Raw genomic sequence first — 72089 nt, 5'->3', positions numbered from 1 at the left:
TCATGTGCTACAGAAGTCTCCTCTTTAACACTTAGGGGATGTATGTGTGTATGCAATGCTGTACTGGGGTTCAAGCAGTGAAATTGTTTCTGGGACCCCCACCCTATATCTTACCTTCATTTTGGGAGTCCAGAATTCAGGAATTTCTAGGGACTGGCGGGGAGGCAGTAAAATAAAAAAAAAAGCAACATTGGTTTGTGACCAGTGATGTTTTATCAAGGTGCAACACCCCTGCCAATACATAGGCAGGCTGGTAGTTGCAAAGAACGCCCTCTCCAGGTCCGGAGCTGTTAGGGGGAGTCGCGAACCCTCTAAGAAGGTTCTGGAACCCTGCAGCCCCTGCCTGAACAGGCGATAGTTAAATGGGTGTAAATTATTGACCAATGAGTTGGCTGTATTGTAAACTGGACTGTGATTGGAGAGGTGCTACCACCTGACCAGGAGAATAAAACCCCTGGGCAGGGAGGAGCACAGGGTCTTGTCATTGAGCACATGCTCTTACCACAGGTCTGATTCCAGTCCTAGCTGGGCTTAGCACATGGACTGAGTTACGAGAGAGACAGTTTCAGTACACCTTCAGCATAGCTCCCAAATGTCCCAGATTGTCTATTACTATTGTCTACTATTATTGAGATTATTATTATTGAGATTATTATTATTAAGATTATTATGGTTGAGATTCTTAAAATTATTAGTATTGAGATTATTATTATTTTTATTATTGAGATTATTATTGTTATTGAAATTATTATTATTGAGATTATTATTATTGAGATAGATAATTATTATTATTAAAATAATAATAAAAATGATAGTCTCCATGATAATAATAATAATAATAAAAATAATAATAATAATAATTATAGTCGTCTCAATAATTACAATAGTAATCTCTGAGAAGATGTATCTCTATGTACCAGTGCATGGAGCCTGTGTCACTGTGTAGCAGTAAAAGACTTAGTTACATAAAATCCTCCCAGTGATATCCACTAAGCCAATAGCCTATTGCATGTAGAGTATACAACCTGGGCAAATTTTTTTTTATTATTATGGAGAGGATTATTATTTTTATTATTATGGTGATTATTATTATTATAATGAAGATGATTATTAGTAATAAAAATTTGGGGCGTAACCAGGGCGTGATTAAGGGTGTGGCTTAGGGGGACTCTTCTGGAAATGTTGGGGGGTATGCCATCAGTGCTGACACTTAACCCAATCCCAGGTCCCTGAGTCAGGAGACTCAAATCAAGAGCTGCAGCTTCCACAGTTTGGACACAGCTCTATCCAAATTCTCCCAGCTTGCATCTAGGCTGGTGCACTATTCCTGAGGACCCCTCTCCATGACCACTCCAGTACCAGAATCTGCTGTTAACCATTTAGGCCCATTGCCTGCTACCTGTTCAATAAGAACCGTGAGTTGATTTACACAACTTTGCCTCCGTCTGATCCCTGAATACGTCTGTCTACCACCACGGCCTCCCTATCCATTACCCAGGGACTTATCTTACAGACACTCAGGGGTTGCCCCAGGGAGAACCAGTACATCAACCTCTCCCCCCATATTTCTTGCACACACCACCTGCTGGGGTCCTGCAAGGCTGTAGGTCAGCCCTCTGGTCCCCATACCAAGCACAGTGACAGGCCGCCTCCAGGCCCCAAGAAAAGGCTGGGCCCAGTTGGGGGATGTTGCAAGTGGTGTCACGAACAGGATATATACTTCTGTGCCTTATACTGGCATTATAGACTTTACTCAAAGACTGTGCTGGCTAACCCTGCTGCCTCCGGGTTAAGGCTCAAGTGATTGTGTTCTTCAACATAGACTGTGTTATTGCATCGCCACGTGCTGTCGAACTCTGCTCCAGCGCCCAGAAGGTTAATCCCTGCAAAAGAACTTTGTCAGCTCTGCCACATCTGGCACTGCAGCGCCCAAAGCATTAACCTCTGGATGTCTGTGTGGCGCAGCAAGGAGCTCCAGCCCGCCAAAATCCTCACTGGCGCGAAACCGAGGCTACTTTCTAAGCTCCGCCCCATGCGCGTGTGGTGCAAAGTACCTTGGAGGAGGAGCCGGAACAACTGCGGGCCTGCAAGGAAGAGGTTTAATTGGCCATCTTGGATGGCCTGCCGATCGCATGCGCATCCTCGCCGAGCACCTTCTGCTTGCCGGACTTCTGGAAAGGAGATCATCGTGCGCTGTAGCTGTCCTGTCATTGTGGCTGATCCTGCATGAGGATCCTGTGTGAAGGGAAGTTGAAGGGGGATAGAGATTGTTTCTGAAGCTAGGTGTAATTGGCTTCCCTCCCAGGGAATAGTGACTCTGCCTTAAAGGGACCACGTCCCCATTACCAGCTATCGGCCACAGCAACGGACATTGTTTAACACTCAGGAAACTGAGTGCTCCTGTCACCAAGGGTATTGGAGCATGCCAAACACTCCAGAGAGCCCATCTGGTTCTACCACAGCCAGTGCCCCCACAGTTATACCACTGACTATGCCCTACTATCTTGGGGCCCCCTGGTTACCCTACTGTGAAGGAAAGTTGCACACTCTGTATCCGCTCACAGAAGAACAGAAAGTGGGCATCCTAACCGGGCAGTTAAAGGGACCCGCTCTTAGGGAAGTCAAGTCTTTGCCCCCCAAGTGTAACGTTAGAATGTGGTCCAAATCCTCAATAGGCTGAGAACCACTTATGTACTGCCTCAGAGCTGAAGCAGAAGTTCTTTGGGAAAATACAGAAGCCCCAAGAGTTCCTTAGAGAATTTGCCATGTATCTACAGGAGACATGGAAGGCTATCATCCACCTAAAGAGGCTGAAAACTCCCACCAAACCCTGCGGGAACAATTTATTAATGGGCTTCTGGATAAGCATCATGAAAGCCAGTTAAAAATGCTGTCTCTTCAACACGCCCAGGCTTTTTTTCATGAGTTCAGAGAGATTGCCATCAGCTTCCTGGGAGAACACTTGCCTGCTGAACCACAGAAGAAGTCTGATCCTGTGGATCTGGAAGATGCTGCTCTAGCCTTTCCTCCAGCGCAACCAGCAACACCACCTCCAGTTTCCGCAGAAGTCGCTGTCCTAGAAGAGAAAGCCACCACCCTGGCAAACACCATGAGCAAAATGCTCAAGTGACTGGTGCAGTTGGAAGTAGCTGCCACATCCAAGAGGAAAATGCCACCTTATGTTTCCTTACAGCCAGACGCTCCCCGTGACTCCCGGGCCAAACAGAGTCGACTACGGCAAAATCTCTGAACACCTAGAGTCGAAGAGAACCCAGACTGTGATGCAGCTTCTGCCAAAGGTACGGGCATGAAGAGAATGAATGTAGTCGGTTAAATGACAAACCCTTGAAGCTACAGGACAACCTTCAAGGAAAGAACCTCTAAGTCCCAGAGATTCCAACTGGATGCCAAGGTTTGTGGGGACTTGCCCCATGGTTCATGTGACAATAAATGGAGTAACCCTACCGGCCTTAATCAATACTGGCTCTCAAGTGACCACCATCCACAGTACTACCTTTGAGAAATGGCGAAGAAGAGCATCCCTGTCACAGCCTCCAAAGGCCTATTTGAACATTATTGCTACTTATGGGAAAACTGTACCCATCCGTGGCTATTGGGAACCCACACTAATCATCGGGGATACCGAGTTAACCAGACAGGGCGTAGTGGTAACGCAAGTGCCTGAAGACGGTAACTTCTGAAGGCTCTCCAGAGTGATGAAGAACTCCCTATCAACGATGCCCAGTGATTCTCGGAAGGTGATTCAAGAGACCATGCAAGTCCTGCCGGCACAACAGAAGTTTTATGGCCCCAACAGAGAAATTTGATCAAAGATCCTCAACATGTGTGCCTTCAACCTGGGACTGAGATGTTAATATGTTGCCGAGCCTGCATGGGTGTTCAAGGTCAAGACTACTAGGCTATGGTAGAACCACTACCAGCTGATGAAGACCTACCCATTCTGGCAGCCAGGAGCCTAGCCTCGGTATATCGAGGACAAGTACCTATCAGATTGCTAAATGTGGGAGACTCCCCAGTGGATCTGAGAAGATACCAAGCTGTAGCCACTCTCCTCAGTGTCCACCCCGGAGATCTAGTGGAAACATCCCTGTCTGCCTCCCAACAGTTGCAGATGAATCGAAGTACTGATGGTGACTAAACAGGCTTGCGATCAATATTGGAGACGACGATATCACTCCTGCAGAACATGCGAAAAAATGCAAAGAGGCAGCACTCTGGTAAGTATAAAGGTGATCTTTATTCAGCCATCCAATTCCTCCAGCCCGATACCAAGAGGCGAAGAAGTTGGTGCAAGAGATGAAGACAGCCATTACTGTGAAAAAGAAGGATGGAACCCTTTTCTTCTGTGTTAACTATAGGAAGATCAACAATATCACTCACAAGGATGCCTATCCGCTGCCTCGAATCGAAGAATCCCTCGCAGCCTTATGGTTGGCTGCCTTCTTCTCCACCCTTGACCTGACCAGTGGCTACTGGCAAGTGGCCATGGCGCCTGAAGATAGGGAGAAGACGGCTTTCATCACCCCAATGGGTCTGTTTTAGTTCAACAACATGCCCTTCGGCCTATGCAATGCCCCGGGCATGTTCCAGCGGTTAATGGAGAAATGTTTGGGACATCATATCTTTGAGACCATCCTACTATATTTGGACGATATCATCATCTACTCCAAAACCTATGAGGATCACCTCCAACATCTGGCTGAAGTCTTCCAAACCCTGACCCAGAATGGGTTGAAGGTCAAGCCATCCAAGTACCATATGTTACAGTCTAGCGTGAAGTACCTAGGACATGTGGTGAGCGCTGATGGAATTGAGCCAGACCAAAAGAAGGTCGCAACTGTCCACAACTGGCCTACCCTGTCTACCATCTGGGATATCAAGCACTTCCTGGAATTTTCCCAGCTGGCGGCACCCCTGCAAGAACTTCTAGGGGGACTTCCTAAAGACGGCAACGGTCCCGAGCGCCCATTGACTGGAGGACGTCCCCAGAGAAGACATTGGGCAGGGAATCCTTTTGAGAGATGTGTTGGGTTAGCGGAGTGCAGGGACCACGTCATCAGGTTCAGATCACCATCTATCTATATACAGTATGGTCTCCTAGGGCTTCCCCAGACACAAGCTCTTTATTTAATTCAATTAAATAAATGTATGCCCTGCCCGGGATTTAACCCCTTAACGCGGAAGCCACTTTTCACCTTCCTGACACCGCCCATTTTTTCAAATCTGCCCTGTGTCACTATAAGTGGTTATAACTTTGAAACGCTTTAACATATCCAAGTGATTTTAAAACTGTTTTCTCGTGATACTTTGTACTTCATGTTAGTTGAAAAATTTTGGTGGAATGTTTTGCATTTATTTATGAGAAAATCAGATATTTGGTGAAAATTTGGAAAAATTCTTGATTTTCGAACTTCAAAATGTTCTACTTTTTCCACACATAGTCATAACAGCAAAAAAACTTAATAACTAACATTCACCGAATGTCTTCTTTATGTGGACATGGTTCTTTATGCATACTCTTATATTTGTAGGATGTTATGGGGCTTTGAACGTTAGGTTCGATTTTTCACATTTTCATAAAAAACGCAAAATCCTGCTATTGAGGGACCTGCTCAGGTTTCAAGTCACATTGAGAAGCCTAAATAAAGTAAAACCCCATAAATTACTCCATTATAGAAGCTAAGCCCCTCAACGTACGTAAAACAACTTTTATGAAGTTTGTTAACCCTTTAGTTGTTTTACAGGGGTTAAAACAAAATCGGATACAATTTTGAAAGTAAATTTTTATTGGCTAAATTAATGTGTTTTTCAAACAATGTACAAATTCTCAGTGGATAAAATACCAAAACACTCCACTAAGTTTGATACCCAATCCCTCCCGCGTATAACAATACCCCATATGTGGTGGTAACCTGCTGTATGGGCACATGCCAGGGCATCGAAGGGAAGCTGCGCCATTCAGAGCAGATTATGCATTGTCACTTTTTATTGGCTATTCAATCTTTATTTTTTTGGCAATTTGGACATATAAGGGCTTATTTTTTGCGACATGAGATGCACTTTACAAAAATTTCATTTTAGTGAGTCATTAGCTTATTGATGCAATTTTATTAGCTCTTGAATGTATGGGTGAAAAGAAAATTGTCAATTTTGGTTTCCTTTCTTTTTGTATTTTTTGGGGGTCGTACACCGTACACTAAAAATACTATATTATCTTTGTTCTACAGTTCACTACGATTACGGTGATACCTCATTTATATAGTTTTTCATTTATTTTTACAATTTTACTGGAAAAAAACGAATATAGAGGAAATCTCATTTGTTTTTGCATCGCCATCTTTAATATTTTTTGGTTGACAGAGCTAGTTTAGGGCTTATTTTTTACGTGTTGAGTTGTCCTTTCAATTGGTACCATTTTGGCGCACATAACTTTTTTTGATCATTTTTTAGAACATTTTTGTGAAGAGATTTTATTAAAAATGCACATTTTTGGCGAGGTTTTTCGTGTTTTGTTTTTACGGCTTTCTCCCAACGCGTCCAATAATGTTTCGGAGTTATTGTACGGATTGTTACGGATGCGGTGATACCAAATGTGTGGGGTTTTTTTGGCAATTTTGTGGGTTTTTTTTACTTTATTACATGTGTATAGGGAATGTTTGTGTTTAGGGGCCGTGGGCGGTTTGTCTCCCCTACACTACACTGCCAAAAGTGCACTATACCACCTGCACCTCTACATGCTGTAGTGTGCATGGACCATCTGGAGGCCAAATGCTGCTGGCCAGCTTTGGTTGTCCTTCCCATCCGGTCCATAGCCGAGCCGTGGGCGGCTCTTTCAAGGGGGTATGCAACACCCCTGCCAATACATAAGCAGGCGGGTAGTTGCGAAGAACACCCTATCCAGGTCAGGAGCTGTTAGGGGGAGTCGCAAACCCTCTATGAAGGTTCTGGAACCTGGTCATTACGTTATAGCAGCTTTAGATCCTGCCTGAACAGGTAATAGTTAAATGGGTGTAATTTATTGACCAATGAGTTGGCTGTATTGTAAACTGGCAGTCAAACACAATAGGAGGAGCCAGCTCACTCTTAAGGTTTTCTTTGGAATCCTCCCGGTGTGTCAGGACTTGAACCAGCGGACTACACTGTCCCACATATCTGATAGGTGACGTCTAATGCGGGTTTTGAGAGGACAAGTAGTACACCCCACATATTGTAACCTACAACTTTTGCATGCTATGACATATATGTCAGGGTTCAGGGTCAGTGGATCCTCTGGACCACCGCAGGAGATGGTACTAGCTGACACCTGGGACCAGAATCTAAGTGGCACCTGGTCTTCACCAGAGCCTGCCACAAGGTGGGATGGCCTTGTTGCGACAGGGTATCACCAGGTTGTTCCACAGGTGCGACTAGCCCACGGTGGCAGCCGAGGTTGAGGTACCTTAGCAGACGACAGTCTCGTGGTCAGGTCCAGGCACAGGGTCAGGGCAGGCGGCAGGGATACGGGTCGCAGGAGCAACCGTGACAATATATTACATGTGTTGTGTTACAATTAATGTACGAACTCACATTATGTTTGGTGTTATTGGCAAAAAATATGACAGAATCATCCGTCTCCTAAAAAGGACAAACCTTACAAATCTTATGACCACATTTGTGGTTACCTGGGTGATACTGCCATGAATATTCTCCTGTTTGTGTGTGGCTTTTAAATAGGCTGGGACTAACCTGATTCCCTATTGTAGGGGCTCGTCTGGTACTGAACCTAATTCCTCCCTGTATGCTCCTTGCAATGTCTTCATCCTGCTTCAATAAGGGTATATACTCGAGTATAAGCCATGTATACTCGAGTATAAACCTAGTTTTTCAGGACAAAAAATGTGCTGAAACCCCAAACTCGGGTTATACTCGAGTAAAAAAAAAAAGTTTTACCAGGTTTTTGTGGAAAAATTAGGGGCCTCAGTATTTTTTTTATCTTTCCAATTTTCGTAAATTGATTACTGTATCTAGTGACAAAAAATACTGGCGTCTGAACTCCTTCCTGTACTCATTTGATTTCTTACTATTATTAGCCTTTAATAGAGTTTGTCCTTCCATCTTAGTGACATTTTCTTTAGCTTTGTTAAGAATTCTGGAATTATTCTGTCTTTCTCTCAGTTTACTGCATACCTTTTCTGTTTCTAGTGTGAACATATTTTCATCTGAACAATTGCGTTTTATACCCATTAGATCCCCTAGGGAATATTATCAATTACGTGACGGAGGTGACATGAAGTAGCTAGCAAAAGTGAGTTCCCTGCTACTTTTTTGCGATTAGGGGTAGTAACCACTCGCCCGCCTTCGCTTTTAAGAACAATGTCCTGGAATGGAGCTTCTGAACCTCCATAGGAACAAGTAAATTTTAAGTTCATATGATTTTTGTTAAGATATTCCCTGAATTGATTAAATTCATATTCTGAATCTTTCCATATAAGAACCAAATCATTAATGAAACGCTCTGCCCATTTTATGGAGTTGTTAAAGGGATTGTCAGATGATAGTAGATAAATTTCCTCCCATTAGGTCATATATATATATATATTTGCAAGGGAAAAACGGGCTCCCATAGGGCCATCAAAAATAAAAAAAAAATATGAGTTAACAGGAATTCAGTGGCCATAATCAAGAATTTTTTCAATTCTCCTGAATATGTGCCGTATTTATCCAGGTGTATCATCAAAAAATGCAGGTAAGCGCGTGTCAAGCGACACTTTTTTTTTTTTTTTTAAATGTGGTGGTTTTTCCGGGTTTTCGTGCGGCCATGCCCCACAATTTCCGTCGCGTGCATGCCGGTGCCGATGCGCCACAATCTGATCGCGTGCGCCAAAACCCCAGGGCAATTCAGGTAAAATCGGCACAAAACGGAAAAATTTGGGTAACCTACCGGAAAAACGTGATTTGGGCCCTTAGTAAATTACTCCATTATGTTTATAATCCATTAGGTCTCTCTGGAACTTTTTCTTCTTTATTTCCATAATTTTATGTTCAATTCCCATAATTTTTATTTTTAGTTCCATTTCTATTTTGTCAAAATCACTTGGAGTGAAGACACCTTTAATTAGATTTTTTGCAATATCAATATCTTTTTTTTATGTCTATAAGAACAATCCTTTCCTGAGAGATGATTAGTTCCATTAACTTTAGCAAACATTCACTTAAAATTGAATTCCAGTTCTCTTGGAAGGAGTCCAAATAAATTGTGGTAGGGAACTTCATTCTTGAGCCCCTCAGTATAATTCTTTTCTCAATTTATGAAGATAGAGTTTTAAAGTCCCATCCGATCCTAGCCTCCTTCTCTAGTAAGCGTTCCCAAATGTTTTTCTGAATCTGTAAACACGTTTCAATATTGGCATCAAAGATGTTTGCTATCGTATTCTTTCTGTCCACGTCCATATTGGCACTTTTTGCCTGGGTTATATTAGTCTCAGTAATGTCCATGCTGCTTATATATAAGCATTAAGTTTACCTGTTCAAACCTTGGTGAGACACGGGATAGGCTTAGAAAATCAGCAGACAAACACAATAGGAGTAGCCAGCTCACCCTTAAGGTTTTCTTTGCAATCCTCCCGGTGGACGGACACAACGTGTAAGCCTTCCACGATATAATGAACCAACATCCAAGAAGAATCCATCACAATCACGGAGAATACATATAAATTCAGCAGCAAACGGACAACATAGAGTACAACTACGCGTTCGTCATTCCAACTTAGTCATGGTCCCATTATACAAAAACACACCTCACCTATTTAAACTTAGTGTCAAACACATGTCGGATCAGTTAAGGATCACATGATCACAGAAAGGAGGAAGGGGAGAGGTTAATTTCATCTACCACGTCAGGTAGATTAGACGTCACCTATCAGATATTTCCAGTACATCAGGGGGAGGGGAGGAGGTAATAAGAGAAAGCTCCTAAATAGGGAGAATTTTTGGATTTTTGTTTTGGACAGTAGACAGCTATTAGGCTTGAATTTAAGAAGGGACTTAAAGGGAACCCGTCACCACTATTTTCACAAATGCAGGTAGTGACAGGTTCCTATAGAGATCTAGTAACTATCTGACACCCTGCTTTTAGCTAAAAATTGTTCCCCTCAGATCCCCATAAAATCAGAGTTATAATCTTGCCTGGTATCTATGCAGCTTTGGAGCGAGTCCACGGGGGCGTGGCCTAATGTCATGTGACCAGGGTGACATCATCAAAGGTCCTTGAGCTACTTAATATGAAAACTATACCCCATGTACATATCAGACCACATAAAACCATCACAGCAGCCTCCATGGACTTTTACTCCTCTGCATGCAGGCTGCTGTGATTTCATGTGATAAAATATGCTGTGATTTCATGACATATATGCTTAGTGTACAGTTCCTAATGCTACAAAAGCTATAGGACCTGCGATGATTTCACCCTGGTCACATGACATTATAGCAGCATACAGAGATAGGTATGGGGAGGAGCTGCTGGATTCAGCCCGAGGAGGCCACGCCCACCTGGACTCCATGTAGCCATGCTTAGTTACCAGATAAAACTATAAAGTTGAATATATGGGAATCTCAGGCGCATAATTTTTAGCTACAAGCAGGGTGTCAAATAGTTATTAGAGCTCTATAGGAACCTGTCACTACCTGTATTTGTGAAAATAGTGGTGACGGGTTCCCTTTAAGTTTATTATATGTTTATTTTCATATACAATAGAAAGTGTCTCCATCCGTTGCCATTAGTAACACATGTACAGAATCATTTTAGAAAAAATTAAAAAGTATAACATGCATATAAGTATTGTTATAGAAATTGTATAATATTAAAGGAAAGAAATATCTATTAAGTCTATGTACAAGTGTTCTTATTTGCATTCCCATAGACTCTGTATTTTTATAATTATTTATTGGTTTTTATGTTTGTAATACACTGTGGACGGGAAGGATCATGTCGGATTAACGAGCACCAATCAAGAGGGCGCTGGCCCTTTACGGCTAGGAGAGCCGGCGCGCTGGCCCTAGTGAGCGGGGACGCGCATGGGCAGCCGGGAACAGGAGTGTTGGAGAGGTGAGTCCGGGCCGGGGGTTGGCACGCTGCACCGATCCGAACCGAGGATTGCGGGTATGGCCGTGACAGATCACAAATTATTAAGTCAAACTCTGACGTGGTAGATGATATTAACCTCCCCCCATCCTCCATTCTGTGATCATGTGATCCTTACCTGATCCAACAGGTGTTTGACACTAGGTTTACATGGGTGAGGTATGTTTTTGTATAATGGGACCATGACCATGACTTATTGTTAATCCTGATTCTTATGATAACCCAACATTTTTAAAATCCAATTGTCACAGAGACCAAAAAAAAATTGGTTACAATTATAAAATATACAAAAACTATTATAAAATAAAGAAACCTACAGACCATATCTTGTACGTAACCCCTGTACTGCCTGTACAGTGTATTCCCATGAAGATACCACACCGACAGTCAATAAAATAGGGCGGAGGGGATGATGTCTTGAAGCAGAGACTCCAAAAATGTCAGCCTTTGTTTTACAAGAACATGAAAGGCCGGTTCACTTGGTGTCATTCTCAATTTCTGGTATTACAGACCTTTTACCCACATTTAATCATCTGCTGAATTCCTGATTAGAAGCCACAGAAGTTAATATGTAACTAAAGCTTTAATAACCTCAAATCACACATAATAAGATCAACAATAAGGCCACAGTGAAGGACTTACCTACTACCAGGGTGAAATATTGTATGCAAATGAGCCTAAGGGGCTCCAGGGTTACTTTTTCGTTATTGGGGCCATGTGACGGCATTTTTTTTTCAGAATGAGATGCTTTTTCCAGTGTTACCATTTTGGGGTTAAAAATTTATGAACTTTACAAACTTTTTATTTTTTGGTGTTCACCGTATAGACTAGTAATCATGTTATCTTTATTCTATAGGTCAATATGATGACGGGGATACCAGACATGAATATTTTTTCTTTAGTTTTACTAAATTTGCCAAATAAAACGTGGGGAAAGATCTATTATTTTTGCATCGCCGTCTTCCAAGTGGCATAACATTTTTACTTTTTTGGCTATGGAGCTGGTTGATGGCTTGTTTTTTTGCGGGACATTTTGTACTTTGCATCAGTATCATTCTGGAGTACATATGGTTTTTTTTATCCCTTTTTATTGCATTTTTGTGGGATTAAATAGGTAAAAATCATAATTATTGGGAGGTTTTTAACACTTTTTTTAAGGCGTTCATCGTGCGGCCTCAATAATTATTTTCTTCTGTTGTACAGGTTGTTACAGATGCGGTGATATTATATATGTGGGGTTTGTGTTACGATTTTGACTATTTTTTGCGCATTGAGGGGCACATTTACTTACCCGTCCACCGGAGTTCACCTTCTTCTTCCTGGTGCATGTAAGTGCTTGATCTTGTGACACAATTTGAAAGTTAAATCCTGCACTCAGTCTGAATCAGTTAGGTCGTCCAACGGCACGGCCCCCCGATTTCTGTCGCCAAAATCTGATTAAGTGCGACACAACCTTGCTAAATACGAAAATGTCGGGAAGTCTGACGGAAATGCTATCCACGGACCCTCGCGGGGGAAGCAATAGTGGGGGAAAGACCTCTAGAAGGCAGTTTAAGTGCCACGATCGCGCTGACCACAGCATTTAATGGGTTAAGCAACCACGATCGGAGCACACTACGACCGCGGGTGTTACACTAGGATGCGGCCAGCACCCCGTGTATCCCAATGCCGGCTCGGCTCAGATCTTGAGCTGAGCCGGCATCAGCTCTGTATCTCAGCCTGTCTGATCTTCCAAGTACTCGTTATGCTGTTACCTTTTAATTTGTAGAAAACAAAGCCGTTGTGGATTTTCACAACCCTGCCATTCTTGTTCATAAAAAGGAAGCAGATGGAGGGTCATGTGATCTTAACTATCCATTACCAATCTACCTTCCACGACCTTAATATTGAATTCATGAATACCGACATATGGCCCTGGAAAACACACCCTTTACCCTTGTGTCATACCTTTTACTCCACACCCATACTGTATAGTTCCTCCCTTAGTGTCGCCCCACAACTCCCCGTCACATTGCGGCCAACACCTCCCCCTCATACTGTTCCCTCCCGGCTTCCTGTCATATTGTAGTCACATCATACTGTGTCCTCCCCCCAGCTTCCCTTCATATTGTGCTCCCCTCATATTGTGCCACCACAATCTCCCCCTTCATATTATGCCCCTCTCCATCAGTTCCCCTCATATTGGCCATCTCATATTGTGTCTCCCCAGCACCTTCTTGTTACTGCTTAATAAAAAAACAACCAAGTACTTACCTCTCCACATTCCCCTGCAGTAGCTCTTCTCTCCTCTGCTGGTGAGTGTAGCACTGAAGCCGATAGGCAGATGACATATTTACATTGCACCTGGCGGCTTTCTGCATTGTCACTATATTCAACTCTGCGTCCTTTAGAATCCGGGACTGAGGAGAACAGAGGAGTCTGGAGGAGTAGGACAGAATGATCAAGTCCTACCACAAAAAAATAGTGTGAAAAAGTTATTAGCGTCAGAGTAGTTTATTTTGTAGAAATGATTTACACTTTACATTTTTTTATTAAAACATAATAAAACCACAAATGTGGTCTGGAGCGGAACTGAGGAGTCTGGTGGAGGAGGACACAGGGTCCTGGAGGTGGAGGACACAGGGTCCTGGAGGTGGAGGACTGTAGGGTCTACAGGAGAATGAGGACTGGAGAGTCTAAAGGAGAACAGAGGGATCTGGAGGAGGACAGAAGAGTCTGGAGGAGGAGGATAGAGTGGTCTGGGGAGGATTTGGGAATGTGGAGGGGGAGGAATCTGATGGAGGAGAGGGGAAGAGTCTGGAGGAGGAGGACAGAGGAATCTGGAAGGTGAGGACAGAGGATCCTGGAGGTGCAGGAGAAGGACAGAGGGGTATGGATAAGGGCACTATGTTTACACATTGGGGCACAATTTACTAACGGTCCGCACACTGCATTTCCTTTGGGTTTCCCGACTATTTCCGCGCCCGACTATTTTGCGGCGCATTTACCAGGTTTTTGGCGCATGCGATTAGATTGGTCCGGCGGACCACAGCAGGGAAGAGACACCGGGTGCACAATCTTAGTGAATCGCGGCAGACTTCATCCTGGTCGGACAACGCACCTCGGGGATTGCGACAGGACCGGGTAAGTAAATGTGCCTCATTATGTATAACTCCTGTTCACCAAAGCAGTGCCTAGAAATTCCCTGATCCCTGACTCCCACAATATAGGTAATATTTCTGTGTAGTAGTAGGGTGGCCCCCAGGCACCCCAGTCTGACCTTGGAGGTGTCATTTGGAGCACACAGTGAAAGTCGTAACAACAAAGCCCACAAGACAATGGTGCAAACACATTTTTTCCTCAATTTCAATTTGGATTTTTTTTTTCCAGCTTTCTAGTACATTGAAAGGAATATTGATTGGCGCTACAAGGAAGTACAATTTGTTATATAGAAAATAAGATCTTTTATAGCTCAAACGGAATTGCAAATAACTTAGCGCTTTGTCCCTGATGAGGCCAGTTTTGCTGTATCTGTCTCTTTCTGTATGTGTTGTGAAATGAATAGTGTAAATTAAAAAAAAATAATCATTTTGCAATCTCCATAAAATCTAAACTTTTAAAGAATCGAAAGTGAAAACTTAATCTTACATAATGGTGCACATTTACTTACCCTTCCCTTAGAGTTCACAGAAAGTGCTATGTCTGACGATAATGTACTGTGCCGCGATTCACTAAAATCGTGCTCCCGATATCCTGCATGTGTCACTTCCCCGCTCAGGTCCACCGGAGTTCACCTTCTTCTTCCTGGTGCATATAAGTGCATGTCTTGCGACACAATTTGAATCGGCCGACGACACGCCGCCCAATTTGTGTTGCATGGAAGCGGAACAGCTGCGCCAAAAAACAATTGCGTGCGAAACAATCCCGGCGCAGACAACTGTTAAATAACTATCAAAGCCACGCAGATCCCGAAAAAAGATGAAAAGTCCGTCAAAAGTGCGATCTGCGACCCTTAGTAAATGAGCCCCAATATGTAATCCATTGGGGACATATAGGATGGTGATGATTATGGGGATCACTCCCTACTGATGCAAGTGACTGAAATGATAACGAAATACTACTGCAATAAATATAACAACAAGCCTACATACTAAATTTAGAAAATGTCATTTTTCTCATAGTTCATTGTCATAACTCTCCCTGTATCACAGTTTTCACACCCCTGGTATGGGCTGTGCATGATTCACCGTGAGGCCGGTGAATAGGAGGAGCCCCAGGCACAGGCGTGGCCCCAGTCTCTGTGTACAAGAGGAGCTCAGTGACAGCAGTCTCATAGCCAGGCAGCAGCAGCAGACATGTGGCTCTATATCATAGCCGGCTTTATCCTCATCTTCATCATCCTGAAGTCATGGCTGGGGAATCGAGGTCCCAACCCGTTTTCTGTGGACACCAGGAGACCCCCAGGACCTGTTGTCTTTGATAAAGCGCTGAAGAGGAAAGTGATAAAGAATGGTAATACTATGTAACTTGTTACTTGTGTAATGATTGCAATGCTGGGTGAATGAATACCTGGGCAGATGTAGCAGAGCTGGATGGGTGTTTTATGACATGCAGGTGCATTGTCATAACACCTGTAGAAGTGCTGTTTTGGTTCGGTGTAGCAGTGCTGAGTTTGTTATGTCATCATGTAGTCATGTAACACCACTAATGTGAGTTACATGACTACATGATGACATAACAAACTCAGCACTGCTACACCGAACCAAAACCGCACTTCTACAGGTACCATGAGAGTATGTGCACTGCCTCTGTATATGGCAGACTTGTATACAGAGGTGAGGGTTACTGGGCAGACCCAGTCATTCATTATCTAATAGTCACGTGACAGTAAGGACCGCACGCTTCAGTGGCAGTGCATTGTGGGCTATGCTTGTAGTTCCTGTGGCCAACACAGGGGAGCAACGGAGCATTATACAACAATCTATTGTATCTAACCTGGGTGTGTAGTTGTATCTGTTTCTGGGAAAGCTGAGTGCTAATCAATACGCTCAGGCCGTGTCCACAAGCGACGTTGTTGCTGCAAAAACGTAACTGCTTGGCCAAAACGCATGTGTTTTCGAATGAGCAACACATGTTTTGCATGTAATTAATGCGAAACGTGGTGCTCATTCTCATTGAACCCGTTTTGAATCAATTTTTGGCCCGTATTTAAGCAAAATGCATGCTTTTTGCTTAAAAACAGGCCAAAACGTGTTCAAAACACCATGGGGGCTCATTTACTAAGGGTCTGAACGCTGCACTTTCACCGGGTTTCCTGGACCGGGAAAGTAAATGTGCCCCCATGTGTGGCATCACCTTCAGTTTTTGAATGTCCTTTTGTGCCTGATTTGCATGCAATACCAGACACAACCATGGACAAAAGTGGTGCTGTTTTCTGAAACTAAGCAGGTCCATTTTTTTGAGAATCCTATGTTCCTCTCTTTACAGTTTTTTCTCCTGAGAAAGTACCGGAGAAGCTGGACGCCATAGTCATTGGTAGCGGAATCGGAGGACAGGGGGTCGCTGCGCTCCTTGCCAGGGCTGGAAAACGGGTGCTGGTCCTGGAACAACTGGGGAAGTTAGGCGGCTGCTGTCATACCTTCAATGAGAAGGGCTATGAGTTTGATGTGGGTGAGTATGATGATGGTATAATATATAGTACATATATCTGATATTATGATCTATAACAATTCTCTTTCCCTCTCAGGAATCCACTACATTGGTCAGCTGAATGAACAGTCTCCGTTTCGGATCTTGGTGGACCAGTTGACAGATGGACAGCTGCAATGGTCTTTAATGGATGACATATTTGATGTGGTGGTGCTGGGGGACCCCAAAAATGGCCGTCGGTATAATATGAGAACTGGGACAAAGGCCTATATTGATGAGCTGAAAAAGAAATTCCCAGGAGAAGAGAAAGCTATTGAAGGTTTTATGAAGCTGGTGAAGGTTAGTAGAGCCTTGGGTATATAAAGCCATTATTTTGAGCTTATTTTGTGTTTTGGGGGTATATTGGACTAATAGAGACTTCACCTTTCAGAAAGTAGCTGGTCGTGTCCAAGATGCCGTCATCCTGAAGATGCTCCCTTTGCCGATCGCTCGTTTCTTGTGTCGCACTGGGCTGGTGAATTGGTTTTCCCCATTTTTCCAATATGCTTCACGGACTTTAAAGGAGGTCCTCGATGAATACACCCAGAACAAAGAATTACAAACCGTATTAAGTTATATATTTGGGACATATGGTGAGTGTCCAGAAATCCTTATAATAGCTTTGATGTATCGATACAAATGGTCACTTACATATACATATAGCAATTTTTTGGAATATCATAAGAATCCAGAGTACAAAATAAACACACACAACTATACAGATGCCCTCCTCTCCTTAGATAAAAATCCACAATAACAGTGCTTCAAATCACAAGTACTATGACATAGAAGCAGCACCACACTTGTACACAGGTTGTGTGTGGTATTGCAGTTTTAGCCTCATTCAATGAATAAAGCTGAGCTGCAGGTCCAAACATGTCCCATGTTCAAGCATAGTGAGGAAACAGAATTTCTTCTGCTACCAGACAATACATAAGCTTTGTGATCACATAAAATATAAATGGTGGCATTGTAGGATTTTCTGATATTTGGAGGGTGCGGTTATCGGGAAGGATGTAGATAAGCAGACTGTATGCACTGTGGCATTGGAGATAAGTAGAGAAAAGTTGCACCTTTAATAAACACAGTTCAAGGAATATACACATACGTTTGCCACTATGCTTCTATTAAAGAGGGCAGCTCCCTATAGACTTGATTTTTCTCTTGTGACTCCCTTCAGTAGTATGGTAGGTGTGAAAATGGCTGTGCACATGAATGAAGCATCTCCAGTAATTTAAAGGGCACCTACCACCATGATTCTTCCTATAAAGGTAGAACGGGTGGTAGATGGATCAGTAGGATGTGAGGATAGCCCTTTTTAGAGCTAATCCTCATGTCCCCGCTATGTTAGTGTTGTAAAGCGGCTACTGGGACGTGGAGTAGCCGGTCATGAGGCTACATGTCGCGGCTACTCCAAGCCCCGGTAGCCTCTTTACTCCTCCTACCCTGAGATTTTCGGCAAGCAGCTCCTTGTAGCTGCGCCCCCTCGTCCAGTCTTTTATTGGTAGAATCGTGTTGGTAGGTTCCCTTTAATGTCTATAGGTGAGTACTTTATCTGGCAATTTCCAACACACCCATACTATTGATTGGGGGCTGGGATACATGCTCGTCCTGTGGCTCCTCCCATTCGTGAGAACGATTGGAAAATGTCCGATCCCTTTAACCCACCTAACTTTTTGTCAGCAGGTTAAATTGAGAGGCCTGTTAAAAGGAATCTACCACCTACCCCAGAGTGTTGTTACAGAAATGCACTGTGGTTTAAAAAATGTGTTTATTATATTTGTCCATCATGTTGTTTCTAGTGTAATCCATATGCTAATGAGGCAGTTGGTTCACCCAGAGCACTGCTATTACTGCCTAAACCACTGCCGTCATATAAGCAGAAGATTTGTCTTGGAGAAGAGTGATATGATTTAGTGCTCTAGGTTATGAGGACACATCCATCCGGTGTTCACCAACTGTCTTATTAGCATACGGATTAACCTGGGAATATGTTGGAAATGGCATAATGGACAGAAATAATGTTATTTTGGAAATTGCAGAGCATTTATCTACACAGGCTGCAGATTTTAGATGGTAGTCTTAAACATCTGACGGAGGAGAATGACTCAAAGACCTTAAATTTGCTGCTGTTTTTTTTTTATCTTCCGGATACATTCTCTTGCATACACATGGTGATGTGATGTGACAGGATTCTGGGTGTAGATCCTGACTGTCAGACTACATTATTTCATTACACAATGAGATTCCTATTTAGAGTTATTGGTACATGAAGAGGTTTCATTCTTCTTTCTCCAGGTATGTTCCCAGACAAGGCCAGCTTTTCTCTACACGCCCTTTTGATTGATCATTACCTGCGCGGAGCCTGGTATCCAACTGGTGGCGCCAGTGAAATTACTTACCACCTGGCGCCCACCATTGCTAAGGCCGGTGGAGCGGTCCTGTCCAGGGCGACGGTGGAGCAAATCCTGGTGAACAGCGACAAAAGAGCCTGTGGTACGTACAGGCCCACGATGCCTGAAATGTCACTTACTTCAAGGGGTTGTCCGGGAATTATAACTTTCTATTAATGGGGCTTGGAGGGAACTGTAAAAACAAAAGCTTATGCATACCTCTTCTGGAGCTCGCGTTCTCCTGCGCTGCCCCGGTTTGCTTACAGGGGCCGGTTCTACCATCTGGGTTCTTCCGCCCTCCTGATACAGCATTAGATTCAATGGTGTATCAGGCACGCGGCAGTGGACGGATTAGCTGCCTGTCTCTGTTAACAAACGGGCACAGCACTGATATGCCGCGGCGTGAGACAACAAGAGGGTCGGAGGAGGTCTATAAGTTTTCGTTTTTAAGCCCCCCTCCCCCTCCAAGACGTATTTATAAAGCACAGACAACCTCTTTCACTCATTATTTTGCATATCGTCTCAAAGTGTTGGTTTTCTAATTTCCTTTAGACTGGAGAATCCCTTTAATCTTGGATTTGTAAGAGTGAACCAAATTATTATTAAATTCTAAATATGCCCCCGCCCCATCAAAACTTCCAAGAAGTCATCACAAGTCTAGACTCCTCACAATTCTGCCTAGATATGTCATGACCTGGGAGTGTTAGATGTATAAATTCAGGAATATTTTCATGAAGACCTCGTGCTATGGTGTGTAGCAATACCTATGGCAGCCATATTTAATGTCAAGTTTGATAGAACTTCCCTTTAATTCCAAGCAATCCAGAGAGCAATCCTTAAATATTGCAGACCTCCCATAGTTACATTACATTTGGAAATGTAATAAATTCCTTTTCTTTTGTAGGTGTTGTGGTCAGAGGGAAAGGCATGGACCCTGTGAATATTTTTGCTCCTATTGTTATTAGTGATGCAGGGATCTTTAACACCTATGAGAAGCTTCTACCTCCTGAGATTAAGTCCATGCCAGGTAAGTGATGGATTATTCCTATACTTCATGAAATAAAAATCCATTTCTTTAGTTTCTCAGTTTTCTGCAATGTGGCGTTCCTCTGTTATACCTCCATTAAATCTATGAATAAACTTACAACTAGGGATAACCCAGTTGTACCTGCAAAATGCCTTTTTGACAAGCTTAATATTAATACCCAATTGTTAATTCATAGATATTATATTGGAACAGCAGAAGCCAAAGTAATGGGAAAAGATGCTCCAGAATTATTATTTTTTTGGGGGGGGAAGTAATAGGCACCATGTTCAATAACATTACATTATGGTGCAGTTAGGAATACATGGAGAGGTCTCTCCTCACATGGCAAGTGTCTGCTGTGTTATACAGCAGACACTTGCTGCCAGTTTCCAGCCCCTTTCCTTGAACGCCTATTTAACTAGATAAAAATAAAAAATATTAAACATGTTAGGTATTTCTGTGTCCTAGAACACCTCATTTTTTTTTTATGTGAACACCAATTTTTTTTTTCACATGCTCCTGTACACATTGTACAATTTTTATTCTTAACCCTATACTCTCCTCCTCAGCTATCCAGTCTCAGCTGGGCATGATGCAGCATGGAGCTGCGGGCTTCAGTCTCTTCATTGGACTTAAAGGCACAAAAGAAGAACTCAACCTTGCTGCCTCAAACTACGTGTACATTCCCGGGACAGATCTGAAGAAACTGTACGTAGTACACATTGGGAAAGTCTTGTCAAGTGGCCCTATCTAATTCCGGGTGCACAGGGGTGAACCAAGCCTGTGGCTGCTGTCTGAGGCGAACTAGAAAAATGAACCCCCCCCCCCCTTTCATTTGCCCCCTATCTTATGTTTCCCACTCTCCTTACAGTCAGCAGTCCTATAATCTTCTACAGGCTGCCTCCTGTATTATGCATTTTCCTGTAGGTCATGGGATCACCGCAGGTCCTTAACCACGGAAGATATAGAAAATGTATTTCTGTATAGAACTACAATTGTGATATATTCATATTCTCCTGGGCGGGAGGACCATGTTGAAGGAAATGGAGTGTGTCTATTGCATATGTTTCATTGTGTACCAGCCCCCAAGATACTGCCCCTGTCATCCAGCAGGGGGCGCCGCCTGAGGTGAGTGCTGCTGGTATAAAACCACTTGCCCCGACTTGCTGGATAACCATTAGCTGATGCCTATGTATGACATAATAGACCCTGCTGTCTATTTCGAGTTCCATCTCGATTCACGAAATATGTTTACTTTCCATACAGGGAGAATAACTATCTCTCTGCTTCAGCTGAAGATGCTCCACAGCACATTCCAATGATATATGTCTCCTCCCCTTCTGCTAAAGATCCAACCCATGAGGAACGCTGTCCAGGTAGGTTTGCATGACAAAATATACTTTACATTGCATTTGTGTCCCAGCGACTATTTCACATTTGGGATTGTGGCCATGGCAGATCCTTTCATCTGTGGACTTCAGAGCAGGAAGACAAGACTGATAAATTCTGTTCAAGTGTTATGTCTGTGTGATATGAGACCTGTGTTATTGTAGCAGTGGGTCTGGGCCGTGTTTATTATGAGGTCTATTTTATGTATGCAAGTTGTCGTCTTTAGTTATTTCAATAAGATTGATTCAATATGGGGTCTGTGGTTATTTCCCTGGTCTTGGGTCTTTTTATTATTGTTATTTATTATTTCCGTGGAATTTGTACATTTTGCATAAAATCAAGAACAAACAAGTACAAAATATCATTTGAAGCAACAAAGATGTGTATACTGGGGTTGCAGGATGTGCACAGAACTGATTAACATAAAGGAAAATCCATATTGATAAATCAGGGGCATGTGGTCATAGATCCAGGCACTGTGATTGTGGTAATTTTCTTATATTTGTTATCCGTGGCCTCCTTCCTTCGACTTTAATCAACTTTTAAAATTATGTTCCTGATGATGTCATCGGATCACGTGTGTTGGCTTCAGGCGCGTACAACGGGAGCCCAGCTTCGGGGGAGCGAGGAAAGGTGAGCAAATGTTTTTTTCCCAGAGGAGAAGGAAGGGCACTGTGGCTTACGGGGGGCTTACGAGGGCAGTATGGCTACCGGGAGGGGGGCTGGATGAGCCTATATGATTCCATCTTGAGCTGGTGTATCTAAGCCTATATGATTGTGTGTACTGTGCTGGTGTATACAAATCTATATGAGGTGGGGGGGGGGGATGAGGACACTGTGGCCACCGGGGAGAGGGGGGTTAGGACACTGTGGCTACTTGGGGGTGGACACAGTGTGGCTTGTGAGGAGGTGAACACTGTGGCTACTGTAGTAGGGGGGGGGGGCAGTGTGGCTACAGGGGGGGGGGGGGGATAGGCAGTGTGGATCGGGACGTGAGTTTACTGAAAAGGGGCCCACTAAGGCTCTGTCACCCAGGGCCCACTTAAACCTGGAGCTGGCCTTGTGTGGACCACCGGGAAAATTCCTGGTAAACTCTATGGCTAGTCTGCCCCTTGTTTCTTTGTTTATTGCTGGTCCCGGCTGAGGTCTGTATTTTTATCTGTAAGTCTATTTTCATCAAAATATTTAGGGTTTGGGGTCTATGTTGGCTGAGGAGGTTGGGAAAGTTCTGTATTTCGTTCTAGGCTTTGGGGTCTGTTTTTATAGAGCCTGTTTTTTATCGTGGATGTTGTTATCTTTGTGTGTGTATTGTCTGGGTCTAGGCTGAGGTCTGCATTTATTCTGATTGTGGAGTTTTTTTTATTATTATTTCTATGGCCTGAAGTTGGTACTTTTATGGTTCCATTTATTGTCTGGGACTTGTAGTTTAGCTCTTGTTTTGTTAGAGATCATATCAAATCATATACCAGGTAGTCCCAACTTAAGAACACCCGACTTGAATTTACAAGCAAATTAGGAGGCAGCTGAATAGGTGGCGGTGGTTTCCTTGGATGCCACCAATGCTTTTGATAGCATGGAGTACTTATGGGCGGTGTTAAAGAAACTGGGATTTGTGCCAAACTTTGTAAGTTGGGTCAAATTGTTATATAAGGCACCTGTAGCCTGTGTAAGAGTGAATGGGATGGTATCTGGGAGTATTTGCCTACAGCGGGGAACGACAGGATTGCCCGCTATCCCCGCTTTTGTTTGCAGTGGCTATTGAACCTTTGGCCTGCCTGATCAGAAAGCACCCAGATTTTTTGGGTTTAAGTACACTGGAGGGGAGGAACATGTCGCATTTATATGGCTCCTGAAGTTTAGTGATCCCAATGCATGGATATACTTCCTGGCAGCACAAAGTCAGTATTCCGGGGGATGGGATGCACCTGGTCTGGAACGTGGTGTCTGATGGTATTGCAGCATTTCTGTGGCCCTAGAGGAGGGGGTCTTTAGGAGAGTGGCAAGGGGGCACCGGACTTTGTCCTTGGCCCAAAAGATTTGGAGACTTTAGAAGAAGACATTAGAAGATAATGGTGTAAGGGCCACTTACTAAATTTACCCCTTTGTGTGATAATCCATTTTTGGAGGAGAGCAAAACTGAAGTTGTGGAGCAGCACTATGCAATCAGGATTACAATCCAATGTGGGTGCACGCTTCAAGGGATTTGACTCCAGGTCCCGTCGATCAGATATCCAATATAGGGAAGCAGCACTGCGTGATCAATAGTGATATTTTATTTCACCAGTGGTACATACAACGTTTCAGCCATCTCCATGTAGTCATTCTCCAGCATAGCAAGCAGTGATACAAGGAGGGTTTATATCCCCCGCAGGACGTGACATCATCCGTGAAAAACAAGTTCAAATGACAATTCATATAAATACTTATCAAATCACATTATACAGTGATATCAGAATTATCAAGTGTACCTATAAAACAAATCCCATTATGTATAAAGTGTTAATATAAAGTTACCGATCGACAGTCTGCCCGGTGTGCCGTCCAGCCACTGTTTGTAAATACCAACAGAGCGCATGTCCAACTCACAAGGGTGATACATAATATAACTTACAATCACGCACAGCTAAAATGCGACCGACCGCACCACACAGCAAGGGAGGACCAGAACTTATGTCAATGGAGTTGTGATACCAAAGTGACCGGCAGGGACCTCGCGATCACGTTGCGGGACTGTGTACTGTCTAACTCTCGGATATCAGCCAAGCTCTCGCGAGAACCATCAGACTGGTCCGGAGCTCAACAAAAAATGTTATATACATGACGGGCTCTTCATCCTTGAGCCCTTATGCGTTTACTTGATTGTCAAGTGGCCCGAAAAATCCATTTGTGTTCATCGGTGCCGTTGGTCGGGATCTCATTCCATAGGCATTGGCGGGTATAGGGAAATATGTGATAACGGCATGCACCTCAGTAGCATTCCATGGAAAACCTAAAAATAACACAAAAAAAGACGGCAGCCATCAGGTTCTGTGGTCCAGATATATAGTATGAATAAGTGGCTGGCAGTACGTGCTCAGGCTGATTGTCAAAAGGCTTCATTTGAATTATGTTCTGTGAAGACAACATAAAAAGAATAAATAAAAGATAATGAATGAAAGGACATAAGTCAAAATTTAACTGTACTATCACCTTCCTTACGCCGTCTTGTGATGTAATCGATAGATACTGGGAGTATGAAAGGGCAAACTTAATTTATGGCATTGACATTAAAGTCCACATTCAGACCTACTGGCTGTAGAGCATTAAGTCTGTGAACCCATTCCGTTTCGCGTCTCATCAGAACCTTTCGGGAGGTGGTACATGATCAATAATACAAAATCTTAATTGGTGGACATTGGGGGTCATTTACTAAGGGCGCGATTTGTGCCTATTTATTTATTTTTTTTATTTTATTTTTTTTCCCTGTATTGCCCCGGGATTTTGGCGCACACGGTCGGATTGTGGCGCATCGACGCTGGCATGCACGCGACGGAAATCGGGGGGGCGTGGCCGAACTAAAACCCGACGGATTCGGAAAAACCGCCGCATTTAAAATTAAAAAAAGTGTTGCTGGACTCGCGCTTACCATTACCAGGTATAGGCCGGTGAACTTCAGTGCATTCCGGCGGACTTCAGCGCAGCAGCGCCACCTGGTGGACATCGGAGGAACTACCCTAGTGAATCCAGGCTGGACCCGAACCCACCGCAGAGAACGCGCCGCTGGATCACAAATAAACCGGGTAAGTAAATCTCCCCCCTTGTGTCCACATTCTTTAAAATGCCTAGGAACTGGTAAGTCTAATTTAAGGGTATTAATCAAAGACCGATGGTTGTGTAGCCTGAGTCTCCCCTACATCGTGTCATCGTTTCCCCTACATATATTTTCGGGCAGGGGGACAACAGGACATAAGTAATGTAGTCAGACCTACATGTGAAATGATGTGTGATAATGTATTGCCTACCAGTCATTGGTGAATGAGTCTCCTTTCAGCATGTAGCTGCAGTTCTTGCGGCTCATGCAGGGGTAACAACCCGGCTTGAGAACATCTGCCAGGTTGCTTTTTCTTTCAATAGGTCCATAGTCACTCTTAACCAAATTATCCCTCAGGTTTTTAGGTTGTTTATATGAAAAAAGCGGAGGGGCCTGTAATTCTTTGATATTGCTATGAAAGCGAGATAAAGTTGGCCAGTGCTTACGAATCACCTTGAAAACAGCCTGGCTACGTGGACCAAAAGTAGTTACGAATGGTATTATGTCTGATACTGTGTGGTCCCTCACCTTTTGATCTTAATAAAGTTGATTTATCAAGGTCTTCCACCCTATCCCTGTCTCTCTTGAGTAACCTCTAGCTAAGAACTTATTTGACATTTCGTCGAGTCTATCATTGACTCGACTAGGGTCATCAACGATTCTCCGGACCCTAATCCTCTGACTAGAGGGAAGGGACTCAACTGTCCGTCTAGGGTGGGCACTCTCGTACCTGAGTAGATTGTTGTGCGATCGGTACTTTTCACGAAAAGGTCAGTCTTGAGTCTGTCAGCCTCAATATATACGTTGGTGTCCAAGAACTGAATATTCGTCTGAGAGAAAGAGTGGGTAAACTTAATATCTAATACATTAAGTTCAAGTAATCGACAAAGGTTCTGAAAGACTCAACATCACCTGTCCAGATGAGGAAGATGTTGTCGATAAACCTCCACCACTTAGGCTATATTCACACTGACGTATGGGGGACGTATATACGGCCGCCGTATATACGGCCGATATACGTCCCCCATAGGCAGCAATGGGCGCACAGCACCCTACGGGAGCGGTACGGTGCCGCAGACGTGCGGCACCGTACCGTTCCGTACCCGGAAAAAGATAGGACCTGTCCTATCTTTGTCCGTAGCACGGCGCCGTGCGCCATTAATTCCTATGGAGAGGGGCGGGGGTGAGCTGCGCTCACCTCCTCCTCCTCTCCCCGTACACTGCCGTTGCCCGCTACGGTACGGTACGGGCGGGCAACGGCAGTGTGAATATAGCCTTAAGTACATGTACAAACAGTGTGGAAGTGTAAATCGACATCTCCTCCAGATCTGCCATAAATATGTTAGCATAGGTGGGGGCCATGTTGGCTCCCATGGCTGTGCCACGTAGCTGTAAAAAGAAGTAATCTCCAAACATGAAATAATTACATGTCAGAATAATCTCTAAAAGATCTAAAATAAACATTTGGCAAGAATCAGAATGGGCAGTGGTAGAGAGAACTTTCTTTGCACAAAGCATGCCCGTTCATGGTTGATGCTAGTATATAAACTGCTGACAAGGGATGCTAAAATAACATGTGGAGGAACCTCTATGTTTTGTATCCTGGTCAAGAAAGATATAAGATTTTGCAAACTCATGTAAAATCTTATCAACAAAGATGGCTGCAGGTGATAATACTGAATTCCTCCCCGATTGTTCTACCAGGGGGGGTCTATTAATCTCTTATGGATTTTGGGTAGACAGTATAGTACAGGGGTGACTGGTTTATCAGGAGACAAAAACAGGTGTGTGGCCTTATCAATCACATCATTAGCATATGCATTATCCACAAGTAACCTGAGTCATTTAGAGATCCACGGTAGTGGATTTTCAGATAACTTATAGTATACTGTCTCATCTGCCAGATCCATGATGACAATTGCTCCGCCTTTATCGGCTGGTTTTATGACCAATCTGTCGTCACGAATGAGGTCCGACAGGGCGACTCTGGCAGACGCGGACAAGTTGTTGCGTACTGTTGGATAGAATGTTTGACTCCCTTGCATCTGTAGTGTAGAGATTTAACCACTGAAATGAATGTTTCAACTGTACTTGAGCTAACAAAGAAGAAATCACTCTTATTAGAGGCATAAATCCTTAAAACATAATTCAGGTTTAGGATGACATACATCAATAAGTTTGATTGATCTAAAAAAGCGGGCTAAATCAGCCTCAAATTTCAGCCAATCAATATCTCCAATATCAGCCAATTTGACTTAATGTCCCGTCGATCAGATATCCAATATAGGGAAGCAGCACTTCGTGATCAATAGTGATATTTTATTTTTGGGGGGAAAGGTATGTGCTGGAAGGCATGCAGGGATGGAAATAGAGGGAAATAAAGGCACTCGTACAGTTGTATGATCAAACGGTTCTAAAATCCTTCCAACAACTGGTGGATGAGTTTGAGATTCCTTGCTCGATGTTCTTTCAATATCTTCATCTTTGAGGGGACTAGTATCCCTTTTGTATAGGGCAGTGATGGCTAACCTATGGCACTGGTGCCAGAGGTGGCACTCAGAGCCCTTTCTGTGGGCACTCAGGAAATCACCAGAGATGACTCCAGGTATCTTACTTACAGTCCCAGACAGCTCAGGACTTGCTGTGCACAGAGCTATTTTAAAGTGACAGCTGTACCTGGGACTATTTTCTGCTTTATTGGTGTCCTCAGGTGCTGGTATCAATGAAAGCTGTGACAGAGAAGGGAGTATAAATCACAAATTACATTTCTGTGTTGGCACTTTGCGATAAATAAGCGGGTCTTTGTTGTAGTTTGGGCACTCAGTCTCTAAAAGGTTCGCCATCACTGGTATAGGGTATTGCTGGATGAGGTGGCGGGAGATACAATGGTTGGGGTCAGGAGAAAATGGGAGGAGAGAGTTAGGCACATGGAAGACGAGGAGTTGGGGGGAGGTGCTGGCATCTCCAAGTAGCAACACAGCAGTGTCTGACTTGATAAAGACACTGCTGTGTCGAAACGCGTCGGTGTGTGACGCCAGCTGTGATGTTCCGTATGAAAGTTTTTAGCCTTTGAAAAATAAGTTATTTTACCTCCAACCGCATTGTGCTGGACTTGTGGTTATATGCTCTTGTTTGCTATTTGTGCGGTCGTGCTACAGACCGGTCCGTGCACAGAAGGAGAGGAGGTGTTGTCCACAATTTGTGGTGAGAGCTGGGATTAGGGGTACTTGTTACCTGCTACACTTTCTTGTGTCTTGGCATCTCCAAGTACTCTTTCTTTAAATGTAGCGCAAAGATGATCACATCTGTTCCTGCTCCATAGAGTGTATCGGACGCCAAGGGTGTTGAAAACCTGTTGTCTTATTTGTTTCTGGTAAAAAAAAAAAAATTGTCAAACATTTGGGTCATTGCTTATTTCTGAATTATTAATGTGCATTTAAATAGAGATTATTACTATCCTCCAGGAAAGTCCACTCTGGCGGTGCTGTCTTTAACCCCTTATGAGTGGTTTGAGGAGTGGAAGAATAAGAAGGTGCAGAAGCGAGGACAAGAATACGAGAGTCTGAAGAACGCTTTCGCTGAATCCATGTTGGAGACCACCATTCAGCTCTTACCCCAAATAAAAGACAAGGTGAGAGCAGAGGAATATTAGATTTTGGGGTAAATGAGAAAAATGTAAATGGACAAATGGGTGTTTGATTCCCTGCAGCGCCTCTACAGGGGAGGTGAAGTATTACACAGTGCCCATGGAGTCCTCCAGAGCAGGAGATCCTATATGTATTTTTTTTTTTCTTTAATCTTGTAGGGTTTTTTTTTTTTTTTTTTTTTTTTTTTTTTTTTACAGTTATCTATAAATTAGAGATTAGTAGAATATTTTCTTTTCCCCAATATCCTAAATGTTTTCTTTTCCCTCCGCAGATTGACTGCTATACCAGTGGATCCCCTCTTACAAATGTACACTATCTCGGTGCCTCACGGGGAGAGTTTTATGGGGCAGAACATAATATTGCCAGGTTTAGCCCTGAACATATGATCTCTATCAGACCCCAAACTCCCGTCAAGGGCCTTTACTTAACAGGTGAGATGTTTGCCCCACAAGGGGACATTGATGTGTGATCATATAATGACTGGCAGTAGTTGTGTAATATGCTGTAAGTGAAGGACTGATGAGCGGGACCTCTGCTATGGCCTAATCGAAATGCATAAGTTCCTCAGGTCCTCATCAACTATGTTTATATACATTAAATACCTGCATCATAGACCGTTCCTTAAATTGAATTCTCATCCCATCTTTCTCAGGTCAAGATGTGTTTATATGTGGATTTGCCGGGGCTCTGAATGCAGCGGTTATCTGTGCCTCTGAAATTCTGGGACGTAACCTCTTTATAGACCTCCAGATGCTGCGACGACAGATCCTGCAGAACAACGCTAAAAAAGCGGAATGATCTGCGGGAGACACCGGCGTTACAAGGGACCTGGCACAAAACATTGCACTGAGAATAAAGGCACAGCCTATGGATGAGCATTCTACATCATGTGATAGGATATATATTGGGGTGATTTCCTCTAATATCTGTACTGTGCTGCCCTGAATATCCGTGGACTCTAAATCCCTACATAATCTACAGCACAGTTATAGATAGTAAGGAGATGGACCAATGTGGTGCTATGGCTGGATCTCTAGACAAATCCTCCAAAGCTGAAAGTAGCCATAGATTACAACTGGCTGCTCATTGATAGGATAGGTACCGATTATTCTGGTCAGTCGGTCATATTCCATAATGAGGGAACAGAGATCTAATGTGAAGACAAGCCAGCTGCATGTCTTTTGGGAATCTTCTTTTATTCCTCCTGCAAATAAGTAAATGAAAAAAATGTGACTAATTGGCAGTACCATCCAACTTATTCTTAGAGTCTTGGTATCCAATCACACAATGTTAGACTGTGTAGGAATAAGGGGTGATGGTGATGCTCAGTCGTCAAATTAGGGTGATGCCAATAAATGGCATTTTGAATCCGTTTTTGGTCCGTTTTTAAGCAGTCCATTAAAAACCACATGTGTTTTTGACAGGTTTTACCAATTATCTTAATTAAAACTGGTCAAAAACGAATGCATTGTTTAACACATGCGTTTTCGGACAGACTGCTTAAAAATGGACCAAAAACGGGTTCCAAAACGCCACGTGTGGCATCACCCTAATGCATACATTTCCCAGAGGGAAATAACGCAGGGATGACTTAAAGGGGTATTCCGTTTACAGCAAATTAATGTTATTGTTTTGTATTATAAAAAGTTATACAATTTTCCAATATCCTTTCTGTATCAATTCCTCATGGTTTTCTAGATCTCTGCTTGTTGTCATCCTATAGAAAGCTTCTGCATTTAATTCTTGTGGACAGAAATCTGACCATGGTCGTTATAAACACCCACATCTGATTGCTCTCTGTGACATAACGAGCATTACACCTATGTGACCATGGTCAGCTTTCTGTCCACTGGAAGCAAGCACGGAAGTTTTCAATAGTGACAGCAAGCAGATATCTAGACAACCATAAGGAATTGCTACAGAAATTATATTGGAAAATTGTATAACTTTTTATCATTAAAAACTATGACATTAATTTGCTGAAATGGGAACACCTCTTTAAGTTAATAAGGGACAAGTTTTTACTCAAACAGTGGAGCTGTTCCACATAAAATACAAAGCATTGGTACAAGGGCCCAGATGTATAAACCACAAATGCAGGACATGCTAGATTATCCACAAACCTTGATTCACTGTAAATCTCATGTTTTCTGAAGTGCCTTACTGATTTTTAGAAAAACGTATTACATAAAATATTGAAATATCATGTTCTATGTCAAGATGTGTTTGCACTGAGATCTGTGGATTTGAGAAAGGGGAATAATTTTTTACTGGGGGGAATTATCAGCCTTTAGATGGAGCACATGTTGTAGAAGCATGTGTAACTGGGCCCCAATATAACATCCATGGCCACATCCATGTGTTATTTAGAGTGGGGTGAGGACCCGATAGCCTTCCTCAGGCTCCGGACCCCTGTACTTATGGTCCTGATTTATACAGGAGCTGAAATATCACATAGGAGGTTGTTACTTTTCTGCAAATTTAAACATTTAAAATTGTACTATATGTATTTTATCTGGTAAAACAAAAATTATTTAGACTGTCTACATGATCCCCCTTTAGAAAATTTTCTATTGACTATTAATTTACTTTATATGAATAAAAATCATGAAAAAGTATCTTTATCATTGTGTTATTTCTTGTTTATACCCTACACATACACACAAACATATAGTATATGCACACCATACATCATATACACACACACATACAGACATACATACAGCGTATACACATCATACACACCATACATCATATATACAGCATATACAGACACACATACAGTATATGCACACCATATATCATTAATACACACATATACAGACATACATAGTGTATACACATCATACACACATACATATAGTATATACCCACCATACATCATATACACACACATATACAGCATATACAGACATACATAGTGTATACACATCATACACGCATACATATAGTATATACCCACCATACATCATATACAGCATATACAGACATACATACAGTATATACACATCATATACATATAGTGTATATATACACACAATACATCATAGACACACGCATATACAGACATACATACATACAGTATATACACATAATACACACATATATATGTATATACTTACCAGAAGATGTATCCTCTCTGCAGCCTCCACACTGATCGGCCGATGATCGCGTCTCGGGATCTTCCTTCTCCTCGGGCCTAGTCCGTCTGCTCAGTCCCCGGGATGGCGCCTGGCAAGCCTGTGCTGCGCACTAGGTGTCTGGCTGCTGCCATTCCCCGGTGGCTCAGCATCGCTGTATCCAGACCAGACAGCAGGGAGCACAGAAAACAAGATCTCATACAGCTCTGTACACGGAGGGGGAAAAAGATCAGGAATTTTGAAAGTGGGGAGTGAAAAATGGAAATTCACAAATGAAAAAGGGTTGTGAACTTAAGGGGTTAATATATTAGAATTGCTGCGGCACATGTACTAAGAATGTGGGAAACTGCACTAGAAGTGCTGCCTGTGTATAATGTGTGACAGATTCATTAAGAACGTGCACCAGAAATCATGAATCTGTCGCTTCCCTGCACTGGTCCGATAGAGGTTTTTGTGGTTCACCTTTAACATACGGCGTGCGACAGACTTTGCATGTAGAATTTGGAGCACGGTCTGACTGAGCGTCGGGACGCCCCTAATTCCTGTCGCATGGTGCTTAGTGCAACTGTGCCACAAAACGGTCGTGTGCGACAGTTAACGCAAAACACCGGCATCTCGTTCCCGGTAGGTGCGGCTTTGTCTGCGTTTGCATTTTCAAATGCAGACAAAGTGTCACGTGTGGCACCAGCCTAAGGGTGAAGACACACGTGGCGTTTTTAGGCCGTTTTTCACATTGATAAAAACGCATGCGTTTTTGACAGGTTTGACCAATTATCTTAATTCAAACTGGTCAAAAACGCATGAATTTTTAAAAACGCATGCGTTTTTTAAAGCATGCGTTTTTTCCGATCTGAAAACGCTCTACTAAAAATGGCCTAAGTCTGGAGAACTTAGTGATTGCAGCTGTAGCCGCTGCCTGGCAAGGCAAGAGTTAACAATACCTAATGCTGTTGTCCAAAGATGTTCTTGTAAAGCAAGCTGAAAGCTGATTGGAGAAGTGCTACCAGCTGACCAAGGGAGTATATAAACCCCTGGTGGGCGGGAGCACATGGTTCAGTCATGGTCTGTCTGAGCAGTGAGAAAAGTAGTGAGTAGCACATTTCAGTGCCGCACCAGCCAGTGTCCTAATACCAGGAACCACGGGTGCTTCAGGCCCCTGCCTAGCACCCAGGGCAAGTCTGGAGACTTAAGCCTAGAGCTGAAATTCACCACCCGGACAAAGCTCCATCTGTACCAGCCCAGCCAGAAGCTTATACCAGGCTGCGTGTAGGCTTCCTGTGGACCAGCTCTCCAGGACTCTTCCAGTAAGTTGATTTGCACAACGTTGCCTCCGTCTGATCCCTGGTTATGGCTGTCTACCACCACCAGCTTCCCCATCCATTACTCAGGGACTCATACTACAGACACTCAGGGGTTACCCCAGGGAGAACCAGTACCTCAGCCCAGGGCCGATTCTAGCTTTTTTGCTGCCTGAGGCGAAAACTGAAATGTTGCCCCCTCCCCCCCTTTAAAAAAAAAAAAAATCCTAGCCCTGATCTCCTTCTATATACCGCCCACTGAATGTACATACGCAACTTAACACTAGCGCTATGTTTACTAACATAGCACTAGTGTACAGAGGTGGGTCTTGGCCCGATCACGTATACGTTTCTATGGAAACGCATGTGATCGGTAACCAGAACCCGGTCTCTTCTAATGGAAATTAAATAGTATTTACACTAAAAGTACATAAATACGCGAAACATTCTATCTGTACATATATATATGTACATACAACTTACTACATTAACATTCCACATTAATACACATTTTTAATCTACGGTATACATACATCAGCCATATATATGAAATAAACCACTACTCCTATAATGAATCATGACTTACCCATTTTTCTTCAGAGGATCTTGCTGGTACATCAGCAGGTGGTAGATGGAGGGGTCAAAAGAGTAACTGAGGGGGTCAAAAATAAGTAAGCAGGAGGACCATACACAGCATCACATACCGCAGGCAGCAGCATACACACCGCATCATACACACACTGAATATACATGCAGCATACACACAGCAGGCAGCAGCATACACAGCATCAGATACAGCATCATACACACAGCATATACATGCAGCATCATATACAGCAGGCCGCAGCATACACTCCGCGTCATACGCAGACAGCAGCATACACAGCATCATACACACGCAGCATACACAGCATATACATGCAGCATCATATACAGCAGGCCGCAGCATACACTCCGCATCATACACACACAGCAGCATACACAGCATCATACACACACAGCATATACATGCAGCATACACAGCATCATACACACACAGCATATACATGCAGCATACACACAGCATCACATACAGCAGGCCGCAGCATACACTCCGCATCACACACACACAGCAGACAGTAGCATACACAGCATCATACACACACAGCATATACACAGCATCACATACAGCAGGCAGCAGCATACACAGCATCACAAACACGAGGAAGCAGCATACACAGCATCATATACATGCAGCATCACATACAGTAGGCAGCAGCATACACAGCATCACACACAGCAGGCAGCAGCATACACAGCATCATACGCACAGCATCATACGCACAGCATCATACGCACAGCAACATGCATGCAACATACACACAGCAACATGCATGCAACATACACACAGCAACATGCATGCAACATACACACAGCAGCATATACACAGCATGCATACACAGCAGGCAGCAGCATACACACAGCAACATGCAGCATACCTGTAGCTTACGCACAGCAACATGCACAGCATACACCCAGCATACACCCAGCATACACCCAGCAACATACCTGTAGCTTACACACAGCAGCACACATAGCTGCTGATGAAGTTCAGGAGCTCTGAGCTGGTGGGCGGAGCTTGCTCATCGGAGCTTCTACAGCAGGAGCAGAGAGCTCAGCGGAGGATACTTTCTGGCTGCCCGGCTGTGGTGGAGCAGCAGCAAAGTGATAACTCTCCATCTGACTGCTGCTCCACCAGCCAGTGAAGCCTCTGCACAGGCTTCCCGTCTGACCCTTCTCCTTCATCAGCCGACCGGGAGCCAGCCTTCCCCCTCCTCCTGCCAGCAGCGCTGTTGTTCGTGTGCGGACCTGCCGCTGCCTCGATTCCTCACAGTAGCGCTGATGGAGGACACAGGCGGCGTTTGATGATGTCATGCCGCCAGCGTCCTCCATCAGCGCTACTGTGAGGAATCGAGGCAGCGGCAGGTCTGCACTGCTTGTGGGTGATTTGGGCGAGTGCCCAAATCACCTACAGCTGTTTCGCCGCCTGCCTCAGGGCTCCGCATCTGCGGCGAAATTTTCATCCCGCCTCATGGCAGATGCGGCCCTGCCTCAGCCTCTCCCTCCATATTTCTTGCACACACCACCTGCTGGAGACCTGCCAGGCTGTAGGACAGCTCTCCGGTCCCCATACCAAGCATCGTGACACTAGCGTGCCAAGGCCGCAACCGCCAGCCACTCCGGTATTCTCGGCCCCGGCTGCCTCCAGGCCCACAGGAAAAGGCTAGGGATCTATCTTGATATTAATGGTAGGAGGGTGATTATGCGCCCCAAATCATCCTGACAGGTTCCCTTGAAAAATGTTGAATGCATGTGACAATTTATGACACAGGTATGTTGAACTCTTCTCTCTGAAGGCAAATGATAAATGCTGAGACAGATCCTCTGCGTTCCTGAAGAGCAGTGAAGCAGCAACGCCTCAGGCCCACACTAATTTTCTCAGTATGCAGAACCTCAGAAATATCTATATCACGTCCAATTCACATCTCTGATATTTCTCCAGTTAATAAGAGCCGGGATCCAGGAGACTGGACTGAGCGCTTCTCAGTATAAAATTTGGAAGGTGGTTTGGGTGGCCATGGGCCCCCTAGAAGGTATTATAATCCACTTTTGGAAAGAACATTCTTCAATCTTTCTTCAGTGTGTAGAGGACCAATATCCAGACCTTACTTAGTGCCTTATGCACTGTACGACATCACATGTTTTTGACAGAGGAGAGCCCAATATGGTTCAGACCCTAAACCCCAGCTGGAAAAAAATCATGCTAGCGGATTAGTTGTCCCAAACTGCCTGGCCGATTCCCGTTTGGTGAATGGAGGAATAAACCCCTTATAATAAATTTGCCACATATTACTTAATTGCAAGGGATATTAAAGCACACACCGAAAATGCAACTCTTGATAAATCTACGTCTATGTGTCCGGTGCTGGTGGACGCACATGCTCAGTAGCTCAATCTCATCCCTGAGATCCTCTTGCACATGGTGATTCATTCTCTTATGCAGAAAAGTAGGAATCTCAAAGCTTCACAATTGAAACCTGAACACTAGAGGGCACCATAAGAAACACATAACAGTAAAAATACTGTAAATCTTTCTATATTCATGTCTTTTACATGATCTAGCATAGAAAATTCATATATCGCTTTCCATAAAAGATTCTGTGACCAAAATATGGTGTCATTGTGGCATCTCTATTACCACTGCAACAACCAGACCTAATCCATAAACCAAATTTATGTTATTACAGAACATACCATAAGGAGGCAAAAATACAGCCACCATATGACAACCATCTGTATCTAGCTGTGATGCACCCTAGTCTATGTATTGGAATAGAATGCCAGCGGAGGCGGGACAGCAGTTCTCAGAAAATCGGAGAAAGTATTCACATTATATAGAATGTCATACAAACATGAGTTATTGCCACATAACAGATAGGAATTTCCTGCTGATGACACAGGGTGACATGACTTGGATTTTCTATCAGTAGTAAAAATAACCCCGGTCCCAGGTCATATACTACTGACTGACAGGCAGATGATGGAGGTTGAGCAGAAACTACAGGTTTCTCTGTTACAGTTTGCCTCTAGCAGACACCAACGGAACGTATCAAATGACAACCAAAAAAATCTCTAACAAGTTCCCAGCTAAAGCCCGATGAAGCCACAGGAGGGGGGGGGGGGGGCAATCTCCAATCCAAGATGGTGGCATTAATTTACAGCACTGTAAGGTGCTGCGGTGGAACTAACAGGTTAACTTCTGTCATTGATTCCAGCAGAGACCTCAGCAGTTACCGATAGGTATCAGCTGTATAATCCCCCCCCCCTCCATGAGGGATGGGGGGTGAACTTCTCTCACGTAGTCACACGTAGAGCTAGCACTGCATTTACACGGGGACGGGCGCTAGGTCACGGGGACGGGCCTCAGCCCACTCACGTATGCCTCTCTATGGAAACGCATGTGATTGGTAACCAGAAACCGGTCTCTTGCATTAAAACATTGGGCCAAGTCCCGCTCCCGTATCCTGACGCTGCTTTTGTAAATGTAGCACAAGCGGTACACGTGACCTCACCCTAAGGGTACTTTTACACAGCGCTGTGCGCTGGAGAGGAGGTGACCCCTTTTTTCCTCCATAGAGGAAAGTGCCACACGGGGAAAGATAGAGCATGCTCCATCTTTTCCCCATTTACCGCGCAGAATGGTGGCCCACATGTGTAGCACCGGGCCGCCATTGCCATCTATGGGGACTTATTCGCGAGTGCATATACATCCCCACAGACGGCCATCTGAATGTGTCCTTACGAAAACAGAAATCTGCATACGAACCATTTTGTCTCAAATAAGATCCACTAAAAAACGTAATCATTTGCAAAAGAAATGTGGGGTTTTAGGCAGTTTTCAGATACTTTTACTACTTTAAAAAGGGGATGTGGTGTTGCTTGAAAGGGCTTTCACATTTGCCCCAATTTTTTTTTTTTTTAATAATTGAAGACATGCTGCTCTATTTACCTGTTATGGCTCCCCCTGGTGTTCTTTTGATTGACTTTCGGAATATCAGCTTTCTGTGTCCGTTACTGGTGGTCACACATGCGTAGTACCCTGTTTCCCCCGAAAATAAGACAGTGTCTTATATTAATTTTTGCTCCTAAAGAGGCACTAGGTCTTATTTTCAGGGGATGTCTTATATTTCCATGGAAAAGAATTCACATTTATTGTTGAACAAAATATCAACTTCTCTAACATCCTTATAACTCTCCAAACTTATTTCATGCAGAATTTCTAACTCCATTTCTACTGGAATCATTGGCCTCAATCTCTCAATGATCCCCTTCTTGTCCATCTAGCTGCTGGTATCGCATTTGCAGTGCAACAGTCAGAGATTTTATCCCATGATTTCTTCCCACATGTCACAACCTCTTGCAGCATCTAAATGATCTACTAATACTAATGTATGGCTTGGGGGGAGCTGTAGCAATGACCGTCACTAGGTCTTATTTTCAGGGGAGGCCTTATATTTCTAAGCCTGAACAAAATTGTACTAAGTCTTATTTTCGGGGGATGTCCTATTTTATGGGAAACAGGGTAGCTAATTACTGACATCCTTTTGTCCGTGGACGGTGGGGTGATTCTTATTTTTCAGGTCAGACAATAAGAATCTAACATGTGAAAAATCACAGAAGAGGCAAGATTATAGTCACAATGAATGTTATTCTATATGAATGCTATTTTTCCTCATTCAGAGGAAGTTCAGTTCTCCTTCACAATGCTGTAGTATGATCAGAACTATCCAGGAATTTAATCATATGGAATTTCATTGACCCATTGACACTAGTATTAAGACTATATTATTTCCTTTTACAGTCCTATCAATTGTGTGTCAGCCTGGGGCTACTACTAATACAGCACATGACCTAACAACCTGAGGAAATTCCTGGTAGTGACACAAGATTGTATGACTGGGACTTCCTGGCAGCAGCAATTAAAAGGTTTCATCATTGCAGTGTTGTAGCTGCTGTTTGACAGGAAAGAAGTGTCTCCGTGTATCCCTGTGATGCTACGAGTCCCGTCCTCTACATAATAATTCTTTATTTATATAGCGCACACAGATTACGCAGCGCTGCACAGTATTTGCCAAAATGGTGCCTGTCCCCGTGGGGCTCACAATCTAATCAACCCACCAGTATGGTTTGGAGTGTGGGAGGAAACCGGAGGAAACCCACAAGTGGTGGATTTATTATGCCTTGAATGTGCGTGCAGGGCTTGACATAGTTGCTATTTTAGAGGCATGGCAAGTGAGCGTGGAGAGGCGTAAAGGGGTCATGCCCAATAGTGGGTTCCTGCCCCACCAGTGTGTCAGTGAAAGCACCGGTGAGCCCCAACGTCTTTTAGCTCCACCTCTGCCAGGTGCTGGCCCTGCCGCCGCTGACTCCGCTCCTGACGTCCATGATGGGACTTCAACTCTATCTGTGTCCAGTATGGAGCTGAATTACAGAATGGCGCTATTAGCTCTCTGCATCATCATCGTCCCCTGGTGAGGCTGTGATGCCGGCAGTAATGATGTCATCTTCTGCCAGCATCACAGCCATAGAGGAAGATGAGAAGAGGAGAGCTGCTGGGGCGAAGGGACAGGTGAGTATGTGGTGTTTATTTTTTAATTTCATTTAAAACAAGGAAAAGAGGACAAGTAGGGGGGCACAATATGGAGGGTATGGGAGGGGGCCACAATTTTGGGGGCTATGAGAGGGGACTCACACCAGTGGGATATCAGAGTGCACCACAATATTGGGGCTAATGTAGAGGGATATGAGAGGGGGCCTATAATATGGGGGGATATGAGAGGGGGCCCACAATATGGGTGTATGAGAGGGGACAACAATATGGGGGGCTAAGAGAAGGGGCATGTGCAACACCCCTGCCAGGCAGTGGACTGTTTGCGAATAAGCCCCTTGTACCATACAGTACATACAGAGGTAATATGCAGTAGTAGATTCTGCCTGGATAGGCAAGGGTTAATCTTGTTCATTAATGTTATTGTCCAATTACATGCTTCCTTTTGAACTGAAGTGTGATTGGAGAGTGAGATCACCCGACCAGGGATTAACAAAACACTTAGTCAGGGAGGAGTTAGAGGTCTTGAGTTCTGCAACCAGGCTGGTGACCAAACTCCTGAGGTTCACTCTCCAAGATCACTCCCAGTAATCCGACCATCTGTACAGAATTCCCAAGAAAAGGCTAGGCCCCGGTGAGGGATGTCACCTGCAATATGAGGGGTATACATGGGGCCACAATATCAGGGATAATTGAGAGGGGCCTCAATATGAGGTGGAGATGAGAGTGGGCACAATATAAAGGGGAAATGAGAGGCCACAATATGGGCTGGCAGAGGCACTGATTGCTTTTAATAGGACCTACCTAATGCTGGACCTTATGTTCACAAGATGGAATTCCATTTTATGTCCATATGGAGAATCTCCTCCCTGAACACAGATTTGTTTAGCATTAAATGCTTAGGTTGGGTAAGTAGCAACAAAGCACGTTACTACTTACCAAATGCAAGCATTAAGGTCTACACATCTGCGTTCTGGAAGGAGATTCTCCAGATGCGCCTAAAATGCATTTTAAAACACAATTCAATCACATGTGCACATGGTCTTAGGCTGTGTTGGCATTTTGCATTTTAAAACACATTGCAAGTACATTGGCAAAAACGCAACTCAAAATACATCCGTGTTTTTACTATCTTGAGGGCGCGTTCACACGTTGCGTTTTGGTTGCGTTTTCATTGCTTTTGAAACGCATATACAACAGCTGATTTGAGGTAATTTGCCTTATTACATTACCGTTTATGTCTGTAAACGCTATGTTAACGCATGCGTTAACAAAACGCATGCGTTAACATCGCGTTTACGATGCGTTTTGTAAACGGAAACGTTAACAGTGATGTAATTAGGCAAATCACCTCTTCTCAGCTGTTGTATATGCGTTTCAAACGCAATGAAAACGCAGGTCAAAACGCAACGTTTGAACGCGCCCTAATACTGATGTGTTTTGCCTGATGCTTTTGTTGTGCCTTTCAGACGCGATGAAAATGCATTCTGTAAACGCGGCCTGAGAATATACAGGTAATATTTCCATGTCGCAGTAGATGGACCCCTAGTTTCCCATGTGCTGTTTTCGTCTCATTTTTAAAGGCATCCAAAACGCAAGTGGTAGCGGGTTTGCCTAAAACACATATGCGTTTCATTGTGTTTCTTTGGAAACACATATGCATTTTTACCAAACCCCCACCCACGAAAACGGTACGTGGGAAACCACTCTGAGGGTGCACTCACACGTGGCATTAACACATGCATTTTGTAAGCGCAATGTTAACAGTAATCAAATTAGGCAAATCTCCTCTTATCAGCTGTTGTATTGCATTAAGTTCCACTGGGGGTGGGATGTAAATCATACTTTGGCACACCATAAGAAAAAACGGATGTGTGAATAAGGTGTCCGTTACCAATTGCATATGTTACTATTGAAGCGTAAATGCGATCGGGCTATGCCCCTCCCAGTTCCCTCTGGCCAGGATAGATTTTTATCCAGCTGGATTTTTTTAACTATTTTATAACTACATTGCATGAAACTGATAGTTACACTATATGTAAAAATACTATGGCCTTAGGTGAAGAAAGTCACCAGCATTTCTAGATGTTGGTCCATGTATGAGTAGCCCCGGGACAGAGTGCATAAGATTGTACAGGTCTATGAAGGTGGAATTACCTGGCTGATGGAAGGTGTGACACCTGGCTGGATTACCCGCCCACACTCCTACATAAGAGTCATAGTACAGTGGTGGTAGAGGCACAGGACTAGAGGAGCGCAGGTAACTGCCATGTGTTATTTGTTAGACTTCATGCTTTTTATATTGCTATTGTGCATTATGTCATTTTATACATATCCAATGTTGGTCAAACCCCTTTCACATGCATTGTCCTGCACTGACTGCTTTTCATTCTGCACCATACACAGTGGGCACAGATCTTTTATGCATTGCAGATCTGGTCAGTGCTTTATATTAGTATTTTCAAGGAAAAATTGTTATGTAAAAAAGGGAAAATATAGTGGAATATAAAATGACTTTAATTTACTGATAAAAACCGGTGGTATCTGGGGTGTGTGAACAATGCCACGAAAGTACGGAATATTTGACATGAAAAATGGATGTTTTCTTCCATGTTTTTTTTTCTAGTGTCGATTTGCAGCAGCAGGTCATCTGTTTTTTTTTTGGGGGGGGGGGGGTGTTTTTTTCACGGATACTTGTGATCTGTGAAAAACTGTTCTGACTTGATAAGGCTTTCCTTTTAAAGATCAGGCCTGCAGTTTGTTAAAATAACAGTCATGGGTACTGATGCATTAGAAAATATTGCATTTGATGTTGTCGAGTTTCAGTCGCATGATGCTGGTCATTGAGCTACAGCATCCGATATCCAACAACTCTCTCCCATCTCCTCTCTCCCTGCATCTGTCACATTTATTGTCGTCATGAATATGTGCCTAAGGCTGACAGAAAGATGGTCTAAGGCGAGCCCAAGCGAAACCTAAAATGTTATATTCACTCACCCAAAGTTTCTGTCTTAAAGGGGTATTCTCATGAACAGTATCCATGACATATCCGCAGGACGTGTCATGTAGTAGTCACCGTACTATTTATTTTACTGGGTTGTGATGTGTGTCTGAGTATTACATCCTATGTACATAACTGGAGGTTTCATCTATACATCTACAGGGTGCAGTCACCTTTCCCACGATCAGATATGAGTGACATGTCCAACCATAGACAACTCTGGAGAACAGTGGCAATCAGGGGTATAACTAGGAGAGGTAGGGCCTCTTCATTCAGAGGTGGGGTTTGCTACATATTGCAGCAAACACCCACCGCTAATATCTGAGTATTACTAAAATTTGTTATGCAGAAAATAAGTCCTCACACAGCTCTGTACATGGAAAAATGAGAAAGGTATGGATTTTTGAAGCTGGAGAGTGAAAAATTTATGAAAAAACCCTGCGCCCTTAAAGGAATATACATATTATGATGTACAATGTGTATAGAATTTTGCACATCCTCCACTCTTTAGTGGGTCAGGTCGAATGACAGGCCACCTGACATTGCGGGCCCCATAGCAGCTGCACTCATGGTGGAAATAGAAAACCGGAGGAAAACACGAGTATAGATCAAAGCTGTGGAAAACATGTCTAAGTGACAGATACAATCCAGTAGCATCCATTAAATCATGTTCCCAAAGTTTCCCATGGGAGATGCTCCCTTTTGTGGGACACTGATCAAACCTTGTGAACAGACACTTGTTGTATGTCTGTGTATAGTCTGAGACCCCCTATGAGGCAAGTTGTCCAACGCTTGTAACATGACTGTCAAGCTAGTATGATTTCTTCAGCTCCAATATGAACGGTTTGGCTCTTATATATCCCGAGACTCCCCATACACATGATTTTGTCAGACACAGTCAACAAAAATGACATCATTTTACATGAATACATGTACTGGACTCACAATGGTGTAACCATAGAGGTCACTATGGTCATAGTTGTGACTGTGCCCATTAGCTTTGATCTCCTTAAAAGCCATCTTCTTCACCTGCAGCTAGTGCTAAAATAATAACATGGCAATATTAGACCATGAAAGATGGATTTGGAAACATCTTGACTACACAACTGATCTATGGTAAAAAAATAAAGTACTATAAATTATATTCATGTGGCTTGTACTGAGCTCTCCTCATGATACTGTCCAACTGGATGCAGAAAATGAATCCATTATGTATGATCTGTCGAGTGGAGGAAGGGAAGTGACAAATTAGTGGCTTAGAAAACTGGTTGTCACATCTCTAACATTAGGTAACCATAGATTAGAATATCATCTGTTAAACTAGGACGGATAGTCAATGGTAGTCAAGCTCCACCACAACTGTAATAGAAAATGCTTAAATAAAGTCGTGGGCTAGATGAAGGGGGTACTAACTTATGTGTAGTGAAGCATGCCTGTCAGGGGCGTAACTACAGTGGTAGCAGCCGTAGCAGCTGCTTTAGGGCCTGCGGTGTGAGGGGGCCCCATCATCCGACCTGAAACACTAAAAAGTGGAGGATATGCACCTTTTATGTACATATAATGCTGAATATTGTACAGCATACTGTCTATAACATATATGTGATGTATTGTATATATGCTGTAGCCGTTATGTGTATATGCTCGATATGTGTGCACATGAGTGTATAAATGTGTGTAACTCACATGAGTGAGTACAGAAATAAAAAATATTATTTTTTTTTTCAAGTAATAAGACTTGTTTGCCTGTGTTTGGAGTAGCCCTGCTGAACAAGTATTAGGCCAACAGCTATCTAAAATATCTATAGGAGCTATATGATTTGCAACTGTGATGGTGGCCATTTTGTCTTAAAAAAAAATTAAGAAACTGCTGAATTAAATTTTTTATAACTTTACAGAAAAAGAACTTGTATTTTACGGGCAAGTTTTTCTTTGTTTTTTTTTTGTTTTTTTTTAATGTGGCGTTGGAAGGGGGGTTGTTTCCAGCAGCGGCTTTAGTGTCAGCAGACTTATAATGTGCATGTATTACAAGGAAGCTATCCCTGTATCCTGTTCTATTTACTCCGGGGGACATCACTAGCCTGGGGCGCCACAGAATATTTCAATTGCAGCTGTCATTCCTTGTCACATCCAGGAGCGATGCTGCTTGTCAGGACAATATTTTGGTGACAAACAGCATTAGGTTGAATGAAGTTTTGTTTTATAATCGTTTCCATTAGTGTCTGAGACCTGAAAGTGTCATTAACAGAAAACCACATTTCTCTTGATCGTTCTCCTGAGGTGTAATGTTCAGTGACAGGCCTGCGCCCCTGTGGGTTATTTCGGGCCTACATTTTACATGAGTCTTACTCAGCAACCCTGCTAACAATGTTCCTGCCGTAACTAATCAAATATTGAGTAGAAAAAGATACGAGCATCAAAACCCCTGATAAATTATTTAGATTAAATTTAATATTTTTGTAGTGTAGATTCATATAACTCCCAAGAACGATAGTATATACTAAAAAATGGGGAATGGGACCCCCTTCAAATCTATTGACATAGCATCCCTGTGCACCGCCCTCAGGGGTCAGAAATATCTAAAGGAGGTTGTCTGAGATCAGGGGGCTTTTAAATACAGGGATCAGGGGGTCCAAAAATGACAAAAGCAGGGGCGTAACTTGAGGGGGTGCAGAGTTTGAGGTCGCACCTGGGCCTAAGAGAAGACTATTACTATAAACCATACATTATAGTCAGGGGCCTGGCACAGACTTTGCACTGGGGCCCATCAGCTTCTAGTTACGCCACTGAACAATAGCGAAAAATAACAGGCCGAGGCCTTTATTTATTATCTTACAAAAATAGAACACTGTAAAAATTAAGACTAAGATTCCTCATAAGTCAAGCGTAATAAAATTAGACTCGGTCACAATATCAAGCAAATAAAACTCCAGATAGTGAGAGCAACACCGGTCCAGATGATGGGGGTCACTGAGGAAAAGAGACCCTTGGATACACTCACTGGGGACATTTATCAGAAGTTTCTGAGGTAAAAGTGTTCTAGTTGCCCACAGAAACCAATCACAGCTCAAATTTATTGTTATAAACAGCTGTGGGAAAATGAAAGCTAAGCCCTGATTGGTTATCATGGGCAACTAGAACAATTCTGCTCTTTTAGACACTTGTGATAAATTTCCCCCATGTTACAGTATATGAATTAAAAATTCCTCACCATGTAACTGCAAACGTTGACTGCTAATGGCTGTGCCCAAGCAAAACCTGCTGCCACCCTGGCTTAACCATACCAGGGTAGCAACAAGTTTAGGAGGCAAAGGAGTTTTTTTTCCACCGAAAGTAAAATCAAATGATGACTATTCCATTCCCGCAGGCCCTGATCCTGGATAACCCCATTAACTTGTAAACCTACAAGCAGTATTTAATTCACCTGCAGCATCGTGACTAGAAAAATTAAGAATTCTATGTCTCCAGTAGAAATAAATGGGCTGTAATTCATTGACATGTTCGGTCCTCCACATGGAGACGCTCTTGTTGGTCCCTTTCCTCTTTGGGTAAGGCCCCTTTCGTACAAATGGCAGCTAGCATATGGTCAGCATAGAAGTACATTGTACATGCTCTATTATGGCCACCGTAGAAGCACATTGTGCATGCACAATCTTTTGCCATATGTACGGCCCGGTAGTACGTCTTGCTATGGAGTAGGGAGGGGTGAGAAGAGCTCTCCAGCCGATTGTATGCTGCATCCCTGTCCCGGCCAAGGTGTAATAAGCAGACTAATAGTTGGAACTCCTACATTAACTAATGTTGCTAATCCTGACAACCCACAGAGTAAGCAACCATCTTGGTCACTCTTGAGAGGGGCAAATAATGGTTTCAAAATCAAGAGGAAATTTAGTTTGTTTTTTTTTTGTTTAGTTTTTTTCAAAATAATCCCTTATATATTGATCAATGATGAACAAGTGGACACAAAGGAAATATAGTAAGTAGATGTATTTCCTATAGATTCCTTATTAATAAAGATTTATTTTCTTCTCCCCACTTCTGTTTTCATAGTGACTCATCATGTCGAAGGTGACCAAGCCCAGCGCTCTTATTATTGCCAATACAGAGTTTCACCCACGACCAGGAGGCAATGGGATAAGATTAGCTCCTAGGAAAGGTGTGAAACATGACACAAAACGCCTTCACAAAGTCCTCTCAAATCTCGGATTTGCAGTGTCTCTTCACATGGAGGTCAGCGCAAACGACATCAGAGAAATCTATCAGAAAGGTAATGGAGCCTGTGATGTTAGTATCAGGCCCAAAGCACATGAGCAAGGTTGTTCCAAAATGTTGACTCTGCATGCATGCCAAATTTACCGGACAATCCTACAACTGCTAAAATGAATGGAAATTCTAGCAGTTCTAGGTCCGATCCAGTAAATCCGGCATGTGCCAAGAGCGACTATTTTGGAACAAATTCCCTTGTAAGCAACGACCTCAGGCAACATGGGATATGTATAGAAAATATGAGACTTTATGGGGGTGATTTATCAGGACTTGTACGCCAGCACTTGCTGTGGAGGTGGTGTAAAGGGGGGCCATGGCCGGTGTTCCTGCCCCATACCTGCGCAACTGAATGTTCACAAGCCATCTTCGGGATACCACTGGAGGCTGGGGCCTTTATAATACACCAGTGCAATTTCTCTGTTTGCTATGGGCAATATGTTATCATAAAGGTATATTTCCATGTATGTTTTGATACTTCCTTTAATATCTTACATTTAGGCAGAGAGGGTTTCTTGCTTTCTGCTGGCAATTATAACTTTCTTTTTTTGCTGCCACAATTCAGTTTTTTTATGACACTCGCACTTTTAGGCATAGCTTTTGAATCCTGATACATTTCCTGATACTTTTTTCGTTGAATAATTACACCAACAAAAAGTTGTTATGGTGCACCAAATACATTGAGGCCATGCACCACAATATAAGATCACACTTTGGTGGAACAGTCCCTTTTTTTTTTTTTTTTTTTTTTTTTTTTGTCACTGTCCCGCCATCCAGGGCGGTAGGGAGAATGGCCCATGCTGTCCCGCCGCCTGCTCTCCACTGGACACACTAGAAGTGTAGAGCTGAGACCAGGAGGCAGGTTCAGCTCCTGCTGCCGCCTCACTGTTTAACAAAAACAACTTGACTCACCCTTCCATTGTGCTCCCGCAGTCCTGCTCCCCCTCTCCAAGGGGCTTTGAGATGAGGAGGAGAAGGGAACGGGGTTAACTAAAAGGAGGAGCTTTCCAACCCCCCTACCTAACCCTTTGCCACATCATCTTGGAGCCCCGGAGAGAGGAGGAAGCCGGACTCTAGAAAGAGGGAAAGGTTTATGATAAGAGACGGTGCAGAGAAAGGGACCAAAATAAGAGGGGAGGAGGAATGGGGCTTTGTACAGGGTGAGAATATACTGCGCTATTATTCAAGGTATAAGGGGTGGGGCAAGGAGCATGGTTTATTATGCAAAATAATTACACACACCACTCTTTTTGTCACTCTTTCTGTAACCCAAAGGTTGGAAAGTATGGCAAATAAAAAATATAAACATTTTAGTAAATTCTTGAAGGCCCATAGTTAATCAGGTCCTCAAGCCAAAAAGTGAACAATGTGGTTGCAAAAAAGGATGATTGGAGTCCCGTCCCCATTAAGGACTGTGGTTATTGTAGGGTCTTTTATTGGTTTAGCAGTTTAGGGTCTTATTTTTTTTTCTTAACTCTTCTACAGAGAGTAGGAAACCACAAGGCGATTGCTTTATCAGCATACTCTCCAGCCATGGTGAAGAGGGCCTCATATATGACTTCTACGGAGAACCAGTTCTGCTGAGAGACCTCTACAACTGGATCTCTCCACACAACAGCCCAGCGCTGGCTGGAATACCTAAGCTCTTCTTTATACAGGTGAGTTCTAGATATTGGTTATGGTGTATTATGTGGGTATATATGGAGGGATCATGGCAATGACTAATGTATGAGCAGGATGATGATCCCTTTTCTCTTTGGTTGCAGGCATGTCGTGGAAGCAAACTAGATGAAGGCACAACGCTTGAGATGGACAGCGCCCCCGTACACATAAGCGCCTTTTCTCACATTAACTTCCTCCCCAGTGATACTGTGGTTATGTTTGCAAGTAGTGAAGGTATGTTTTATAGTTAATTAATGGTTAATGGACCCAAAAACTACCTCTACAGACCATCACCCTATGTATTTTTCTTGATCTGAAACTGAAACGTCTTGTTCTGTGCGTCCTTCTGATGTGGCTCCTAACCCTTGTTGTTGCTCTACTTCTCAGGTTATGCAGCGTTTAATAACCCCTCTGGCTCCATCTTCCTGAAGACTTTATACGATTTACTTAGTGGGAATGAGAAGGATCTCGAACTGACTCAATTACTTACCCGTCTTGCCTATTATGTGGCCTACAACTTTGAAAGCAATGGGAAAAATGGAGGTTGTAAAGAGATGCCATGCTACATTACCAACCTTACTAGAGAACTGCACCCATTCCGGAGGTAGAGGAATAATGACTTTTGGAAGAATCACTTGAAGTTTCTGGATCCCAATGCAAAATTTGTAGCAGTCACCACATCCCCAAACCCCCACCCTGTGATATTTTAAATACTGGCACAAAGGCCAACTTCCGACCACGACCCTATAGGGCTGGTTTTGTTTTGTTTTTTGTAATTTATTTATTTTATATCATTATTTATGTTAGAATAATACATTTTATTTTTTTATGTAAGTAAAAAGTGTCAAAATATCTTCCTTTTTTTTTTTTTTTTTTTTTTAAACGTGTGGTATGGTTATAAGGTGATGCCATAGAGGGGGACGAAACTGGGAGATGAGTTTCAATGCCAAATCTGTGCCTGTACATAACATGGCAAGATTCATTTGTGGGCAACCAGACCATATACATTCTAACAACAAGCAATTCATATTCATTGTGGTCACCATGAGATGTTAATAGGTACGGGGCGGGGCAGAGGTACAATTGAAGGATTCTGTAATAATGCATTTACAAAGTCTTTTAAAACCCATACTACCCATATTTTTCGGACTATAAGGCGCACGGGATTATACTAAGGCGCACCATCAATAAATGCCTGCTAAAATGTCTAGGTTCAAGGCAGCTGTTGTCTATAAGAACGGTTCATATATAAGGCGCACTGGACTATAGTCCGAAAAATATGGTAAATGAATTATATGAACACAGCTATACAGCCCCAGGACATACCAAAAAAAAACCATTGTCTAAACCCAACAATTTTGGCGAGGCAGTGTGTATCAGGCTTCATGCACACTAATGTATGCTACGCCGGGCCAAGGACCTGGGCGTAGTAAACAGACGGCTGGAGAAGTGGGGGGGGAACGCTCCTCGCCCCCACATAGGAAGTTGACCGGCGAAAGATGGAGCATGCTGACCGTACCGTACCGTGCCATGCACAAATCACTTCTATGAAGGCAGTATGCTACCTGCCATTAGTACGGCAAGCATATGGCTGCCACATAAGTTCTTGTGCATGGGGCCTAACTCGTATTTACAGTCTGTATAGAATACGGAAAGCTGGCTAATGATGTCATCGGCTTTTTCCAGTCACTTTACTATGTGTTACAACCGATCCACAAGTACAGCCAGAATGCGGATAAACAGGGGCATTACAAAGAGAGTCAGGGCCTCCCTTCACCTTGAAAAAAAAAGCATATATTTATACTCGTGCATGTGAGTTACAATCACATATACAAACAGTACCATATACATCCATGAATTATATATACAGACCTACAGTAAATGTACATTATATTTACAGGGGGGTCAGCTCCCTGCTACCTCCTCACAAACTGCTCCTCTTTAGCTACATCCCTCGGCTGGCCTTGCTCCCTCCTCCGAGTCACATTCAGAGCCTGGCAGAAGGAGAAGAAGGGCCACAGTAAGAGGAGGATAGGGGACAGGAGGCCACAGTATGTGGAGGACAGAGGGCCACAGTAAGAGGAGGATAGGGGACAGGAGGCCACAGTATGTGGAATGTGGAGGGCAGAGGGCCACAGTATGAGGGGGGTAGAGGACAGGAGGCCACAGTATGAGGGGGATGGAGGACAGTGGGGCACAGTAAGAGGAGGATAGGGGACAGGAGGTCACAGTATGTGGAAGGTGGAGGACAGAGGGCCACAGTATGTGGGGGATGGAGGACAGAGGGCCATAGTATGAGGGGGATAGAGAGAATAGTATGAGGAGGATTGAGGACAGAGGGCCACAGTATGAGAAGGATTGAGGACAGAGGGCCACAGTAGGAGAGGGTGGAGAACAGGAGGCCACAGTGTGGGGGTGAAGGACAGGATACAATAATTTTAAGCCCTTACTTTGCAATTTTACAAAACTACTGTTTTAGCACCCATCACTCAGTGATGGTCAGTGTAAAATTCCAGAGTGTGGACAGGGACTCAGCAGACAAATTATGATCACTGTGTGCTGACACTGTGCTTAGATTATCAGGGTGCAGGGTTTATATACACTTTTATTTAGCTTCTGAACATTCTACTATTATCTGACACATAGAAAAAGACAGATCAGAGATGATAAGATGCATATTACACTTCTAGCGCAGCCATAACATACACAGCTCTGCTATATGTCACCTATTAGACATACTGTCAGATCTGCTGTACCTCCCCCTCCCCTGGATAAAGATCTTATCTGTCTGTAGCTTTCCTCTCCTCAAGAACTGTCAGGAAGTCATTGGGGGACATGTATCATAATTTTGTCTCTCTGTGGTGCATTTTTGAGACATTTGGCAGCTCTTTTTTGCGCCTTATGTATGATCATGTCTTTTTGGGTGGGTGAGGTAATAGGTATGCAATCGGCGTGGTTTCGAATATAAGGGGAAGAGACTTTTTTGCCCCTCTTTCTGTAGCCCATAAATTGGGAGGTATGAGTTATGTATTTGTGACGGGATTATGGTGGGAAAGAAAGGATCAGACCCGACATGTTAAATGCTATCATGTCCAATCCTTTGTTTCAAGTTCAAGTCTGACATAGAACAAGTCTGATATCAAATGTTGGTCATAATAAAATCTGGGGTCACCTCGAAGGACAAACTAGGCGCACAGCACAGTAAATAAGACAGTCTGGGAAGTGGCGGCCATGTGACTGCAGCACATTGCCCTATGTATTTGATAAGATAAGACTCATTATCCTCAGACAGCCGCTCCCTCCTCTCCTACCATATGATAGATGAAAGGCTGATTTCTAGTAAATGTACTTCGCACCTGACCAGTGACTAAACAGGATTGGGTGTGGCGAAACACAGTCATGGGTTACAACGTGGTCTAGGAAGTCATTACGGGACTTCCAGAAATTCCACAATGGAAAGGTCTTCGGAATACATAGGACATCAATAATATTTGAAGGATAGGGTTCAACTTGGTCCTCACCAGTAATGGTGGTCCTGATTGATTAGGTTCCACTAGAGAAACTAGAAGCTATGAAAAGGGGTTTCTAGAGAAAAAATTGTTGCCGAAAAAATTACAGTTTGGCAATAGAGAGGTCACATTCTGTCTATAGCTAACCGTAATATGGAAGATATTATATATCCAACCCCCAATATAGGGGTCATTGTAACAGTTCAGCATTGGGCCATCATGACACACCTGTATTGTACAGTGACAATAGCTATAGAGTATAACCAGTAAAACAGGCTTCATTGCCGGAGACAAAATGCCCTTTAGCAGCTGGTGTCCGACACAGAATTAAAGGGGCTTTCCAGTATTTTACTGCTTCGGAAACTCCACCAGAGGGGTCAGACGCCTAGAATCTCTGCTGACATACAGCTTGGCAATGAAATGGCCTCTACATAAGCAAGCACGGCTAGGTACATTGTAAAGTGGCTATAAATAGGACTCACAGTGCTCATCCTAACCCCATAGCCCCTGTTCAGAAAGTGTGTCAGGAGATATCCATTTAGTCATTCCCAAGATAATCCCATTTCAATTTATATGCTAATAAGGAAATGGGTGCCCCCGAGGCATGTCCTCAGCTGTTCCTGCCTGGACCACTTCCTTCTTCTTTCAGTGTCACCCTCATAAATCTAATCTCCCACTAATCTCACCCGCTCCTGGGACTGAGGGCACATCCTGATGCACCAAATGCCTAATTAGCATATGGATTACAATGAGAATATGTCAGAAATGGCATAATGGACAGAAATTATAAAGGTATGTTTGAAATAACAAAGGAACTTCTCTATAATATGCTGCCAACATATTATACCACTTGGGGTAATGGTAGACTCTCTTTAAATGATGCATAGAGCTTAAGGTCATGGAGCTGGTGGGAGTAGTGCTTAAAAGGAAATCAACCACTCAAAAAAAACCCTACAAATACTGACCTCCGCTCCTATTTATCTTGATTCTGGGCCCTGTCATTGCTAGTCTTGACATGCAGGAATCACCTAGAAAATAAAGTTATAATTAGCACCTAATTATGCATGCCCTCGCAACTCCCTCTCCCAGCATAGTTGACATCACATGAGAGGTGTGAATTCAAGCCTCTTGTGAGACATCTTCTCCCTCTCCCATGCTCCCAGCATGGGAGAGGGAGGTGCGGGGGCGTGCATAATTAGCTGCAAATTATAACCTTCTTTTCTAGCTGATCCCGGAACACCGGACATCTCATCCCTGAGTTCTGTGCTGCTAATTCTTAGTCTTTTTTCTAGGTGATCCTGATGGGTGAAGACTAGCAGAGGACAGTGTCGGGATCAAGATGAAGAGGAGCGGAGGTGAGTAGTTGTAGGGCTTTTTTTGTTTTTTGAGTAGTTGATTTCCTTTAAGTTGCCATAGGACCTGTTGTAACATAAGTAGTACTGATGATAGCATAGTAGAACATTTCTTAAAGTGACTGTACACTAAAGCTTCAATTAGGCCTGAGGGTAGTTCTCGATGACGCAGGAAACTTATCTAGATGCTTCCTAAGAACTTGCTGTGTTTGTCTAATGCCCTGTGACCAGATTTAGAAGTAGGAAGTTAGCAGAACTAAAGAGGAAATACCGTAATGTCCAAATGTGTTATCAGCACACAACTTTATCAGGAACCTGAGCATCAAGTATAGGGAAGACCTTCCATTGTCTATGCCGCCTGCATGGTGGTGGAACATAGGGCCTATGGCACACACATATCTGCACTGTATGTACAAGCATTAGGCGTTAGCCGGGAGGTAACCTCTGTTCTCCCCTAGAGGAAAACTCTCTGTAAAAGGAATTCATAAGAATTACATATATTATCTGGGTTCCACTTCCTCCAAATGAAACTACAGTATGATCCTTGACAAAAAGAGTGGGGGAAGGAGGAAACATCGCTATAAAATAAGAGAATGTCTGTTATTTTAGATGCTTATTGCATAATTACAGATATTTCATAGATTTCTGAGAGATCTGGGAACAGGTGATCCCCAACACAAGTTTTCTCAAAAATGCAAATAGAAACATGACCATGCAAGTGCAGTTTCCATTCATTCTTATGAGTGTTCCTATAATAACGTATGTCATTATGTGTAACGGCAGTGCATTGTGGACCCAATGTGCCACCAGACTGGTTTCACTTGGGGCTGATTTTAAAGGGAACCTGTGACCAGGTTTTAAACTACCAGCCCCCCACCGGAGTATAAGGCGCACCATGAATAAATGCCTGCTAAAATGTCTAGGTTCATATATAAGGCGCACCAGATTATAAGGCGCACCTGATTATAAGGAGGAATGACCAGAAGGTGGCAGACCTGTGCACAGTTCAAGGCAGCTGTTGTCTGTAAGTACGGGTCATACATAAGGCGCACTGGACTATAAGGTGCCTTATGTATGGACTATAGTCAAATCAAAGGATTTTTTGTGCGCCTTATAGTCCGAAAAATACGGTAAATTCCCTATTATGTGAAATCTCACACATTTCCCAATAAAAAAAGAATTCTCCAAATATGACAGCACCAAATTCATACAGCACCAGACATGCAGGCAAAATAAAAATTAGGTGGAAACTGGATTTTATTTGCAGCTTGCATTTGCAAATATGTTCGGGGTTATGTAAGGGGTTGTGATCCGAAAGATGACATCTGTATCCTTAATATGACACAAAAAGCATGTTTCCAGGTACTACAGAAAAGAAGATAGGGGCTTCTGAATTGACCCTCCCCCTGCAACCTCTAAACTTGACTCGTGTGAAAATGAGGCAAGAAGAGTCATATTTGTCTGACTTTGGGAGAGATTTTATAGTGGTAAACAGGTGAGATTTCACATAAAGGAGGGGGTTCTAGAAAGTACATTTCATATCCTAGGGGGCTAGTAGTAGAGTGGGTTAAAACCTGGTGACAGGCTCTCCTTCAGGCTGCGTTCACAAATTCTATCTGGATTGCTTTTCAAAATAAAATCCAAATGGAACGGGGAGGTTCTCAGCCTGATCACATATGCGTTTCAATAGATTGTTGTACTCATGTACCATCAGGGTAGTTCACACCCAGGGCCAACGCCAGCACTGGGCATACCTGGACAAGTGTTTGCGTGGGTTTCCTCCGGGTCCTCCAGTTTCCTCCCACACTCCAAAACATACTGGTAGGTTGATTAGATTGTGAACCCCCATTGGGGACAGGGACTAATCTGGCAAACTCTGTGCAGCGCTGCGTAATCTGTGTGCGCTATATAAATAAAGGAATTATTATTATTAGGTGCCAGGTCCAGAGCTCCTGGGGGGGCCCACATACAGAATCCATGGGAGTGACAGGGGGCTGTTTAGTATGATAAACTAGGGAACAGGAGACTGTTTTAGTTTCTGAAATTTTAATGCCGCGATTGCAAAGGGGCCTACTGAAACCTGTAGCCGACCCTGTGCACACTCCATACAATTATTTGACAGGCCCGATGACTAGGATTTGGGGGTTTTGCCAGTGCTGTTATTCCCATAACACATCACCTGACTTCCCTGAATAGCTGAGACTTTGGACACAATTTACAACACCTTTAATACTTGGTTCTCCGATACCAATTTATAATTCTGCTTCAGATATTTTTACTTCACCCATGAGCCAAATCAGTTCTGAATACACAAAGATAACAGGCGTCAATGGTGTGTCAACATATTTATCGACAGAGGTAAAAGAAGGGTGCAGCGGAGGTAAGAAGGGTCACATGGTGCTGTTTTTATTGCTAATGGTTTTTAATAACTCCCTTCCGTAATACATATATTTTTATATGACTGATTATTATATAGTGGGCAGTCTCTTAAAAAATTTCTCCAAGACCAAAAACTTTCTGGCCATGGCGTTTAAAGGCTTAAAGGGGCTTTCCAGTTATATAAGGGAAACCTAATAGAGGACGGATCCAGAACAAACTTCTGTGACCATTGATTGGACTCAGCAAACACATGACCTCTGACACTTCCCACCCTAATGGGAGAGTCAACAAAGCAGCGTGAAACGGGAACCGAAGCAAAACGTGTAACATCCTCTTCCTTCTTCTCACCATCCCGGCCCCCATTGGGTTTCCCAGTATAAGGCTGCATTCACACACATGTATGGGGGACGTATATACGGCCTATATACGTCCCCCATACACTTCTATGGGCTCACGGCCCTGTATGGGAGCGGTACGGAGCAGCACATGTACGGCACCGTACCGCTCCGTAGTCCGTAGAAAGATAGGACATGTCTTATATTTCTACGTGATACGGTGCGCTGCGCTGTATATTCCTATGGACAGGGGCGGAGTCGAGCATAACTGGATAAGACCTTTAACCCATCTACTCAATTATTCTCACTGCCATAGGATTCCACGTGTAAGTCACAGCAGTCCAGGTTGAGGCCGTCACAGGCTTTAATGACTGTATCGTAACCTCATGTGTTATCTCGTGGCCACTGATGCGACTGACACACACTAAATGTGATTCCGTACTCAGAGTATCTTCCATTTTAATTATTCTACCCTAAACCTGCAACCTCTACACAATTTCCAAAACCGTAGCCGGTTGTGAAGGGAGTATGGACAGGGCCCTCTCTGTACGTGGCGGGTATCAGCTGTTGACACGTGCTGTTGTTGGTGCTGATGCCACTACTCCACTCCAATAGCCACATTCCCATCTCACAGCTCAGTCCAATACAGCTCAGCTTTACCGCTTCTTTCACTTAGCTCTGCCCCCTTTGTAGCCCCACCCACTTATAGCAGTGTCAGTAGCTCTGCTACTCTGTGTGAGTTACAACCAGACAGAAGGTAACATGTGACCGGTGCCAGGCAACATCCCACAGCCAAAAATCTGAATGTAGAAGAGGCTGCATTTTTGAAAAGCTCAGTGGATCTTATTTTACTTGAGGAACCTGTCCCCATATACACTCGCCGGCCACTTTATTAGGTACACCTGTCCAACTGCTCGTTAACACTTAATTTCTAATCAGCCAATCACATGGCGGCAACTCAGTGCATTTAGGCATGTAGACATGGTCAAGACAATCTCCTGCAGTTCAAACCGAGCATCAGTATGGGGAAGAAAGGTGATTTGAGGCCTTTGAACGTGGCATGGTTGTTGGTGCCAGAAGGGCTGGTCTGAGTATTTCAGAAACTGCTGATCTACTGGGATTTTTACGCACAACCATCTCTAGGGTTTACAGAGAATGGTCCGAAAAAGAAAAAACATCCAGTGAGCGGCAGTTCTGTGGGCGGAAATGCCTTGTTGATGCCAGAGGTCAGAGGAGAATGGGCAGACTGGTTCGAGCTGATAGAAAGGCAACAGTGACTCAAATTGCCACCCGTTACAACCAAGGTAGGCAGAAGAGCATCTCTGAACGCACAGTACGTCGAACTTTGAGGCAGATGGGCTACAGCAGCAGAAGACCACACCGGGTGCCACTTCTTTCAGCTAAGAACAGGAAACTGAGGCTACAATTTGCACAAGCTCATCGAAATTGGACAGTAGAAGATTGGAAAAACGTTGCCTGGTCTGATGAGTCTCGATTTCTGCTGCGACATTCGGATGGTAGGGTCAGAATTTGGCGTCAACAACATGAAAGCATGGATCCATCCTGCCTTGTATCAACGGTTCAGGCTGGTGGTGGTGGTGTCATGGTGTGGGGAATATTTTCTTGGCACTCTTTGGGCCCTTTGGTACCAATTGAGCATCGTTGCAACGCCACAGCCTACCTGAGTATTGTTGCTGACCATGTCCATCCCTTTATGGCCACAATGTACCCTGTAACATCTGATGGCTACTTTCAGCAGGATAATGCGCCATGTCATAAACCTGGAATCATCTCAGACTGGTTTCTTGAACATGACAATGAGGTCACTGTACTCAAATGGCCTCCACAGTCACCAGATCTCAATCCAATAGAGCATCTTTGGGATGTGGTGGAACGGGAGATTCGCATCATGGATGTGCAGCCGACAAATCTGCGGCAACTGTGTGATGCCATCATGTCAATATGGACCAAAATCTCTGAGGAGCTTCCAGCACCTTGTTGTATCTATGCCACAAAGAATTGAGGCAGTTCTGAAGGCAAAAGGGGGTCCAACCTGTTACTAGCATGGTGTACCTAATAAAGTGGCCGGTGAGTGTATGTTTCTTGCTTCTTTTACAAAGTTATCCATAGTTTTTATAGAGTAGATTTAAAAAAAAAAAAAAAAAACTTATTTGGATGTGGCTCCTACAACCTACTATGACCTTTTAGTAAATGAATGGAAAGTCTATCCAGGAGACTGAAAACAATTATGCCATCAGGGTACATCTGATGCCATATCAATGTCCACGGCTTTGGCGTTAAGAGGGATGGATTATGTTTGGACACAATTAACCCCTTTAGGATGCGTCCTCACATTCAGCATTTCAGATGCAGTTTTTGAAGCCAAAAATCAGGTGTGGATCATAATGGGTGAGACAAATAATTGAAAGGTGCTACTTCTCCTCCTAGCTTTACTCCACTCCTGGTTTGGGCATCAAAAACTGCATTCGAAAAACTGAACGTGTGACTGCACCCTTAAGGTCAGTAGGAATCAAACAATAATAAAACATATAAACTTTTTAAAAAATTAATAAACGCCTCTACACACACATAAATGCTCAGATAATGAGATTCTACACTCCAGAACCATGGCCAGTGTATCAGAGGATCCAGAGTGTCGCATGAACGAAAAGAAAATTCCAGGACTCATTTAAAAAGGTGCAAATTCCTCAAGTTTATTTCAAATCATCCAAAATAACATTAATAATTTCATCTTTCTATAACTTAATAAAGCACCATATTCACCCCCTTTATTTCCGATTGGAACCCCAAGACCTGAAGTGGCACAGAACATTTCTATGATTTACATTATATCACAGTTTAAAGAGCATTTACCATAACTAAAAATCTATATAAAAACAACAATAAATTTACCTTTTAATTAAAGGGGCTGGTGAAATAACTATAGATGTGCAGCTTCTGGCCAGTACAAGGACACCTACCGATTCTGGCTCCGTGCCCTGTGCATACATGGTAACTGACAGCTGATCGATGTCAGGGGGCGCTGTTGGCCCATTATTCATGACCTTACATCGGGACAAGACATCAATAGTAACTCCTGACCAACCCCTTTAAGGGAACCCCTTCTGATTGTTTGTCTTTGTTTCAAGTAAACCCAACTCTGGAGCATCTTTTCTTTAGAACTCAATGTCGTACCATTCCTCTATTATCCCTCCAGGAAATGCAGGCCCCTTTATATACTAGAAAATGCTAGTTACATGTGTTTACATTGGATTTTTATAGCATTTCCATCATATCAAGTTCTCTGTTACTTCGTATTGCTGACACATGTAATATCCGGCATGGTATGGCGCTTCATTGGTCCCTGAGTAGCATGCGGTACTATCCTTACACCTAAACAAAGAGAAAGGCGGCCATTTTGAACCTCACTGATTTCACTTGGTCCCACTAGGTGTTGCCTATAGCGAACTGCTTTATACAGGTTAAAGAACTGTATATACAACTTACCCGCTTGGTGTCTTCTTTTATTAATTAAATGGTCGCCCGTACTGTGTACAGGTAAAGGGCCGCCGCCGCCTTATCAATAAATCTACTTATAATCCCACGTACTACACCAAAAGCGATTTACAAAATCACTTGTCACTGTAGTATGTGGAATAAACGCATTGTACATCTCATGGCATTCATAACAAGAGATAACACAAAAAGCTAAAAAAAACAAACAAACAAAAAAAAAAAACATACACACACAAAAAAAATTCACATCATATACAAAACTGTCCTTGAACCAGAAAGAAAATCCTGTATGTTATAACTTGTATATAAAAATCACGACAATGCCAAGTCTTTACATCACCGATTTTGGCTTGGTTGGAATTTTATTTCTAGCCTCATCCTTCCCTTATTGGTGCCATAATTTTAAAATCAATCTACATTAACAAAAAATTTTAAAAAAAACCTACAGATATTCACCTGTCCTCCTCTTCATCCCGATCCCGGCACTGGTCTTCTGTAATCTTGACACGCCGGGATCACGCAAAAAGGAAACCTACAATTGGCAGGATGGAGTGCGGGGACAAGTTGTCCAGAGCTCCGGGTTGCTTACTATGTGTGCTGGGAGAGGGAGGTAACGTCACAAGAGGTGTGAATTCATGCCTCTTGCGTAATAGATACCTTGTTGGAGAGGGAGGTGACATCATGAATAATTAGCAGCCCGGAGTCTCCAAGTCTTTTTTTCTAGGTGAAAATTGGGGGATTGGGGTAAATTGGGGTAAAAAGGAGGACATCTGTAGTTTTTTTTTTTACTTATTGGGAGTGGTAGATTTCCTTTACCATAAGACTCTCTAGTGGCCAATCCTGGGCAGATGCAGGATGTCTGGCACCACCCACCTGACTGTAAACATCCTAATTAGCACATTGAGTGGGAAAATGAACCGCACCACCACCTCCCAACCGAAATATTGAGAGATGGGTGGAACTCTACTCCTTTTCTTTCTTCACTCTAGTTTCAATTTTGTTAAATTCTATTCTGAGGTTTTTCTAAACAAAATATTTAAACCTTTTTAAAAACGAGTTACAACCATTACGCTGTGCTCCACATGATCAGCATTCTCGGACCCAAACTTTCTACATTATACAATAAGATGCCACGTTGTTATTATCATGTATCATCATTCCGGGGGTTCCTATTTTACAGGCATTTTCGTGCAGCGGAGTAGAAGCTATTGTCCCCTGTTATCAGAAAATACAATACAACTGCAGTGCAATAGGAGATAATATGACACATGAATCTACCACACAATAAAACAGCTCTATACTGAATTGTCTCTTTTTACATAGTGCAAAACACAAGTCTATTCTAAAGTCACGCTATTGCTGAACCATAATACCCATAGAGGGAGGTCATAGGTCAGTAATAGCATGAGTTGTTCTAATAGCAAATATAACATACACAGTGAAAATATCTATCCCTCCAAATAAATTACTGGGCTTACATGGCCCAGTTAGGGCTGTGTTCAGATTTTACCACACAATGAGGAACACCGGAGGGACCGCCTCAGAGGAACACCGGAGGGACCGCCTCAGAGGAACACCGGAGGGACCGCCTCAGAGGAACACCGGAGGGACCGCCTCAGAGGAACACCGGAGGGACCGCCTCAGAGGAACACCGGAGGGACCGCCTCAGAGGAACACCGGAGGGACCGCCTCAGAGGAACACCGGAGGGACCGCCTCAGAGGAACACCGGAGGGACCGCCTCAGAGGAACACCGGAGGGACCGCCTCAGAGGAACACCGGAGGGACCGCCTCAGAGGAACACCGGAGGGACCGCCTCAGAGGAACCCGAATCTAAGTCGTCAATGTGAACAGGGCCCGGAGGAAACATTGCACCTACAAAAAGGGGAATCTGAAGAGTGATCTTAATAATGAAGTGCACCTACCATGAAACGGGCAACGACAGATACAAAACTGCAGACAGTGTTAGGTATAGGCCCTGGAGACCTGTGTAACCATTGTGTATTTTGCCTGTAGCAGCAGGACTGCAGCTTCTTTGACTCACACTGCTGTGCATTGCCCGCTTCTTACTCTTCACTCTAAATGATTCATATTGGATTCAAATCAGAAGCATGTTACGACTTTTAGTCAGAACAGAGGGACTGGGCTGTGGAGCAGCTCAATGCAGGGAACTAAGAGCACAGCAGTGTAAGGACAAACTCCACAGTGACTGTGAAGAAGCTACAACCCTAGAATATAAATGCATTTTTCCCCATTCTTGCTCCCACTAACACCACACACAAAGCTATGATGACACAGCTCTCCAGGACCAATACCCAAACACTGCAGCTCCGTACGGTCAAATCTAATGACGGAGACCACTTCGGAATTTGGAAATTTTATAAATAAATTATTTAAATGGAATCTAACACTACATCACAAGATACATCATGTACACACAGGATAAGGGGGATTTTTTTTCTTTTCTAAAACCCCTTACACTACATAGCATAATATTTCTCAGACATTGCCTACTAAGAGCAAAAAATTCAACAGCGACCGACAAGTCGTTGAGTCGCAGATATGACCGTTCTTTCGGTCACATCTGTTCCCAGGAAAGCTGGGTGATTAGTACTAGTGAATGTGCATGGTAATCCAGTGATATATCATGACTACTGGGAGTGGTAATGGTGGCCATGGCAGTGTGCACCCAGCTTTCCTGGAATCTTCTATAAGGACACAAGATAAATCCAGAAACAAAATTTGTGAATGTGCAAATACAGCTTAAGAGTAAACTACTAGACAGTACGTTCCGTCGTCCCAGATACAAGCCTAGGAGCACACAGGTGGTAATCTATAGGATACGGGTGGTACTGGGTGCTAAATTCACCGGCATTCAGAAGTGGATTGGGGAGTGATCTATTACAATTCAGGATGGAAACTTCCATGGAGACAGAGGGAAGCCAGCGGATGGATCAAATCTGGAAAAAAAGAGGAGACAAATGATAAACATTGATGTATTTAGTCTCCAGCGCCATACCATGGCACGTGGGTGCTGACCATCAATGGCCCAGAGATCAAGGATATCGGTGGTCAATCAATTCCCCAGAATGCCGCACCACCTTCAGGTGAATCTGTGTAGCACATAATTAGGAAATCTACCATTAAAAACCATCATGATAAACCAGGTACACTCATTTGTAGATCCAGACACCGGGACTGTGGTAATCTTCTGATATTTGTTTCGTTGTTGTTTCGTCTAAAATCAACTTTTATGCTGGAGGGCTCCTGAAGGTGTTAGCAGAGCCCCTCAGTGCCGATTCACAGGCTGTTACAATTAGCAGAACATGAGTCACCCAACTCCCTGCTCTCTCCTTCCTACCTCTGCCTTTGTATTACAACAGCAGCAGAAAGAGCATTGGGAGGGGAGATCTGGTCTCCTCCTTGTAACAGCATGTGAAGCTACAGCGCAAAGGGGTTTTGGTAATGCCACCCCATAGTTTGCATAATTATTAAAGTTAATTTTAGAAGCATGGATAACAAATATAAGAAGATTACCACAATCACAGTGCCTGGATCTATGAGTAAGTGTCCCTGGGTTTTTGTTTTTTTTATTAGCACAAATTCCCTGTAAGAAGTTATCAAATTGGGCTAAAGTTTGTATTTTTAAAGTTGTGCTAAAGGACTCCCTCCACAACCTAATACTTATCCCCTATTCTATAAATACGCAATGGTGTCTTAAGCACTACGGAATTTGATGGCGCTATATAAAGATTATTATTATTTATAAGACAAGCCCTTTAAGAATGTCTTATGATCTGCCGCCAACTACCGGTTTGGTCTGTTCTATCCACAACTATAGAGTATTATATAATGACACTATGAGCAGTGTTCACCCATTATTTAGGCTCCCAGTCCACCTTCTGATAGATTTTTCACATGGCACCAACATTATGACAGATGGTGAAGGTCCTATATAGCATCGTGCTCTCCCAGTCTCACCTTATGTTCTAGTCTCTGGTACTCCCCAGAATTTGGCCGCCTTCCACCTCTCGAGCGTCTTCCTTCAAGTGCATAAGCGATGATCTGAGAACGGCAAGAATAAAATACACAATTAAAAATTGTTTGTCACTAACAGGAAGGATGCACCCGATACTCTAGAGCAGGGGTGCACGAACGGCACGAGTTGCAGCTCATTAGTGCAGGAGCCCAGGTAGCTAGGTTACAGCTGACAGGTCCTGACTGCTCCTGACTCCCGATCTTGGTTGTATGAGCCGGTGTCAGGACCCAGAGCAGAGCGGTGCCCAGTGCAGGAGAGAAACTCTGCGCCACTCTGCTCTGGGTCACAATGTCCCCTTACACAACCATGATTAGGACGCAAGTAGAGAAGAATCTGCAGTGTTCCACAGTGGGGACTGGGATTGCCAGGTTTACTGCCCTCGGCCCTAAGAGGCTGGCGGTTCCTTACCACCCTTGGACTTAGGGGGCCAGCGCTTTCTAACCGCCCTCAGCCATAGGGAGCTGGCGGTTTCCTATTGCCCTAGGGTGCAGTAGGCTCCTTACCAGCCTCGGCCCTAGGGGGCTGGCGGCTTCCTACTGCCCTAGGGGGTGGTCGGCTCCTTATCATCGTTGGCCCTAGGGGGCCGGCAGATTTTATTACAGTGTACTCTGGTCAATTTTATTATGTATTGCCTGGTCTTTTATTATGTATTGCCAGGGTGACTTGGGCAAACTGAGTGTTTGGTCGTCCACTTGCCAAACGAGGTTCAATGTGGATAAATGTAAGGTTATGCACCTGGGGGCAAATAATCCAAAGGCAAAATATGTCCTTGGGGGGAGTAAATCTGGGAGAGTCCCTTGTTGAGAAGGACCTACATACAACGTAGAGCCACAAAAATAAGGGGTATGGGGGGGTCTTAGTTGTGAGGAAAGATTAGAACAACTAGATTTATTTAGTCTGGAAAAGAGACGACTACGAGGGGACATGATTAATTTATATAAATATATGAATGGTCCATACAAAAAATATGGTGGTAAGTTGTTTCAGATTAAATCAAATCAAAAGACGAGGGGGCACTGTCTCCATCTGGAGAAATCAAGGTTTAATCACCAGAGGTGACAGGGCTTTTTTACTATGAGAACTGTCAATCTGTGGGATAGACGAGCTCAGGAGCTGGTCACAGCAGGGACAGCAGAGAGCTTCAAGAAGGGTCTAAATGCCTTTTTACACCTAAATAACATTGATGGTTATGTTATATAGAATGGTTTCCCCTAAATCCCTTCCTCATCCAATCCCTTCCCTTCCTTGATTGAACTTGATGGACAAGTGTCTTTTTTCAAAAGTATAAACTATGATATATTAATAAAGATTGCTACTCATACCTTGCGTTTGTTGTGGTAAGCTATGTAAAGCACAGCGACAAGGACAGCTGAGGTGACCAGGTAAGCAAAGAAATGGCTGCTTTCTGCCCCCTCCTGGTAAACATTGTTCTCTAGATTTCCAGGTGAAAGTTTTTCTTGCTGATCTGGTATTTCTTCAGTATCCAGTATTCGATCCACATTATCCACATCAGTATCTACATTTATATCATTCTCTTCCTCCAGTCGGGTGTCCTCCTCATCTTGCGGAGGCTCATCATCTTTAAAATCTTCCTGATCCTCCTCCTGGGCATGTGTCACTTCATTCTGTTTCTCTACGTCTGTCTGTACATCTTCTTCAGTGTCTTCTACTCCAGGTGGTACTTCCTGCTTGCTATCCTCCTCAGGCTTTACCTCAGGTTGCTTCTGCTTCTCCTCCTCAGGTTTTACCTCAGGCTGCTTCTGCTTCATCTCGTCAGGTTGCTTCTGTTTCTTCTCCTCAGGCTTTACCTCGGGCTCTTTCTGTTTCTCCTCAGGCTTTACCTCGGGCTCTTTCTGCTTCTCCTCCTCAGGCTTTACCTCAGGATGCTTCTGCTTCTCCTCCTCAGGCTTTACCTCAGGATGCTTCTGCTTCTCCTCCTCAGGCTTTACCTCAGGAAGCTTCTGCTTCTCCTCCTCAGGCTTTACCTCAGGATGCTTCTGCTTCTCCTCCTCAGGCTTTACCTCAGGCTCTTTCTGTTTCTCCTCCTCAGTCTTTACCTCAGGCTCTTTCTGTTTCTCCTCAGGCTTTACCTCAGGCTCTTTCTGTTTCTCCTCAGGATTTAGCTCAGGCTCTTTCTGTTTCTCCTCCTCAGTCTTTAGCTCAGGCTCTTTCTGTTTCTCCTCCTCAGTCTTTAGCTCAGGCTCTTTCTGTTTCTCCTCAGGATTTAGCTCAGGCTCTTTCTGTTTCTCCTCAGGATTTAGCTCAGGCTCTTTCTGTTTCTCCTCAGGATTTAGCTCAGGCTCTTTCTGTTTCTCCTCAGGATTTACCTCAGGCTCTTTCTGTTTCTCCTCCTCAGGCTTTACCTCAGGGTGTTTCTGCTTCTCCTCCTCAGGCTTTACCTCAGGGTGTTTCTGCTTCTCCTCCTCAGGCTCTTTCTGTTTCTCCTCCTCAGGCTTTACCTCAGGTTGTTTCTGCTTCGCCTCCTCAGACTTGAGCCCTTGCTTGCTCTGTTTCTCTTCCTCAGCCTTTACCTCAGGTTGCTTGTGCTCCTCGTTCTCAGGCTTTACCTCAGGTTGCTTCAGCTTCTCCTCCTCAGGCTGCTTTGGCTTCTCGTCCTGAGGCTTTACCTCCGGCTGGTGGTTCTTCTCATCAGATTGTACCTCTTGCTGTAATTTCACTTCAGGCTGTACCTCATCTTGGGCGATTTTCCTGTCAGGCGGTACATTTGCAGGTGCAGCTGTTAAAGAATAAATAAATTTAAATGACAAGATTAAAAAACCTATGAAAAAACTAATTAAAAAAATATTTTATTATGCAGTAGTAAGCAATAACACCATGTGGCATTCCCATGTTTCACATTAATAGCATATCCACAGAATAAGACATCCATGTTTGGAACACCACTACTTGTACCCATGTCCATAGGACCTTAACAGAAAGGAAGATAGTAACCAGGTCCCTCTACATCAGCCGCCTCGTAGCCTAATATTCAGATGTATTACATATAAATGGGACACTGGCAGCACAATTACTTTACAATACATTATGTTGTTACTCAGGAGAGTGGAGAAAGAAGTAGGCCATAGACCAAGTGGGGTAGAAAAAAACCCCCACAGTTAGGCCATATTATAGTGGCATATTATATTATACTGCGTGGTCCAAATGATACCCTAGGATTAATCAAATAATATACAGGTGGTCCCCTACTTAAGAACACCCGACTTACAGACGACCCCTAGTTACAAACGGACTTCTGGTAATTGTTAATAAACAGCTGTAACAGTTATCAAAGTTGACTGAAATTAAGCTTTTTTTGTTAATCATGGTTCTTATGACAATTCAACATTTTTAAAAATCCAATTGTCACAGAGACCAAAAAAATTTGTTTGGAGCTACAATGATAAAATATACAGTTCCAACTTACATACAAATTCAACTTAAGAACAAACGTACAGAACCTATCCTGTAAGTAACTTGGGGACTGCCTGTACTGAAATTCTACTGTACTGTAGTATATGAATATTACAACCTGCCTCAGATGCCCCCGGCTGTCCTGGCAGCTGTCCGCCACCATGAGGTCATACAGGCATGTGGAGGACACACACACTGCTGATACTTATCTCCTTGTCTTGAGACATTTTAAGTATCATTACGAATCCAGACTTCCATGAGTTATATTCTTGTACATAGGGGGCAGTATTATAGTAGTTATATTCTTGTACATAGGGGAGCAGTATTAAAGGAGTTATATTCTTGTACATAGGGGGCAGTATTATAGTAGTTATATTCTTGTACATAGGGGAGCAGTATTATACTAGTTATATTCTTGTACATAGGGGGAGTATTATACTAGTTATATTCTTGTACATAGGAGGCAGTATTATAGTAGTTATATTCTTGCACATAGGAGGCAGTATTATAGTAGTTATATTCCTGTACATAGGGGGCAGTATTATAGTAGTTATATTCCTGTACATAGGAGCAGTATTATAGTAGTTATATTCTTGTACATAGGGAGCAGTATTATAGTAGTTATATTCTTGTACATAGGGAGCAGTATTATAGTAGTTATATTCTTGTACATAGGGGGCAGTATTATAGGAGTTATATTCTTGTACATAGGGGGCAGTATTATAGTAGTTATATTCCTGTACATAGGGACAGTATTATAGTAGTTATATTCTTGTACATAGGGGGCAGTATTATAGTAGTTATATTCTTGTACATAGGGGGCAGTATTATAGTAGTTATATTCCTGTACATAGGGGGCAGTATTATAGTAGTTATATTCTTGTACATAGGGGGCAGTATTATAGTAGTTATATTCCTGTACATAGGGACAGTATTATAGTAGTTATATTCTTGTACATAGGGGGCAGTATTATAGTAGTTATATTCTTGTACATAGCGGGCAGTATTATAGTAGTTATATTCTTGTACATAGCGGGCAGTATTATAGTAGTTATATTCTTGTACGTGGGGGCAGTATTATAGTAGTTATATTCTTGTACATAGGAGGCAGTATTATAGTAGTTATATTCTTGAACATAGGGGGCAGTATTACAGTAGTTATATTCTTGTACATAGGGGTCAGATTTCCAACTCCTCCCATAAAACACGGGGCAACTTTTCATTTTATTTCCAAGGCCACTTTTAATTCCCAGTCCACCCCTGAATGGGGGCATATGGTGGTTACAGTCAGAACCCCTTGGAGGAATATCTATGGCTGCCATAGAGGGGAAAGCTCCGTAATAGCTGGGAAAAAAAAAAAAAAAAACGCTCCATGCATAATTAAGAAAAGTGAAAATCAGACAACATCTTAGTGGATTCAGAAACATCCGTGAACTCATTTAATTATTATTAACATAAACTCATTGCAATTTAGTGCATTAAAATGCCTCGGGTTGTGCTGCTTTATAATGAGGTGAATGAGCAGGGTGCACCCCTGGCATAAAATGTGAGTCAACGAACTGTGAGTATCAAAGTAGAGTAATGGGACTTTAAAGGGGCGCTCCTATGAATAATTTCATAGCAAAGTGACCCAGAAGAATGGAACATACTTCAATTTTGGAAACTAAACAATGACCTGGTTGCACGACCTGTAAACCTAATGTTTGCTACAATGCCAAGTAAATGTGACCTATGAGCAATATTCGGGTTCAGGAGGCTACAGCTGGAATAGGGATCTATAGGGAATATTACTCATTAAATGGTAGGTATACAAAGGTACGGCATAGTCCACGTGCTCTCCTATGGTAACACTAGCATGCCTCCTGGTGAACAGAGCCGTAACATAGCTGATGCAAAGACAGCCTTAAAGGCAGTGCTACGTGCAGCTCTTTCCACACAGGAGACACTATGTCCCTATTACTCTGTCACTCTCCCATGACGGATCCTCATTAAAGCAGAACGAAGGACATAGTTCAAGTATTCCACTTGTTGTCCTGGTTTATTACCTCTGCTAAAAGTCAGCCGTCCTCTGACTAATGTGTAGTACGCTCTGCCTGTTTCCCTTGTAGCTTAGTTATATGACCGTTCTATGCCTGGAGTTGAAAGATTCAGAAGGTTCAACAATTTTTTTGCATGTAACAGAGTAATATAATTGTGATGCAGATCTTTAAATCCTCATGTAGGCATCTGATTACAGGAGGTGTAATATCAAGACCCCCAAACCTTGACTATATGGGGAATTCCATTCCAAAAAGTCCCTAGTACTCCATACTGCACCACATATATTTAGAAACTGATCACTACAGATGCCCATCAATGATTGAGGGCAGCTCTTCAACCCATTAGATCCTTGGGTATTGCTGAAGATTTCACCATCTGAATTGCAAAGGGAGGACTTTGTGTTCTAGAAATCCGCAACACGAGCAGATGCGAGATCCACACCACAGAATTTACACCACGGATCCTTTTCCGCAGTGGAATAGAATATGGATAACATTTATTTAAAGCATCGGTAAATTGTAACAGAATTACATAAATGATGAGAACAGTAAATTTTAGTAAGTAAATCTGTTTCTCTGCCTTTCAAGGAGACCTACCATGAGGAGTCTACCATCAGAAGTAGATCTGATGGTACATTCCTACTGCCTCTGCCCTAATCTGTAATTTAATAATCCTGGAACATAACTTGTTAAAAACTAGTAAAATATAAATTACCTGCAGAGGCTACTGGGGTGTGGAGTAGCCTGGCCAAGAGCTGGGAACTAAGGCTTCTGCACGTCCCAGTACCCTTAGCAGTGCCGCCTCATCCTGACATATTGTACCTTTTGTAAGAACACATGCCCATATTATTTTTAAGCTAAGGTGGATAACCCTTTTATTTGCCAGGGTCCTGGGATCAAGTCCCAGGGTCAACATCAGCAAAGAGTTTGTATGTTCTCTTCGTGTTTGTGTGGGTTTCCTCCAGGTCCTCCGGTTTCTTCCCACGCGCCAAAAGCTACTGGTAGGTTGAAGATATTGTGAGCCCTATTGGGGACCAATTTGGCAAGCTCTGTGCGGCGCTGCGTAATCTGTCTGAGCTATAAAAATAAAGGAATTATTATTATGTCGTCACCCTGTTTCTTTCTCCTGCTCAAAAAAAGCACAGAGAGGCTGTTTTATGCAAGGAAATATATTAGAGTTTCCTATTATCACGTGCTCTATTCATTTCTGAAATAAATAAAGAAATAGATGCAAAGGTTTAGGGCAAGTAAAGACACTTATGCCTGACCCATGGGATCAAGGATAGTGAACTGAATGCCTTGTGTCCAAACACAGGGAATGCCACTAACCACAACAGGAGGGTTGCCCATGTTAATACACATACACTCTATAGAGGAAACATGGGGGCACCTGTTCTTGTAATGGGTAGAGCCTGACACTACATGGTGCAGGCCCATCACATCTATATGACGCCATATAGCGGCCCTATCTTATTACATGTCAGTCAGCAGACCACAATGACAGGTGCAGCAGCCCCCGGACCGGAAGTGGATGCCGAGCTGTCAATATTTAAAGGGACAGTCCACGACCCTCCACTCCTGCACCCACCCAGATCCCTCAGTGATAAATCCACTACGTGTGATGTCTCACCCCGTGCTGAAGATATAGTGACGGCCAGCAGGACGGCGAGGAGCATCGCAAAACACACACGAGCCGCCATCGTTGTGGAATATTCTGCGATACTTCCGCTTTGACTTCCGGCTTCCGGTTAAACAGGGGCCGCCACGCTGGTACACCTCGAAGGTGGACAAAGATGGCCGCGGCTGAGAAGCGTTTACGCGCGCCACCTTGTGGTAGCGATAGGAACAGGTGATGTATAGAATAGAAATAGAATAGTTATAGAAATGAGTAACTGTGACTTACCTAATGTTATTTTCTAAAATGTAAAAAATATTTTCATGTAAAAATGTTTAATGTCCAATTCAGTTTACAGTTATATTACTCCACTTCTGTGAGCATCTATGTGGCTCCCCATAATGTATAATGCCACATACACTCACCGGCCACTTTATTAGGTACACCTGTCCAACTGCTCGTTAACACTTAATTTCTAATCAGCCAATCACATGGCGGCAACTCAGTGCATTTAGGCATGTAGACATGGTCAAGACAATCTCCTGCAGTTCAAACCGAGCATCAGTATGGGGAAGAAAGGTGATTTGATGCCTTTGAACGTGGCATGGTTGTTGGTGCCAGAAGGGGTGGTCTGAGTATTTCAGAAACTGCTGATCTACTGGGATTTTCACGCACAACCATCTCTAGGGTTTACAGAGAATGGTCCGAAAAAGAAAAAACATCCAGTGAGCGGCAGTTCTTTGGGCGGAAATGCCTTGTTGATGCCAGAGGTCAGAGGGGAATGGGCAGACTGGTTCGAGCTGATAGAAAGGCAACAGTGACTCAAATCGCCACCCGTTACAACCAAGGTAGGCAGAAGAGCATCTCTGAACGCACAGTACGTCGAACTTTGAGGCAGATGGGCTACAGCAGCAGAAGACCACACCGGGTGCCACTCCTTTCAGCTAAGAACAGGAAACTGAGGCTACAATTTGCACAAGCTCATCGAAATTGGACAGTAGAAGATTGGAAAAACGTTGCCTGGTCTGATGAGTCTCGATTTCTGCTGCGACATTCGGATGGTAGGGTCAGAATTTGGCGTCAACAACATGAAAGCATGGATCCATCCTGCCTTGTATCAACGGTTCAGGCTGGTGGTGGTGGTGTCATGGTGTGGGGAATATTTTCTTGGCACTCTTTGGGCCCCTTGGTACCAATTGAGCATCGTTGCAATGCCACAGCCTACCTGAGTATTGTTGCTGACCATGTCCATCCCTTTATGAGCACAATGTACCCTGTAACATCTGATGGCTACTTTCAGCAGGATAATGCGCCATGTCATAAAGCTGGAA

The 72089-nt window shown here is 43.4% G+C and overlaps 3 protein-coding genes and 1 long non-coding RNA gene across 10 annotated transcripts; 2 read left to right on the top strand and 2 right to left on the bottom strand.

Annotated features, from left to right (window-relative positions):
- The first annotated feature begins 15355 nt into the window (after nt 1–15355).
- RETSAT (retinol saturase) lies at nt 15356–31674 on the top strand. The gene is made up of 11 exons (XM_072149080.1): nt 15356–15634; nt 16610–16792; nt 16869–17110; nt 17202–17403; nt 19109–19306; nt 20108–20230; nt 20800–20938; nt 21497–21606; nt 28874–29040; nt 29328–29487; nt 29709–31674. The coding sequence occupies exons 1-11, from the start codon at nt 15478–15480 to the stop codon at nt 29852–29854; spliced, it is 1827 nt and encodes a 608-aa protein (XP_072005181.1). The 5' UTR covers nt 15356–15477; the 3' UTR covers nt 29855–31674.
- A 511-nt stretch (nt 31675–32185) lies between these two features.
- Nucleotides 32186–35275, bottom strand: LOC140127890 (uncharacterized). Its single transcript, XR_011855074.1, has 3 exons — nt 35043–35275; nt 34081–34146; nt 32186–32402 (listed from the first exon to the last, which is right to left on the bottom strand). It is a non-coding gene; the product is annotated as an uncharacterized lncRNA (long non-coding RNA).
- On the top strand, nt 33263–49416 carry LOC140127889 (caspase-7-like). Of its 3 annotated transcripts, none has more exons than XM_072149077.1 (5): nt 33263–33500; nt 46691–46907; nt 48389–48561; nt 48670–48799; nt 48953–49416. In XM_072149077.1, the coding sequence occupies exons 2-5, from the start codon at nt 46700–46702 to the stop codon at nt 49171–49173; spliced, it is 732 nt and encodes a 243-aa protein (XP_072005178.1). In that variant the 5' UTR covers nt 33263–33500; nt 46691–46699; the 3' UTR covers nt 49174–49416. The 3 variants fall into 3 exon arrangements, with proteins under 3 accessions (XP_072005178.1, XP_072005180.1, XP_072005179.1); XM_072149079.1 differs by lacking the exon at nt 33263–33500 and adding an exon at nt 41797–41902; XM_072149078.1 differs by lacking the exon at nt 33263–33500 and adding an exon at nt 41797–41907 and having other exon boundaries at nt 46689–46907.
- Nucleotides 49417–60387: 10971 nt separating this feature from the next.
- Nucleotides 60388–70933, bottom strand: TGOLN2 (trans-golgi network protein 2). 5 transcript variants are annotated; one of them, XM_072149075.1, is made up of 5 exons: nt 70774–70933; nt 66021–66430; nt 65016–65750; nt 63636–63719; nt 60388–62614 (listed from the first exon to the last, which is right to left on the bottom strand). In XM_072149075.1, exons 1-5 carry the CDS (start codon nt 70841–70843, stop codon nt 62609–62611), a joined length of 1305 nt encoding a protein of 434 aa, XP_072005176.1. In that variant the 5' UTR covers nt 70844–70933; the 3' UTR covers nt 60388–62608. The 5 variants fall into 5 exon arrangements, with proteins under 5 accessions (XP_072005176.1, XP_072005177.1, XP_072005175.1 ...); XM_072149076.1 differs by having other exon boundaries at nt 65016–65714; XM_072149074.1 differs by having other exon boundaries at nt 65016–66062; nt 66123–66430.
- Nucleotides 70934–72089: the final 1156 nt, after the last annotated feature.

The sequence above is a fragment of the Engystomops pustulosus genome, chromosome 4 (assembly GCF_040894005.1).
Source record: "Engystomops pustulosus chromosome 4, aEngPut4.maternal, whole genome shotgun sequence".
Classification (NCBI taxonomy): Eukaryota; Metazoa; Chordata; class Amphibia; order Anura; family Leptodactylidae; genus Engystomops; species Engystomops pustulosus.
This window is presented reverse-complemented; position numbering and strand designations above follow the sequence as displayed.

Excerpts from the sequence above, each read along its gene's own strand:
- RETSAT (XM_072149080.1), top strand. The coding sequence starts at position 15,478 with ATGTGGCTCTATATCATAGCCGGCTTTATCCTCATCTTCATCATCCTG. Across the intron at positions 15,635-16,609 it reads GAGGAAAGTGATAAAGAATG|TTTTTTCTCCTGAGAAAGTA; the intron begins GTAATACTATGT and ends CTCTCTTTACAG. Across the intron at positions 29,041-29,327 it reads TACCCCAAATAAAAGACAAG|ATTGACTGCTATACCAGTGG; the intron begins GTGAGAGCAGAG and ends TTCCCTCCGCAG.
- LOC140127889 (XM_072149077.1), top strand. The coding sequence starts at position 46,700 with ATGTCGAAGGTGACCAAGCCCAGCGCTCTTATTATTGCCAATACAGAG. Across the intron at positions 46,908-48,388 it reads CAGAGAAATCTATCAGAAAG|AGAGTAGGAAACCACAAGGC; the intron begins GTAATGGAGCCT and ends ACTCTTCTACAG. Across the intron at positions 48,800-48,952 it reads TATGTTTGCAAGTAGTGAAG|GTTATGCAGCGTTTAATAAC; the intron begins GTATGTTTTATA and ends TCTACTTCTCAG.
- TGOLN2 (XM_072149071.1), bottom strand. The coding sequence starts at position 70,843 with ATGGCGGCTCGTGTGTGTTTTGCGATGCTCCTCGCCGTCCTGCTGGCC. Across the intron at positions 66,431-70,773 it reads CACTATATCTTCAGCACGGG|CTGCACCTGCAAATGTACCG; the intron begins GTGAGACATCAC and ends ATTCTTTAACAG. Across the intron at positions 63,720-65,015 it reads CTTACCACAACAAACGCAAG|ATCATCGCTTATGCACTTGA; the intron begins GTATGAGTAGCA and ends TGCCGTTCTCAG.